Source organism: Mangifera indica, chromosome 15 (assembly GCF_011075055.1).
Source record: "Mangifera indica cultivar Alphonso chromosome 15, CATAS_Mindica_2.1, whole genome shotgun sequence".
NCBI classification, from domain to species: domain Eukaryota; kingdom Viridiplantae; phylum Streptophyta; class Magnoliopsida; order Sapindales; family Anacardiaceae; genus Mangifera; species Mangifera indica.
The window spans coordinates 7477829-7549917 of NC_058151.1; the positions used below are offsets into that span (position 1 = coordinate 7477829).

Sequence of the window (72089 nt, forward strand, 5' to 3'; positions counted from 1 at the left end):
AAAATTACATCATGAATCCTAATGAATTTCTTTATCCTTTTAAGCATAAATCATCTTAATTCTAATACCTTACACACTTATATAAGTAAAGGTTATTTAAATAACCTAACTCAAATTTACTTCAAGTATGTAAAGTATGAAATTCTTACATTTTCTTTGCCAAATAGGTGATTTAAGCTTATTCACCTTCTTTTCTTCTTCTTGGCAACCTTAATCAACCAAAAATATAATCATTCATCAAACTCCCAAATTTCACATATTTTAAAAATTAAATTTCTTACCTTAGAACTGACCAGAATTGACAGATCTACACTTTTTATAACTGGGGCCTCTGGAAATTAGGTGGTTTAGCTAGGTTTTTGGACGAATTTTGGTTAAGGGAAAGCTTTAGCTTAATTTCATGGAGTTCTCGGCTAAAAATGGAGAAGATGAATAGATTATATATTTTATAAGCCTTTTGGACCATTTTGCCCTTAACCTTTTCTATAAATTACTATTTTATCCTTAGTCAATTACCAAAAACCCTTAGCACCACCATATAATTTCAAGTGTGCCCTTCAATTTTAATTCCCACTTTGTCCCTTGAATCTTTATAAAATGACCATTTTACCCCCTTTGAAAAATATTGCTCATTTAGCAGTTTTCTATAATTCTTTTGCAATTTCTTTACACAACAAGTTATAAAATCAACTCTAGGGGTAATTTTGGAAGTGGAGTTTACTGACACACCTGAATTCGGATGTTACATCATGGCTACCCGATTAATGGAGTGTTAGCATATAACTTATTCACCTGCCAATGATATGGTTGCTTATACAATTTCATCCTTTCATCATATGATATCTCTTTGAGGCTGAGGTATAGATGAAGTGTCTCCCTCAGGGATCCTTGAGTTATATAGACCGACTTCTATCAACAACCGAAGAAATATCAAATCGAGCATCAATTCAATCCCATTATGACCATAGATTTAATTAGTCATTATGATCTATTAAAGGGCCTTGACTGAGATATCAACTCCTGTACATAGGAGTGATGAATCCTTTGTTGATCCACCATAGCCTTTATACAAATCTCGATATGGCCAATCACAACCTTTCTAGTAATCTTCTTACCAGACTACGTTAGGCTAGTCTCAAGCCATATCGATCTTTGCATAAGATGATTTGGTGCCCTTAAATCTAAGGATCACATGTACCTTCGTTCACTAAGAGGATATATTTCATAGACACTAAAGTAACCATCCATATGGAATCCTCTTGGTGTGTTAGTCTGATGAACACGTCTACAACGTGCACCCTTGTGTTGCACTAAGTTGTTAACAACTAACTTCGACATGTGAGAACTATCATCATATTTCAAAGAGGTCGTTCAACATTATGATAGCTTTGTCACTATTACCCATGCCCTTGGTCATGGTAATATCAAAGTTATAGACATTTTAAGAATAGCCACTTAATAGCACATAGGGTTCTCACGAAAAAATGTTAAGCACTGATCCCTTCATCATGGTTCAACCATTCTTAAGACGTTTGTCTAAACATATAATAATACGCTTTATAGACAAACAATGCCATATTAAGTTACTAATATGACTTTTATTAATGAATGTATGTCATCATAGGGATCAATTCTAGGGCACTAACCCTAACAATCTGCCACTTGCATTATAGCCAATCATCCATACAAATAACATCGGATGACCATACATGCCCATCATTGCTTCTACTATAATAAAGCATTCATTGATACATTTGTTCATTCAGTTTTCCAAAGGATAAGTAACCTTTCCTATTATAAGTTTAATAAGCCGAAATCGCCTAAATATGTAATTAGACCATTTGGAGAGACCATGATTCTATAAAACATTTGTTTAATACTAATGACACCGAATCAACTATGCTAGAAGTCAATTTTGCTATCTAATATGTCATTTAAGACCTTGCATTTTGAATGCCTAATACTTAGTTTCCAACGTATAATTGATTCAACATTTATACGATCTATCCTTTTGAATTAATATTCATTATTTTCAACTTGATTTGTCTTATGTCACTATTCCTTATTCATTGACTTCATCCTTCAAGATCTCAAGAATTATCAATATTATTTTTTAGGAAATCAAGGATATTACTTGGTGTGTCATCCAACGATGTCTATTTGTACACAGTTGATATTTCTAAAAGATTAAGATATCAAATTTGAGTGTATATCATGATATTTATGATCATTATAATAGATATGTTAATAGAAATCTAATAATCTTTGTCACTTAATTTTTGTGTTCAATGACACATTATCCAAGAAAGGCATGTATCATCATGACGAAAAAGAATACTTTTGGATTCTTATTTGCTGAATCCCTTCAGCCTTCGTTTGTTGTAAACATTCTAACTTAAATTTAGTAGTTTATACGATCTACAATAATAGATCAGGTAAGGATATGAATCACTTAGTTTAAGTTCTTCTATGAAGGATTACTTAGTTATCCAAGTCTTTTTATGTCAACTGTAAATTTTACACTTAATTCAAATATGTTTATTGTCATACAGATATACAATGTCAAAATCATCATTGTACTCCCATTAGCTTTTGTATAAATTTTTCATATTTATCATTATAAAACCAAAAGATTTTATGGTTTTGTTTGTATAACTATTTATAGATTCCAACATTCACATGAGTTATTACATAAATTTCATCAACTTACACACACAACCAACTGCTTTTCAAGGTTATTACCATTGATTGTGATATGGTCACGACTATTCTAATGTTTAACTATTGGAGTTACTCTTGATAATTAATTGTCAAGCTTTTAGTGGCATGTATGAGTGCATCTAGATTTTAGTTTCACTTGTAGGTCTCAAATTTTAACCTCATAAATGACCAGTGCATTTATCAAGAGTTTTAAGAATTTTAATTCTTATAAACTCATAACGTACCTCATTTTTTCTACATGCTTCTGTATATTTAGGTCGATTACTTGTTTCCTTCTAGGAATAAGTAATTTTTATTGTTATGTTCAACCATACTTATGCCAATAAGTATGAGTTCTATTATTTTTCCTTTGAATTAGAACTTGATTAAGTTCTATTATCCTCCCACATGATTTTTAAGATAATGACGTTTACAAGAAATTTCCAAAATTGATTTTAAAATCTATTTGGTACTAGATGAGCAATATTCTTAAATTTTCTTTAGAATATCACACAAGATAATCTATTTAACATATGGTTCAACTAATTCAAGTTAATTATTTAACATTACTGTCACTACCTTTGTTAAATAAGTCATTAGACTTCAATCCGATGCATACAACACATATACGTATGCATGTAAAATGTGTCATACTTATAAACATAAATATGGGTTACAATTACTAAGGAATTATCTTAGAACATTTAGTAGATATTAAAACTCCCACTACACCTCAGACATTAAATTAGACCATCTATCTTATGCATTCACCTCTTGGGTTTAACCTAAGAATTTGAACACACACATTAACAAATTCTTTATTTCATGCTTTGAATTCCTTGAATTTCTTCTAGATATTTAGATTCGTATTTCCTAAGATCTATGAATCATGTTCATTGGAATGTCCAGTGAATTAGGTGAAATTCAAAATTTGTTTTGTTTGACACAAATTGTTAATTCTAGTTGTTTAGACAAAATTCAGCAATCGAATAATACTCCTACTAAAAATAGCAAAAGGTTGACATGGTCATCTCTGTCTAAAAGAAATAACTAGTATCCATCATTCAACAACAATCGAATTAATCAAAAATTCAATCATGACTTAGTTTTTCGTGTCAAATTACTAGTCTAAATTAATTTATATAATTGAGAATTTTTGAAATAATCATAGTAATAAATCTCTTAGAAGTTTTATTTCTAAAAAAATATTGCAATCAGTTTTTATTTCATTTCATCTTTTTTTGACCTAGAATGAATACATAAATCCTACAACTAATGTGGTGTACACGTACCATATTTTCAACTTGTAAGTTCACCTCTTCTTTCGACTAGCATTCTACTATGCTTCAATTTCTTCATATCAAACAAATGTGAAAATTTAAATCTCGTGTTGAATAACATGAGATTTCAAGAAAAGGTTCAATTCTTAATCTTAGGGAAGTTGAAGACTCAATTTTCCTTCTTTTGTTAGCTAGAAAGGTTTTGCAGTAATTGCTTCAGTGGTTAAGCTTACCACATCAAAAACAAATTACCTTATTTTTGCCAACTATGCCCTTATGAGAGTTTAGTGTGTTCTAGCGTACTGGCTAAGATGTAGAATTTAGCTAGGCGTTAATCTTACTTCTTTCTTCCTCTATTTTCAAATTCACTTTGACTTATTTAGCCATTTTTATATGTACATCAACATTCACTACCGTCCTTATCAAACCTTCAACGAAATTTCCCTTGTTATCCTTTAGAAAGTTTATGGCAAACTTAGTGTAGGATTTAGGTAGAGATAAGATAACAAGGTTAAAAGTCATGTTACTCGTCATGCGTAAATCTAGAGCTTTGACACTCTTAATTAATTTAATTATATTAAATTCATGACTTCTATTTTCTATTATGTCATCCATTTCATGTTTCTTGTAAGGATTAAATTCCCTCATTTCAACATCAAGTTTTGGCACAACTGGTAAATCTTGTGTGATAGCATACAAGATTCTCCTCTCTTCTAGAACAATCCCTAGACACTGATACTAGTCGAGGTGCTTTGTATCTAACCCAAACTCATTTTTGAATATCTTTTCAAACGTTAGGTCATGTGTTGAGTTTATTCTACAAAACTAAGAATAAGGTCATATTTTAATTTTATATTCATTTAACGTGGTCTTTTATCAAATAAATGCTCTGACTATTTTATTCAAGACAATAACCCTTTTCATTAGACTCAAGAAATCTAGTGGACTTCCTAGCGGGCCAAGATCCCATTGAATTAATTGTCTCCTTCGCTTTTGTGAACAAGTTTGAATTAACTAATTAGGTAGGTCAATCAAACTAATCACAAAAATCCATGATCTTTTAATTCAATAGTTACGCATGAATCAATCATGAGATATCAATTGTGATTCTCGATTTCAGTAGGGCGGATACTACATATCACTTATGCAATAATAATTGCATGTCCCTAACTCTGCCTTTAATACATTTTCACCTTCATTTTGGTGAACAAGCTAAGTGTATCAGGTAAGTCAAACCTGATATAAACAATTGTTTGATCTTCTCCCTAGTAGAAGTATACCCTTTATTTTGACAAACAAGGTTCCAATGAACAGTGGCTTGCCTCGAGGCATCATATTAGAAAGCAATTGGTGATTTTCAACATACATATATATATATATATATATATATATATATATATATATATATATATATATATATATATATATATATAAGGGATTTATTATTATCTCACCAATTTTAGTTATTTAGCTTGTGGGTGATAATACGGAAAAAAAAAAACCTAATATGCATACTGTAACATAAATTAAATTTGTCGTATATAACTTTAACTAATGTTAATCCCCATGAGCCATAAGGGGTTGATTGGTCAACCTAGGTCCTATTCTTCGGGTCTTCAATAATTCTTTCATCTTCAGTCTTCAATTGTGCATGGGTTCGTTTCCTAGTTACAATTTTTTTAATAATGAAAAATTAAATCCTATTCTAATTTTATATTCGTAAAACAAAAACCTCGAGTTACATTTGAGGGGAGTTAAGTGAGAAGAGAAGTTCAATATAGAGAAGGTATGACACAGAAGTCCTATTTTAATTATTACAAACCAAAAAATAATTAAAAAATAAAAGCATTCATAAGGTTCTTAAGCTGTATACTAAGCACCATGCATATACAAACATACACACATACATCATAATCAAAATTAAAATGAATTAATTTTAGTTATTTTACCCAAGTGTCAACTTCATTCTAGTCCCTCAAGTTTTGCATAATTGCATTACAAACCTAAAGGTCAAGAAAATCTTAATTTTGTTTCAGTTTAAAAAAACATGACCAAATTGATCTTTTCCACTTTATTGGGCATACAAGTAGAGTGCCTAACCATGTATATGAAATTCAACAAAATTTCAGAAGCATGTATATCTGAAGGGCACAACTTGGGCATGAAATGTCTAGTTGTACTCGACAACATTATACAAAGGTGTTACTGAGGAAGGTGCCACCTGACCACCCCATGTACGGCTTGGAGCCAACCATGTATGGAGTTTTCCAAGCTGTAATTCTTTAGGTTTTTCAATGACAGAGAAACCCAAAAAATTCCCTAATTTTCGGCAAGTCACATTATCGAGGTAAGGGAATATGGCACATAAACCATCCTTATACTAGCAGCAACCTTCAAAACATGCAACAATGTGTATCAAAAGTGATTTCATGCAACAATGTGACAACAATTGGACATTCAACCAAACTTTTAATAAATTGCAAATCTCAACAATATCAAGCAAAAATTCAAGAAATTAAAACTCAATAAATTTAACATAAATTTACGTTCTTTATATGGCTTCAAACATATTGCTACAATAAAATATCAACCAAAAATTTAAATTAATAGTAGTATTAATTATAAAATTGCAACAAATTTTATAAAAGCTAATGACAATTTATAATTAAAAAAATTTTAAATTAATAATTGCATCAACCAAAAAATTGCAACAATAATTTTATAACAGCAAATTATAATTTAAAAAAATCGATATCAATAATTAAAAATATGTAGTCAAATTAAATAAATTCATAGGTATAATTTTATGAATTAATTCCCTAAGGTTGGCTCTAATACCATATAGTAAAATTGGCCTTTTGGCAGTGACATGTCATTTAAAAATTTTAATTAATAAACAGACATACCATAAAAACCCCCTTCTGGATTGCCCTTATAGGATAATTAATTCACAAACATTTTATTAACACACATAGAGTGTTTATAGAATATACCTGTGCAGGTGGCTCCTTTGACTTTCATTAATTTAGATAGATTATGAAATCGCTCTCAGAACTCAAAGTAGGCTTGAACCTTGGTATCCACACAAAGCATGAACTGAATTAGAGGTTGGAACCACGCTCAAAGGCTGCTAGGGCTTGAACATGATTTATAAATTTTAGGTGAAAGCCATGACAATGGCTTTTCTTCACCCGGGTGGCTAAGGTTCTTTTTTTTTTTTTTTTGCTTTAATGCATATAATGCGCCAGTTGTCTTTCACTGGCCAAATACACATAGCGCATGGCAATTTATAATTCTTGAGAAAGTGGGAAATGTTCATCACATTCATTCCATAAAAATATAAAACATATATATAGTACATGTATATTCTTGCAGGGCCTACCCATGTGGGTTATATATATAAATATATTATTCATATTGATATATTATTTTTATATATATAATAATACATATATTATTTTATTATATTATGATGATTTTATGTAAATCTTAATTTACAACCCACATGGAATTATTAACTGGGTTTAGATTTATCTAATTGGAGAAGATATCTCATATAAGAATACTTAATGATGTTCACAATTGCTTAAATATGTGGCCACAGTATGATAAAGTTGTAGCCTAATTTATGCTAGTCATTAATGTGTATCAGTTCATACCAAGGAACTATTATGATGACACATTTCTATATATCAACCTCAAGAGATATTGATTGAAAGGATTGAATTATATGCAACTATGATGTTGTAAAAGCTTAAAAGATATTCGCTGACACTCTGTCATCTGAGTGGCCATGATACTTTGCTAAAGGCCAATCTTGGTTTCTGCTTAAATTTGATCTGAATTTAGGCACTACCAGTTTAATAGAAAGCTTATAGGTCACATGCATATAAAGGTTAATACAAACCTAGATATGAGGTTCGTTTGATGACAATCTTGATGTTTAAGAAGAGAGAGAACTCTATTGACCATGCTTGATCAAGATCACTGTGTGCATGATGCCATGTGGCACCATGCAAATTGGTAGCATGGCATAGTTGAAGTTGTGAAAGGGGTGAAACCATACTGAGCAAGACACATTTGTGCTACCCGTGTATAGCTTAATGCATGCCACTCGTGTGTGTATGTAGACAGGTTGCGTGTTTGGATTAAATTCCAATGAGACATGTATTCCTGTGCACATATAAATAATAGGCGTGAGTTAATTAAAAAGTGACATAGAACATAAAAAGCCACATGCAATAGAAAACCCTAATAGCCGCTAGGTTTTCCGAAAATTCTCATTTCTTATGAACATGTCATCCATCCAGCATAGGAGCCTTAACAACCTTTTTACTAGACAACCTCCTATGTTTGTGCTCCATGTGCTTCTTAGGGTGTCGCCTTATGAGGGTTAGATAACATTCATTTCTTTGTCACATGAAGAATTGGATGAGTCATCAACATAGGTACAAACCCTAAAACACCTTATGGTTGTTTTGTTTGATCATGATAAATATGTTTTTATTAAAAGTATCTTTGTTAGGGTTTTAGGATTCTTTGTTTTTAATAGTTTTCAATTTTGCTGCACTATTGGTTATCGGTGCCTTGAAACCCTATAATGGTATTAGAGCCATCATTTTAGGCATATTTTCATTAAAATTATTCCAATTTATATTGATTATTTTACTTGTTATTGCATGTAATTAAATTGATCAAAACCCTAAAATTGATAAAAATGATTTCTAAATGTGTGTAAAGTTTCATGAACAATGTAAATGTGTATTAAATTATTGAATGACGATTTCTAAATATTTTGTTTAAATTTTATTATTTGTATAGGTTGAACTCAAGTTGAAAGTCATTATCATTGGTGTGAGTACAATTTACTTGTCGTATTTCCTTACCTTAGTGACTGGCCTGCCAAGAACGAAAGTCTTCTAGATTTTTCGTGACTAGAAAAACCCAAAAAATTTGGTTGAAACACCAGAACGGCACTCAATAACTTAGACCATAAGACACAGTCCCAACCGTGTATGGAGGTGCTAGGTGGACCAATTAACACACCATGAGTGATGCATTTTCCCACATGTCTCATGATGCATGGCATCATTAGGTGTCACAGCTGGAACCTTTTTTTGGTCTAGCCATGACTTTTTGCCATGTGTCTAATGGTGTATAGGACCATTAGGTGTCACAGCTAGACCATTTTCTTGGTCCAGCCATGACTCATCATGGCATTTTGCCATATTTGCACAAAGTGCATGGGTAAACCATTTTTTAGTCTAGTGGTACCTTTTTGTGTAAGGTATTTGCCACCTTGGTCATACTCTAGTTGTGCCCATGCTATGAATTCAACTGTGCAATAGTCTAGAATTTTGTTAAATGTTGGACAACACACCTGCACACCCAAAAAAGTTGGAAATTACAATTTGGTCTTGTTTTGTTGAATCTGAACTGACTTGAAATTTTCTTGAGCTTTGGGGCTGAATAATAATTTTGTAAAATTTTAGGGACTAAAGTGTAATCTTATAGTTGTCTAAATATTACTTAAAATTTAATTTTAATTGAATGTATGAATTCATGGTGCCCAATACACAACCAAATAACCGATATGAGTGTTTTCTTTTATTAATTTTAGGTTGTAATTCTAAAATAGGGTCTGGACGCCTTGCCTTAATCCTTTTTTCTCTTTAGTTTAGGTTGTTATTTTATTTTCTTAGAATTATATAACTAGGAAACAAAACCATATAATTATTGAAGATTGGAAACGCAATGGCAAGTGCGAAGACTTGAAGATGAAGATTCACCTAGGTTAACTAGTCAAACTCTTCTTGACTTGAAGGTTTTGATATTAGTTATAGTTGTCTGTTGGCACATTTATTTATATATTTGTTGTATATATGTGGATGGTTATATTTTGCAAATATCACCTAACATGCAACTTAAAATCTAATGATACCAGTTAATTAAAAACCTTTGAATTAAATATTACGTCAAGATTAAATTGGTGTCTTCCAATATGATATCCTAATTAAGCCCATATTCATTGGAACCTTGTTCACCAAATTAAAGGGCGCACTTATACTAGGCAAAAAATTAGAAGATGCTCATATTGGGTTTGACTTAACTAGTGTACTTTGCTTGTTTGTCAAAGTGAAGATGAAGTATATTAGAGACAAGAGTCGGGAATGCATTTGTCGATGCAAGAGATATGTAGTATCCACCTTGTTGACACTGAGAGTCACATTTGAGGTCATATGATTTGTTGGGGTAAAACCAAACTTGAGATCATGGGCTTTTGTTGATTAATTTGAAATCTACCTATTCAATTAATTCAAAATTATTCATCAAAGCGAAGGGGAGAGCTAATATGATAGGATTTCAGTCCACTAAAAAGTTCACCGGAACTTTTCAAGTATAATAGTGAGGGCTATTAGCTTAAGTAAAATGGTAGAAACATTTTAATTAATTAAATCCATAGTTAAAATGAATATTAATAATGAATAAATTTAGTAATTCCTTTATTTGTAAATTGTAGATTATATAATCACCATGTCAAACTCAATGTATCGATCAATTCTAAAAAAAAAATAGGCTTATTGGAAACAACTTCACTAATTAGTATAAAAATCTTCAAATTATTCTATGTCAAGAAAAGAGACTATATATCTTTGAAGGGTCATTAACCCCTGAGCCTAATCCTAATGCCACCCAAAAGGGAAAATATACTTTTAATAAGTATCTTGATGACTCTATAGAAGTTCAGTGCCTCATGTTGACCTCTATGTCACCTTAACTTCAAAAACAACATAAGGAAATGGATGCACAATCTATTCTTACACACTTTTGAGAGTTATATGCCACTGGAGAAAGGGCTGAATAATATGAGTGTCACGTATGCTATTTGACTATAAACTCTTTAAAGGAGGACAAGTTAGTCCTCATATGGTCAAGATGATTGGTTACATCGAACGGTTGGTGAGCATGGGCTTCATCATGGACAATGAGTTTGCCATTAACCTGGTGTTGAAATCCTTCCTTAAAATCATGGTCTAATTTATGAATTTTTACCTAAACGAAAAGAGAAAACGTTTGAAGAGTTGCTATATATGTTCAGATAGGCTTAACATGAAGTATGAAAGGTAGCTTCGACTAATCTACTTATGGAAAAAAAGCTTAAGCATCAAAAGTCAAGGATAAAGGCAAAGAAAAGGCCAAGGCTAAACCCAAGCCCAAAGTGAATAACTACCTTGATATTGCTACTCAGCCTATAGGTGGTGTGGGGAAGGGAAAAGATGTTATTTCTATTATAGGAAAGCTAGTCATTAGAGGAGACATTACAAGGCCTTCCTAAAGAACCAAAAAAAAAGGATAGTTGAAACTTCTAGTTTAGGTATGTTTGTTATTGAGATAAATTATTCTCCTACTTCATCTTGGGCTGTAAACACAGGATATGGTTCTCATATTTATTTTGATATACAGGGACTATGGCAGAGTAAATTGCTCACCAAAGAAGAGATTGACCTACTTGTTGGAAATAGAGCATGCGTTGCTACATTAGCCGTAGGGGTTTATTATCTTAGGTTATCCATTGGGTTAGTTTTAGAATTAGTTAATTGTTATTATGTTCATTATATTTCTAGAAACTTAGTTTCTATGTCTGTTTTAGACAAAGAGGGTTTTTTTTTTTTTTCTTACTAGTGGTGTTATAACCATTAATTTAAATAATATTCTCTATAAAACATTTGAGTTGCATAATAGTTTATATATTCTAAAACTGGATAATGAAATTCTCAAAGTACAAAATAATAAATGATTAAAATCGAACGAACTAAATACCACATATTTGTGGCATTACAGGTTAGGCCACATAGGATCAAAACGTATATCAAGACGTCTTAAACAAAGAGTCTTGCAATTATTTGACTTTCTGTCTTATGATGAATGTTAATTGTGCCTATTAGGGAAGATGGCCAAAGCAACCTTCATTGGACACAATGAAAGGGTAACTGAACTGTTAGGGATCATTCATAATGGTGTGTGTGGACCCGTGACAATGTATAGTAGATATAGGGAAGCTTACTTTGTCGTATTTACTGACAACTTCAATAGATATAACTATGCGTTTTTGATAAAACACAAGTCTGAATGCTTTGATAAATTAAAAGAATTCAAGAATGAGGTAGAGAATCAACTTGGGAAACAAATTAAAATCCTTCATAGTGTTTATAGAAGTAAGTACCTAAGTACTGAATTTAGAGGATACTTAAAAGAACATGGGATGGTCTCTCAAGTTCCTTCTCCTAGTACACCACAATATAATGGTGTATTTGAACAAAGGAATAGGACTTTAATGGAAATGGTTAGGTTTATGATGAGTTTCACTGATCTACCTATGTTTTTTTTGGTTTATGCCCAAGAAACTGTTACGTATACACGAAATTGTGTCCTATCTAAATCTATGGATAAAAGTAGACTAGGCGAAAGCCTAATCTAGATTACTTAAGGATTTGGCGTTGTGACGCTTATATCAAAAAATTGACTTTAAACAAGTTGAGCACTAAGTCTAAAAAATGTATTTATATAGGGTACGTAAAGGTAACTAAGGGATACTACTTCTACCACCTAGAAAAACAAAAAGTCTTTGTTGCTTAAATCGATGTGTTCCTTGAGAAGGAATTTATTCTCAAGAGAACTAATAAGAGAAGAGTGAAACTCGATGAAGTTCTTATACCATAAGATACCATAAATGTTAGACAAAATAATGTGTTATTACAGATGTTTGATCATGATGAGGAAATTCCTCTATTTTGATAGGAACAATCTCTGAGCACACAAAAGCTAAATAGGTTTACACAAGGAACCTAAGAAATGAATTTTGCTTATGTCCCATGGTGTATATTTTTCAAAAGAGATGTGTCCATTTTCACAAATTGAAATAGATGAGTAGGATTCCATATACCTTGGTTATTAGATCGAACATGTATATCATGTTATGTACAAGGATTGATGTCTCATACTTATTAAGCATTTGTAGAAGATATCAGTTTGATCTAAGTGAAAAACATTGGATGATTGTCAAGAATATCTTAAAGTACATGAGAAGAACTAAGTATGCATTTTTAGTTTATGGAGGGGAGTCTAAACTTAATGTAAGAGAGGCTACAATGACACTAGTTTCTAGACTAATCGAGATGATTATAAATCTTAATTAAGGTTTGTGTTTTGTTTGAATGGTGGTGTAGTTAGCTGGAAAAGCTCCAAGTAAAGTACAATGGCTGATTCTACAATAAAGTCTAAGTACATTACTCATTTTAAAGCAACAAAAAAGGTTGTATAGATCAAAAAGTTCATGATAGAACTTGAAGGGTTCCAAGCATTGTTGAGTGATTGAACTTTATTATGACAACAATGGAGTGATTGCTCAAGCAAAGAATCGTGATCTCATCAGAGGTCTAAGAACATACTTAGATGATATTACCTAATTTGAGAAATTATTCAGAGAGGTGAAATATAAATATGAAGGATTGATGCAGATAACGATTTGGCTAACCTATTGATAAAGCTTATATCATAGTAAAAGCATGACAAACATGTAACTAGATTGGGCATTAGATATATGACCAATTAGCTACAGTGCAAATGTGAGATTATTAGGGTAAACGCCCTAGAACCAATCAAATTTGGCATTTGTAATTGTAATTTTACATTAATGATTAATATGTTATCTATTTATATGATCATGCAAATAACATGCCCTTAGAAAAAACTTTCGTAATCTTGATGTTACAATGAACAAGTGCACATGTAATAATGATGGGATTATAATAGTGTTGAGTGACCATTGAAAAGTGGTAACGATTCTCGCATGTCAAAGTTGGTTATAAACAACTTGGTGTAACACATGGGTGCACATTATGGACATGTTTATCAAATTAACCCTATCAGAGGATATCTATATGAATGGTTGCTCCAATGTTTATGAAATAAATCCTCTAAACACTATAGGTGCATGTGATCCTATGACTTGAGGTCATCAAACCTTCTTATGAAAAGAGCGGTATGGTTTAACATTAACGCACATACTATCATAATTGGGGTATCATAAAGGTATTGAATGGCCATATTGTGAGATACATGGAAGTTATGGTTGATCAATAAAAGATTCATCACTCCTGGGCATTGAAGAAGATATCTCACATGAGAATACTAAATGCATTTATAACTACTTGAATTTGCGGCCATAGTAGAATAAAGTTGTAACCTAATCCATGTTAGTCATTAATGTGTATCAATTCATATCGAGGAACTATTGAGATAGACACATTTCTATATCTTAGTCTTAAGAGATATTGGTTGACGAAAAGGATTGAATTGCACGTAACTATGATGTTGTAAAAATTTAAGAGGTGTATATAAACACTCTATAGTTTGGGTAGCCATGATGTTTTGTTAGAGGTCAATCTTGGTCTATGTTTAAGTTTAACCAGAATTTAAACCCTATCGATTCGATAGAGAACTTATAGGTCACACATATATAAGGGTTAATATAAATCTAGAGACAAAGATCGTTTGATGACAATCCAAGTGTTCAGAGAGAAAGAGAACTCTGTTGATTGCATTTGACCAAGATCACTTAGTGTGCATGGTCCACGTGGTACCATGCAAATTGGTAGTATGGCATGAAACTATGTTAGGTGGCACATATTTGTACTACTTATGCATGACTTAATATGTGTCACCCATGCGTGTGTGTATAAAGGAAATGTGTTTGGATTAAATTCCAAATAGACACAGTGTTAAACACTTTTGCAATGGCTAATATGAACCTAGATGGAGGATGAATAGGTTCTTAACAAAAAAAAAAATGATACACTTTTATAAATTCCAGAGCAAACTTTGCAAAACACACAACAACAATAACAATAAATTAACAAACATATTATGATTTTACAAAAGCATACCGATAATAAATTTTATAGTACAAGTAATTATCAGCAATAGAAATAAATAATAGTGACAATGGACAAAATTTAAAGAGTTTAAGTTATAGAAATACTCAATTAGAGTGGTTTGGAGTTTTCTCTTACAAGTCTTCTATGTCCACTTCTCCAAGCAAACCACCATAGAGTTTTACTATCTCTTGAAAAATTTTCTACATGTAGTATATCCAGGATTGCGCCCACTACACTAGTTGATACTAAATTTCCCCCACAATGTTTAATTACAAAGAGATAAAAATATTAATGCCTCTATAAAGTTGTAAATACAAGTTTGAGTGAACAAAACTTTTAATGAATTAAAAATGGAAGCTTAGTGGGTGTGACAGAGAGAACTTAGAGTACATTTTGTTTTTCTTTTTCACTTTGTAGAATTTCTAACCTTTTTTTCTTCAATCTGAAAACAATTTATAAAGCTAGTTGCATTCAATTGGATTGAGTTGCCATCAAGAATCAATTGAAAAATTCGATGAAGAAAACGGACCTCGATCAGAGTTATAACGAATAACTTTAAATGCTTCAATGGATAGCTTTAAATATACTCAGTATGGGTAGCAAATCCATGTCAAGAGTAGCTTGTTTTATTCCTATGTTTAAGAAAAATCTGGAAGCTTGAATAGGTATATGTCAGCTTACGCATGGTTGAGATGTGGGTTTGATTTTAAGAGAGGCACAACGTGTCACAATTTGATTGAATTATGTGTCACAAGTGGGAGGTTTTTAGAAACTGTACAAAAGGGATGAATTTTACACTGGATTCTACGTCATGGCTAAGATGTTTTTAAGAGTGTCATGGTTAGGATAATACGTCTTTGGACATATGGCAGTGACACAGATTACTTGGACAAATGGCAACGACATATTAGACACAACTTAGAGATGACATGTGACAATAATCCAGGAAGAAAAAGTGTCATAGTTGGAACATTTTTCAAGTGTCCCGATAGGAACATTTAATGCAACTGGACACATGGCAGCTTCCTTGGACACGTGGTGATGCAAACTTCAACAACAACATGCGAAACCCAATCAAAAATTGATCTTTGTCTAAGATTAAAACAAGTTCCACCTTGACCTGGTATGAATGAAATTTGTTTGAACCTTAGTATAAATTAGTGATTAGGACACCATAAGGGATGAACCTTCATAAGTTCTTAATAGTTTCGAATCAAGAAATTGAAATCTTGAAACAAAGTTAAAAACTCACAGTTACTATTCAAAACGTTACTGTTCATTCCAAAAAAAATTATTATTTTTTAAATGGTGTCTACAAACCCTAAAGGCCTAACTTGACCTTAACCCAATGGACTACCCAATTTATCTAAGTCCATTAACTAATTAAATGCCCAAAAACCTAAGTTAAAAACTAATATGACATTTGGGCTTTAAAAATAACTAATTTAACTAGCGCATTACATAACATATAAATAAAAGCTTAGGCTTTATTAAAACAAGTCTTAGCCTAGTATAAAAAAATAATAATAACATAATCTCAGGCCTAACCAAGGCTTGCTTGTACGTCTTCCCTTGAATGCTTCCGCGACGGTTAAATATGACATGCTAGTCTTGGATTGGGCTTTTATCCCATATAGCTAATTCTTCTACTCCTTCTTGAACTTAGAATTGGATCAAATTAACTAATCCCTTGGTGCCTTCGTTGGCCCAGTTGGCCTCCATGATGCTTAACTTAGACCAAAGTTCCTCTATGAGCCTATTTAAGGCTTGTCGTAACTTCTTGGCTTGACTTCTCATAAAAGTAGCGCTTACATTGTACTTACCTGAAAGATCTAATCTGTAGGCATTATCTCCAATTTTCTTGAGGACTTAAACTAGATCATCTCCTTTTGGGTGGAGTTAACTTTTGTCATTGAGAAAATCTTCCTTTTCGTATGTTACCCACACCTAATCTCCTAGTTGAAATACCACCTTCTTCCTTCTTTTGTTAGCTTGCTTAGCAAACTGTTTAGTCCATTTTTCAATGTTTTGTTTAACCTTTTCATGAATCTGTTTCACAAGCTTTGCTTTTCTTTTCCCATCTAAGCTAGTTCTCTTATCGAAAAGCAATGGCAAAAGATCCAAAAGAGTTAATGGATTAAAACCATAAATGATCCCAAACAAGGAATATCCTATTGTGGAATGCACCTTTATATTATATGCAAATTCTATGTGTGGTAACCATTCTTCCTAAGTTTTTAAGTTATCTTTAATCACAATACGCAATAATTGAGTTAATGTCCTATTTACTACTTCAGTTTGCTCGTCAATTTGTTGGTGATATGTAATGGAAAATAAGAGTTTCGTACCTAATTTTCCTCATAATACCTTTTAGAAGTAACTAAGAAACTTAACATCTAAATTAGATATGATGCTTTTTAGAACTCCATGTAAGCGTACTATGGCCTTGAAAAACAAATTAGCAATATTAGTAGCGTCATTAGTTTTATAGCATGGAATGAAGTATTCCATTTTAGAAAATCTATCAACGACTATAAAAATTACATCCTTACCCTTCCTTGTCCTAGGCAACCCTAATATAAAATCCATAGAAATATCAACCCAAGGTTCACTAGGTATTGGTAAGGGTGTATACAATCCATGAGGTAAAACTTTGGCCTTAGTCTGTTTACACCTAACATATACTCAACATCCTTTTTCATATGTGGCCAATAAAAATACTCCTATAAGATGCCTAAGGTTTTAGCTATGCTAAAATGACACATTAGTCCACCTTATATGCTTCCCTAACAAGTCGTTCACTCCAGGAACTCATAGGCACACACAATTTATTCTCCCTAAACCAATATCCATCATACCTATAAAACTTACCAAATGAAACTTCCTCACAAGTATCATAAATATTGGAAAAGTCTACATCAGCCATATACAAATCCTTGATATACTCAAACCTAAGCAACTTAGTACTGAAATGATTAGAGTATACCTGCATGATAATGCATTTGCCACAACATTTTCCTTGCCTTGCTTGTAATTAATGACATAAGGAAAAGTTTATATGAATTTAACCTATCTGGCATATCTTTTGTTCAGCTTACCTTGTCCCTTTAAATGTTTTAGGGACTCATAATTTGTCTAGATGATAAACTCCTACCACCAAAGGTAATGTTACCACGTCTTCAACGACCTTACTAAAGCATATAACTCTTTGTCATAAGTAGTGTATTTCAAGGTGACCCCACTAAGTTTCACACTGAAAAATGCTATGAGCCTGTTTTCCTGCATCAAAACAACTCCAATGCCTATACGTGACGCATCACACTCAACTTTAAACAGTTTAGGAAAATTAGGCAAAGTAAGTAAAGGTGTAATACTCAATTTATCTTTAATCAAAGTGAATGCACGTGCTTATTCCTCACCCAACTTAAACCTTATATTCTTTTTAATTATTTTAGTTAATGGTGCAACTAGTATACTAAAGTCACGCACAAATTTCTTACAGAAACTAACCTCAATAATGGAAGTAGGCGTCGACCACCCTTAAATAGTCTTAAACTTCTCCTCATCTACCTTAATCCCCTTAGATAAGACCACAAATCCTAGGAACACAACAAGATCAGTGCGAAAAGAACACTTTTTAAGATTACTGAACAATCTTTCTTTCTTAAGCACAAGCAAAGCATCATGCATGTGTCTTTTATGCTCATCTAAACTATGACTATAAATGAGTATATCATCAAAATAGATGACTACAAACTTGCATAGAAATGCATGCAAGACATGGTTCATTAACCTCATAAACATACGAGGTGCATTAGTAAGCCCAAATGGCATTACCAACCACTCATACAAGTCACATTTGATTTTAAAGGTAGTTTCCCATTCATCACTTTCTTTCATCCTAATTTGATGATACCACTTTTTAAATCAATTTTTGAAAAGACACATAATCTATGTAATTCATCAAGCATATTATCTAGCCTAGGTATGGGGTAGTGATACTTTACAATGATTTCAGTTGTCAACACACATCATTTATGACCCATTCTTCTTAGGCATTAGAATCATCAATACGACACATGGACTCATGCTCTCCCTCACATATCTCTTCTTCAAGAGCTCCTCAACTTGCTTGTAAAGCTCCTTTGTTTCTTTAGGATTACTTCTATAGGTTAGGTGATTAGATATCCTTGCTCCAGGTATGAAATTAATTTGGTGCTCAATCTCACGAACTAGTGGCAATCTATTTGGAATCTCCTTAGGGAATATGTCTTCAAACTCTTGCAAAAGAGAAACAAACATACTAGGAAGAGAATGGTCAATGTTAGTGGAAAACAAAAATTGTTCCTTGTAGACCAACAATAATAAATATTGTTTAGTTATAAGGGTTACCCTCACATCACTCATTTTTGCATAAAAGCTTTTTTTTTCTCTCTATCTTTTTTTCTCAAGGCTGAATTTCTCACTCTTTTTTTTTTTCTCTCTTTTTTCTGGCCCTACTATATCTTCTCTCATCTTCACTCAATTTTTTCTTTTCTTCTTACTCTCACTTTCTTTCTTTTCATCAAGCATCTTTCTTCTTTTCACTTGATCATTATAAACTTGTTTTAGTGACAAAGGTACAAAGGTTATGAACTTATTATTCATCATGAAGAAATACATATTTTTAAACCTATCATGTGTCACTTTTCTATCATATTGCCATGACTTATCTAACAAAATGTGATTGACATGTATAGGTACTACATCACACAAAACCTTATCTTGATACCTACCCATAGACAAAGCCACCACCACTTGTTTATTGACCCTAATCTTTCCACAGTCATTCAATTATTAAAGTTTATAAGGTCTATGGTGTTTAAGAAACCAAGATTATGAAATGCAAAATATGAAATGCATGATCACGGATGATGATGCATCCAATCATAAACTTCTTATTGAAAGCTTTCATGGTCCTCTCTTAAGCGTTATTGATCAAATATGTTGCGATCTTGCCTTTCCTGAATTCCATGCAATTGAAGATGTAGAGCTTGAAACCATTCACTCACGAAACTCATTATATTAGCATATTGAATTTGGAACGAGTTTATCATTTCTTCACCTTCCATTCTGGGTCATTTTTCAATCTGAAAGCTCAATCCTGTAATATTACAAGATGGTGAAGGAACTTGATACTTAGGAGGAATTTATTCTTTTTCACTTTCAGTAATTCTTTAATGCCTTGGACGGTAAGCTCTAATCAATAGCCTCCTTGATTAATTCGTTCAATCATTTCCATCTTTGTCATGGATTGAGCTGAAAGAAGGTCTGGATCTCTTAATTTTATGAGGTAATCTAGATCTTCTACTGCTAGGTTTAATCCAAGCTTTATTGCAATGAAGGATACAATCATACCAAACTAAATTGCATGATCATCAGTTTTAATAAGGTACAATCGATGGATAAGCTAGCAAATGGTATCAACTTAAATTCCATGTTGAGCAGTAAACATCAATTGTAAGTCATGAATTGAAACAGATCCATTCGAGTTTATTCTGGCATTTAGAGTTAAGTAATTTACCTGTGAAGTACCCTATAAACTAGATTATCTAACTTTCTAAACTTAGATAGATGTGAATCATAAACTTCTCTACCTCTTAAGTTATTCCAAGCTATATAGTGATTAAAGTTTTCTCGAGCACTCATTATTCCATCACAGTCACATTCCAACCATTCAACAATCATTTCTAGAGTAATACTAAAATCATTTCCATATAATCTAAATTTCATAGTGTAATCTATAATGGATGTTCGACATCCATTCTTACTTTCAGAGAACTAAAATCATTTCCATATAATGAATTCTAAAGGCAAAGACAATGTTGGCTTATCCAAAACACCATTATATGTTATTGATAAAGAAATATGAAAAACATCATGAATCTTTGAAGACAATGGCAATTCCAGCTTATAGGCGACCTGCCTAACTCATTGCAACACTTTGAAAGGTCTAAAAAATCTTTTAGCTGATTTGTTTACGGTTGTACTTACTATAGAGTTCTGCATGTAAGTTTATAGTTTTAATAGCATCAAATCACCTACTTCAATTTCAAGTCTCATCTTTTACCATCTACATATCTTTGCATTTATTTTTTGATTCCTCATCAAATTCTCACTCAACTGATGAATAAATAACTTTTTATTTTTTTTAAGTCCTCATCAAATTCTTACTCAATTGATCAAGAATAATTTGCTAATCTTGTAACATTGAGTTAGCTACTTTTATTTTAGCTAAACTAGTAACATAATCTAGCTGATGAATGATAAGATGTGTTGTACCATAATTCAACCTAATGCAAAATTTTAGACCATTGTTTAGGTTGATTAGCTACAAAGGAACATAAATATTGCTCCAAAGTTCAATTTACTACCTTTAATTGTTCGTCTAATTGAGGATGATAAGTCATGCTCTTATTGAAAGTTGTACCACTCAAAGTAAACAACTCTTTCCAAAAATTACTCAAAAAATGACAGCTCTATCCAAGATAATAGAGCATGGAATTTTATGTATTTCACAAATATGAGAGTTGTACCTCTCAAAATAAACAACTCTTTTCAAAAATTGCTCAAAAAATGGCATCTCTATCCTAGATAATAGAGTATGGAATTCCATTTAATTCACAAATAGAACATGCAAATACTTTAGCTATTTCATAAGCTATATAATGTGTTGGTAATGCCACAAAATGTGTCTGCTCTGAAAAACGATCTACCACCACCAAAATAGTTGTGAAACCATTTGAGTTGGGTAAGCTACAATAAAATCCATGCTAACATCTTCCCACACTTGTTTTGGTCCTGGAATGGGTTGTAATAAAGCTACTACGGCAAACTAATCATATTTAGTTTTCTAGAAAACTAAACATTGTCTAAAGAGTTTTTCCATATTCATCCTCATGTTACTCCAAATAGAAGCAATACTAATGTGTGCAAGGTTTATTTAATTCCTGTATATCTTTCCACTAGAAAGGAATGAAACTTGTTTAGTAAATAGTGACAAAGTGGTAAAGTGGGACCTAGTAAAAGTTTTCCCTTATTTAAAGTCAAACCATCTCGTAGTTCATATTGCTTTTTTCCATTAGAACCATTTTCTGAAGAAGCACAAATAATAGTCATAAAGAAAGGATTTGTGTTATGTTCGATGCGTAACTAAGTTAAAAACTAGAAATGCATGGAAGGTTTCTTTTTATAACTAAGTACCCTACCCATATTTATTGGACAAGTAAACCTAGGATATAGTGACCAAACCCAAAACCACTATACTAGAGAAGTTAAGGTTTCACAACCGTGGTAGAGGCTTGAACCCAGACCTTCACCTTGGAAGTTTTTCCATTAGTTTTGCTAACCTTAAAGTCTGCATGGAAGTTAACACTTAAAACAGACTAATTACTTCCCTCCTCTAGTTTCCTAGAAAGAGTGTCACATTGCTCTTGTTAGTATGTGTTTTAAGAGCCAATCGTGTTGTATATTTTAAGGTATTTAGTCTTGAAATAATATCTATGAAACAATAAAAGAAATATTTTTTTTCACGTTCATATGTTGCTTCAAATTTCATTTATTAATTTATTTTCTTATTAAATAAATTATGCATATGTGAAGTGTCTGAATTATGCAAATCTTTAGAAAATCAAATTATCAAAATGCCCCCTACATACGTGATGTCAAATAGGCAGTGATATCATATAATAGGCATATTGAATATTTTATATTGAATATCATGAAATGATATTAGTGTGGGTGATATGAAAGTCATATCGTTATAGTACTGGTATGAATTAATGGTTAGGAAAGTGTTTTTCGAATATGACCAATTACAATAAATCACATGAGCATTTAATATGTAATTAATGATTTGCTATTGGATCATACCAATGTACTATACGGTGCATAAGTACAAGACTAATCATGTCATGTGCAATAAGTCGATTTGGTCATATATTGTTTGTATGTGAAAACAGAGATAGTCAAGATGGGATGCATTGATGTGGATTTGTCTAGATTTGAGGTCTGAGACAAATATTGATAAATATCATAAACCAAAATCTCTAGCTAGAGTATAAGATAATCATACAAAGGTTGTTTGTGATGATGTATTATGGATATATTGATTGACGATTTGATATATGATTGAGGTTAGGGTTTTGATGTGTCATGAACCCTTCATCAACCCAGATTTGACAATGGAAGGATTTTACTACATGGCACATACAATCAAAAATAGGTTCGATAAAGTATGTCTTCATTATGGTTTAAGGGCTATGGATCATTGATAGATGATTACCATGACTGAAGAGCCTCCAAAATTATTTTTCAATTCATCCAAAATTGATTCTTGGCTAGGCCACTATGAACCTAAAAGGTCCACCCATAAGCCTAAGAAGTTTGAGAGATATGAGAGAGCGAAACAATTATCCAAGGATGGCTAGTACCTTTCAAAGGATAATAAAATAAAATCATGTAAAGAGTTGCATAGATGCTTTTTTGGCATTTCAAAAGGTTAAGATGTCATATGATATAATATGGATTTTTAAGGTGTATTATAAATACATTGATATAACAACTAAATAATAAAAATTATTTAATGTGGTGTCATGCAAAATTAATAATTACTTTTAGCCCACAACTGTGTATATAAACCATATGTCACATTTTGGCAAGATTTGCCATTTGAAACAAAAAGCTTTCTCTCTCTAAACCTTTGAAAGGTCAGGCTCTCACATCTCTCTTGGGTGGATGGATACTTTTAAAGACATTTATGTATTCAAGTATTCTACTTCAACAAACCAAACTTTTTATAAAGGAAAAAGGGACAAGAGCTAGACTTTTTCTTTTAGTTATGCTTGTTTTCATCTATATGACCTTTTCATGTTTGAATAAGTTCATGCATATCTTTTTCTCAACCATATTCATCAATAAAACAACAGTTCTCCATCCCAGCTTGTAGACAATAGTGTAATGGTACCCCAATAACTTTGTCAAATAATGATGTTGTTTTGGTGTTTGAATTACCTGATCTATCTAACCTCTTAAACTTTTATAATAAGTTCACATAACAAATTTATACCGTAAAAAATATTGACGCCACTTCTTTACAACCTCTGTGATCACATACAACTCTCATACATAAACTAAAGCCTGTTGCATCCTAGGTGATAATTTTGTACCAAAGTAAGAAATGAAATGTTCTTTTTGCATTAAAATAGCCATGATTCCATAATTAGAAGCTTCAATCTCTATAATAGGATCCTTTTCAAAATTTGGCAAGGTAAGAGTTGGTGCAGTAGTCATTGTGTTCTTTAGCTTTTCAAAAGCTTCTTGTGTTGCTAATGACCAATAATAAACATTTTTTTTTTTAATAAATTCGTGAGTGGTGATGGTATTATCTCATAAAAGCAAACAAACCAACAATAATATCTAGTCAATCCTAGAAATCCTCTTAACTCTTAAAGATTAGAAGGAATTGGATAATTCATGACTACTTTCTTAGGGTCCATACTCACACCATTACTAGATGCAATATGCCTTAAGTACTCAATAGATGATTGAGTAAAAGAACACTTGCTTCGTTTCAAAAAAAATTGATTCTCCCATAAAACTAGATACACCAACCAAAGATACTCAATATGCTCTTGCAAGGAAGGACTATATATCAACATGTCATAAAAAAATCATCACAAACTTTCACAAGAAAAGGTTCCAAAATCAAATTCATGGTACCCTAGAAGGTTGTAGGCGTGTTTTTAAACCAAATGGCATGACAAAAAGCTCATAATGCCTCTCATGAGTTCGAAATGTTGTCTTCAAAATGTCAATTAGGTACACATAGATTTGATGATACCCTACTCTCAAGTCCAAGTTAGAAAACACTATTGCACCAAACAACTCATCCATAAGCTCATCTTTAGTTGGAATAGGAAAACAATCCTTAATAGTGATGTTATTCAATGCCCTATAATCCACACATTATCACCAAGTCCTATCATTTTTCTTAACGAACAAGACTAGGGAAGAAAAAGAATTAGTGTTAGGCTAAATAATTCTTGATTTCAACATCTCCACCTTTAATTTCTCAATTTCTCCTTCTAAAAATAAGGATATCTATTAAGTCAAAAATTAACTGGTGGTGCATCCAATGTCAAATGAATTCGATGATCCCAATGACAGGATCACAACAATAAGTTTGGTTCCGCAAACACATCCTCAAATTTGGCTAATAATTTTGAATTCCCTCAAGCCCTCTCTAACTCTATGAATTGTTCATAGATTGTCATTGTAGAAAAAAATTAAGGTTATTGAAACTTTACATTGTAGCTTTCTCAATTGATGTAATGTCACTAGATTAGAGTTCCACCCCTTTCACCTTGTAACTGCACTTGTTCACCATTCCATTAGATTGATATAGCCAATTTTTGATAATCCAACATATAGGACCCAACAATTGCAACCACTGAACACCCCAAACCACCTCTACTCCTTCAAGTGGTAAAATTAAAAAATATTTAAAAATGCGTGTTGCTAAATCTTAATCGACACTATTGTAAAGATCTTTTTGCATGAAAATTGTGCATACTTCCTCTATCCACCAACTCTTGAACAAAATGATTACCAACAAACCCTGTAAATTGCATAGTTTGTGGATTCATAAATCCTGACATAGCATGTAGACTAATATGAAGTTTATCACTCTCATTATTGTCGTTTTCAACAAAGGCACTCATAAGCTATTTAGATTCATCATTTATGATGCAACATCCTCCATATCTTCAGGTGTAATCAAAATATGAATAGTTCGATGACAATTATGACCAAATCTTCATCATAATAATAGTATAGGCCTTTCTCTCTTCGTTCTTGCATTTGACCATAGGTAAGATGATAAATAGTTTTCTTAGGTAGATTTATATTGGTCATATTGTTTTTGCTAGGCAATTTTTTTTATTTTTTAAGTTTGATAAAGAAGTACAAGGTTATTTGTGGGATGCATGGTTGAATGATGTTGGGGTTGGTAATAATGGTGGGTATGGTGAATATAATTTTAGTGGTTTTTAATTAAGGTTTAACTAGGCTTCTTAGATTCTTCATGTCTAATTTCAAGTTTTAACCCAAAAATAAAGCAACTAAGCAAGAAAGAATCTAACATTCCATGAACACGGTTTGATAAATTCTTAGAGGCTTCTTAATATTCCAAAATAGAACTGGATTGACATAATTTAGATAACTAACTTTGATAGTTCTCCATTTCAAAAGGCCCGAATCTGATCTACAATGCCTGTAAGAAACCCTTCCAACTTGTAATTTGCTTGTTCTTGAACATCCATTGATACCAAGACAATGCATTGATACCAAGACAATGCTATACCATTGAAGTAAAAAAAGAGCAATCTTCAGATGTTGCTCTTCCGAAGCCACATGATTGTCAAAACTATTGTTGGATTTTAAAGCAATAACCCAAGAAATCACAACCATCGAAGCATTGTACCTCAATTCTCAAGTTCTTCAAATTCCACAGTTTCTCATTAGGTGATTTCATAATCTTGACAAGTGGAGGTGGCGTCAAAGACAAAGAGGAGCCATGGTTCGATTGACCATGAATTTGTTACTTGCATCAATGACAAATTCAGCGAACAATCTTTAAATTCTCCAAGCAATTCTTCAACATTGGCACTCATAGTAGCAACCTTCTAATTTAATTCTGAATTGATTTGTTCTTGCTTTTCCAATCATTCTTCTAGTGATTTTGTATGTGTAGTATTAGCCATTGATGACAATGAGAGCTCCAATTGTTGTGTCCCTATAACAATGGAACCCAACACAGGAGCAAAACTCTAGCAAGAAAAAGAAAAGGAAATATCATTTCAAACAATTCAATTACATAAAATTATTCAATCAATTTCACACAATCATGTCATAAATGACTCATGAGACTTAAATCTAATCTCGTAGTCATGCCACTGATAACTCAATAATTATTTTAATCCAAATACTTGGCTAGTTTTTCAATTATGCGCTTTGATCTATAAGAACTCAAGATAACATCCTTGTTAGTAGCTTCTCTTGCATTCAATTGTTGTTCTTCCTCCTTTGTGAGCTCACCAAATCTACAACAAAGAGTAAATGGCAATCTACAATCTAATACTACACAAACATAAACTTATAATTAAAGAGTCAAATAATCATCCAAACATAAATGGTATGCCACCAACTTGGAATCTACCACCAAACCCTTGACAAAGTTTGGATAAAGGAATGCAAATTCAATAGAAAACCTCTCAATAACAAGTTTCATTCAATATTTCATAAAAAACTAACTTTAAATGAGAGAGAATAACCTTTATATGAGTCTTACATGGGATGGTACCACTTACATGTAATACTTAAAAATTGATTACAATAAAATATTACAGAATTCCCTTAAAAAATGTTTAGTCATCCAATTTGTCATAAGTTCATACTTACATTAATTGTGAGATACAATAATTCTGTTAACTACTTTTTAAATGAAGAAACATTGTTTCCTTTACTTTTCCATGAACTTATATATCTTTTTTCCATTTAGTTAAGGTTTAACCAAGAGAACAAAATGGACTTGTTGGCTTACCTTTCTCATGATTGCGTTTGCTTTGAAATGAATAAACTTGTTATGGCCTAGTTAATATAAATAGGTCGAAACTTCATCTTGTGAGCCTTCTTTACACCGTTTTTTTTGTTTTTTCTAACAAAGAATGGTTATATTTGGGAAGAGAGAGTCCTAACATTTTTTTTTTTTTTGGTAAGTAAGGGTCCTATCTTTAAGCCAGAAAACCCTGAAGATTAAGATAATTTTGTTTAATTACATTTAAAATCGATCAACTGAAAAAACCTGACAGGATGTAACTGATGGTTTTCCGAGAGTTGGTGAAACATTAGATTTATGTTAAACTTTAGGAGAACCATCTGATAGTAGGCTCTCCGTGTCTCTCTGTCTTCTTTTTTTTTTCCCAATTTGGGAAAAAAAAAATTGATTGGCACAGACAGCTAGGGTAAAAGGGGTGTCGGCATAACTTATGGCTGAAATGGGTAGTGCCGTTCAACATTTCGACTTGTGCTGTTACTTGAAGAATCCGAGGAAGGGAAAAGGAGAGCCAATCAGTTTAGGCAATAGAATTATCTTATTTCACAAGTCTTGTTTTAGTTTTTCTAATTTTCGCAATTAAAATATATCAAATTCACTCATTCTTTCCGCAAACACCAATGAAGATATTCAGAATCTTTGATGCCACTCGATCCACATATTTTACTTTCACTCTAGGTAATATATATAAAAATCCAACAAAAGAACAACCCATAAATAATATTCAGCAAAGTATGGTTTATTTGTAACAATTAAATATTCAAAACGATTTTTAAGATCACGAGGTGGACGGTCCAACCAAAACTATATATTCTAATATTAATAATGAGCAATAGTATTAACTGACAATCAAAATCCAGTGAGGCAACGGTTAAAATAAGAATGTGCTCCAGCTTCAGTGAGGAACAAAGCATAGCAATGATATTCAAATGTACAAGGATCCACCTTAATTGACTAAACTTCCCTCATTTTCATAAAAGTAAATTTCAAATGTCATCGTAATCTCTAGAGACTTACTTTTTATTGGCTTCAGAATTAGTACTTTTACGTCAGTCCTGCTTCAACGCCTTTGTGATGAATCTTCTTGTAAGAACTATTGCCAGGCATGCCAAGATTGTGATGGTAACACCTCCAAGCAAAACAAGGCGGTCATAAGAAGCATTCTGTACAGTGTAGACCCTGAGTCCAATTACATCCCAATTACTCTCTGTCCAAACAGGATCTACCAACCCCAACGGATCAGATGAGTCTGACGGCAATACATTCCATGTTCCAGATTCAAATTTTAAACGGGTTGAATATGCTGGAACATACCTGTAAAATCAGCATGACATTAAAATTGGGAGACATAACTAGGAGTCAGTGTCCAAATAATTTAGACCCCAAGAACTACTTGCAAGAAACCTAACTAATTCAAATGGTGTAACACATTAAAAGCATGAAGTAAGGCACATAAATGGTGTAAACATATTGTAAATATGGCATTGATGAGGTTTAACTGATTTTATGCCACATACAAGGTCACCGTCAAACCACATGACCAGTTTTAAAATCATGTATACATGATATAAAATTTATTTATCATTTCCAAAATCTTGACAGTTCTCAATAGTCTCAACAATATATAGCAATTGAGCAGCGTGTATAATGTAACACAACCAATCTGCCAGACTAATCAGCACTTCTCAGATAAAGACTGCATACATCCACTAATGACTGTCAAAAATAACCGTTAAACAAATTATGTGGAGGCCGGAGACATAATCAATTTAGACTGTACAACATGTTATCTAATAACTATAAGCAGAACTGTTAAATAAATTAGGTACTAAATAACAAACTAGGCGTGTAGAGGGCAGAGATAATATCAACATAGAGATAATACAGCATAGTCATCCAAAATAACAGTTATAATATTAGGTAGGCAGATTCATTATCAACTTAGATTATAAAGAATAAGATGAGTTCAGAAGAAAGCTTGGTCCAGAGTAATGTCAGAATGTCTTCTCTTTCTGTTTCAGTGGTAGCCTATCAGGTGATGCTACATCCTGCTCTTATAAGCCCATCCAACCCATTTCCATTTTATGTGGGATGTGAATCAAGAATATAAAGTAACCTACCCATAGGCCCATGACCTTATAGCAATGAGATCTCCGTACGTAGCATTGGTAGCAGAGATGCATTTGACCGGAATTTGGAAATATGATTCAATCAGAGAAGTGTAAAAGCATTGTTCATCCTAACACTACCTGGTATCTACCTCTATTCAACTCATTCATGTCACTTGGGGAACATTTTGCACTCAGTAAAAACTAGCTTGTAAAGTACCTGGTTGTAGATATAACACAAACTCCCTTTCCTTCTGTTTCCGCTCTAATGCACACTTCATTGTTGGTGCACCCTCGTAAACAACTTGAGCTAGCATTCTCCTTTTGAATGGATGTTACTTCGGCCAGAAAATTCAAAACAAACCTGGAAATATCATCCACATATCCAGGATTGGAGGAAGGCTCACCAATGACAACACCAACATAATGATTTGGGCAGGCATTGTCAGGAGAAATATAGTTCTTCACAAGCTCACAAGACAGACCCGGTTCGCAGCTCAATAGACAACTCATAAGTTCTTCAACAAGAGACACATTTACATTTATGGAATCTAAAACAGAGCTACCTAAATCATTGTTTTCGCTTGCAAGAATGAAAAGAGAGCGGGCAACAAGAGAAGCAGCTGCCACAATGGCAGACGAGTTCACATTTGCTGGATCAAAGATTCAGATTAAATGTTAGGGTTGAGACAGCTGTTTAATGATTAAAATATATCATGTGAGAAACATGAGTAGCATGATATAAATACACTCACATAAATCATCAAGGTGACTATGGTAGAACTTGTTGGCAAAGACTCTATCAAAATCCTCTAATACAACTCCAGAAGTCTGAGAGCGCTGTCAAAAGAAAAACATAGCAATAACGTTATAATCCTTTCAAGCATATTGTAATTTTGATGCTAGATACCACTAAGTTTCATTCCTTTATGATGTCATCTTTTTTATAAATAGTTATGAACTTTGCAGTTTGCGTATAAGAACATGTTATGAACATAGCAGATGAGAACCAGTACTCCAAATAAAACAGTAAATTGAAAAGGGGGAACAGATGAAAGGCATTGCAAAAACTCTTCAATATCAGTGACCCTTGTTAGGGCTGCTATGGCATAAAGCACTCCAGAAATCTAACTTATAGAACATCTAGTTTTACCCAAAAGGAAGTCTCCAAGGACATGTAGATGAATTCAGAGCCAAAATATTATTATTGAGTTGGAAGAACTCATATTTGAGAAATGCTTTCTCTTGTAATTAGATGAACCAAATCATGATAGATTTTGGGGATATTAGAAAAAGGCATATGGTGGTAGAGAAGGCTTGACTATATGATTGAATGAACATCAGTTGTCCATTTGTTTCTATAGGGGTAAAAGAGATTATGTAGAGGTAAACATCAATAATGTTGGCAGGATCACCATCACCTTATCATCTAAGCCATGAAAAAGTCAAGTAAAGTCCCATCAGCTAGCGTATGTCCACATACTTCAACGAAGAAATCAGAAGTCAACACAAGGTACCAAATTACATATATACTAAATAATGAACATAAATATGGTAAACCATTCTCAATGGGACATCTCAAAATCTAATTGATAATATACAAGAAAATAATTACACTAAAATTAATTTATGTCCTTGTTTGGGACAGAAACAAAACTACTTATGGTTGAATCAAATACAGTGTAACTCATCCAAATAGAGAAAAACAGAAAGGAAGTGTGAAAGGAACAAAAGACAATAATAACTTCAAATTTTCTGCCAAACCTTTCTCAGGAATGCCATCAAGGATGATGGCGGTATCCCAGGATTTGAGGCATCAGCTGGCAATACTCTAATGTTTTCAGATTTTAGTGAATCTTGAGCACGCTGTAAAGCATCCAGTGTTTTATTTGTGGCAGATGAAACCTACATGAATAACAATTGGAACAAGGAAATAAAGCCTCATCACTTAGCCAGAAAGAGAACAAAAACTAAAATAAATTGAAGAAAGCAAGCAACCAAGGTCAGTCAATTGTTCATATTCATACAAACTAACAGAAACACCATAGAAAATAAGGCATAAAAGAAGTCATACAGCAATTTCTCAATTAGACCCTATAAATCCTAAGAAAATAGCACAATTAAATTTTATGACTAAACTGATTGGAGTAGAAAAAATTCACCATTCAAGCTATTTATATTATTGAATGATAAAATATTTCCAATTTCATCCAAGGAAACTTCAAATTTGTTCTGCTATGATGAAAAATTAATATAATTACAACCTTGGCTAAGTCACAAAATGGGATATAGGGAATTCCAGCAATGATTGACAACATTTTCCCTAATTGACAAGAATCTGTTACATGCCCATAAAAATAGAAATTATTAGACGTTGTTTTGCAGCTTCTGCAAGAGCTGACTGCATTTATCATGATCATACATTTTATCAATAGGATATTATTTGATTCAATTTACGTGTACAATATGAATTAGTTAATTCAGAAATAACAATCTGTATCCTTCCCCTAAAGTTCTGTATCCATTTTAAATGTCAGAATGCCTATCGATCTATTGATCTCCTCTTTCAACTGCAAAAATTTAAACATCAATGCAGGAAAGCTAATTACAAAGAAGAGAGAGAGAGATTAGACAAGATATAAGCCTACCAGTTGCTTGTATCAGTAGCTAAACAGTAATTGAATCACTTTAACGTGAGATGACTAGAATAATTTAAGAAAATAACCTAGCATGGTGCAAGCAATCAATACTTGAGGAACAGTAGTGATTCAAGAAGCAGCTATGTCTTGTCAGATTGAGAGCAAAAATCAATGTAGTTTAATCAATGAACAAAGCCAGAATAAACTTTAAGCCCCACTAACTTCCTCAAAAAGACCCCGTTCTATAATTATCTTACTCACAAAGTTTTCCTGAATTAAAAATTGCTTAATGAGAAAAAAAATTCCAAGGTACCTCCATATAATTTTTATTATTTTAAAAACAAAGTACTTGTACCCAAAAATCACAAAACATCAAGTAAATCATATATTATAACTTTTATGGTCATATATAATACATCTATTTGAAAACCATTAAAGTTGTGGTTTATTTAGTTTGTTAAGATCTATTAATCATTTTCTACCAAGAGTTCTATGAGGTAAAATAAGGATTTTTTTATTCCTTTTTTTCCGAATATAATATTTTTTTTTTTTCTTTTTGAACTCACTGTAATATTATCATTACTAAAAGAAGAGATATAATATCATTCATAAATTGAAAATATGACACCAACACTCCGTTCCCCCCAACCAAAATATTAAATTCCAAACCCCTGCATATTAATTTTATTTACCGATCACACAGCCATACCCAGGCGAAAGCTGCATAGTATGGAACTTAATGCATTGCATATTGATCAATGTCTTGTTCTCCATTTGTATCTGATGACCTACCAGATGTAATTACTTTTGGATTTCAAGCATAACACTTAGCTTGAGAACTACTCTGACAACTGCTACTTATTCAAATCAACAATCACCTCACCTAATTTTGCATTTTTGCTTAGTCACATCTGCCAAGCAGTTACAGCAGACTACATCTCCTCAAAGATTTTTTTACTAATATGATTTTTCACTACCAATAACGTTTGAATACCATAAGCATATAAAGTGAGCTTCACTTATTACTAAAAATACATAAAAATAAAACAAAAGAATGATCATAATCCAAAATCAAAATGTTGAAGAAGATTATAATAAATTGTAAAGATTAGCACAACAGAAACTTAAGAAAATTAATGATTCTCACCCCTGCTGTGTGGGTAAAAAAGGTTTTGACCCCCTGATTGAAACCCTTTCCAACAGATCCAATTTCCATGACCTTCACAATATGTCCAGCAAAATATATATTAGCTTCTTATAATTTTTAACTGACTTAACAAACGTTAGCATGTTAAGGAAAAAAGATCAATATATCAGCTCTCTGTCATATAAGAGAAAGAAACAGAGAAAAAAAAAGGTACAAACAAAAGGACAAGCTACTTGCAATACATATTGCTACAAACAAAATTGGAAATGAAAAGATATATTCTTCTTGCTCTAATTAAAATCTTCCCCTAATTTCCATCTCGTTAACTAAGCCAATACAAAGAGAAAACCTTTAGGCAGACACAAAAATGCCAAACAATCTTGTTAAAGTGTATATTGTACATTTAATGTAGTAGATTCATAGTAAGGATATTATAGTAATAGGGCATTACATTGTAATTCCTCTATACTGTTTTATATTCTCATGATAATGTGTATTTGGGGACTTTTTCTCTCAACCTGGTATCAAAGCATACCCACCCACCTGTTGGGAATTACTACCAGCAATGAATTTAATGAAGCAACAGAAAAATTTGAGACAGAATATGGAACATTTTGGCAATTCGAGAGGCCTGCACTCTCCCTCAATTTTTCCCACTATCTCTGAAATTCTCTGATGTCCCTCTGCTGCTTTTTCCTTCTTTTTTATATACTGCTTTTGTGCTTTTTCCTTTGCTCTCTCCCCTGTTGTCCATGTGTCCCTCCTTTCCTTAGATTACTCCACCTCATTACTACCACACAGCCTTCTCCATCAAATGCAAGGCCAATGCACAGTCTTGTACTCTAATAGGCTCCTTTATTTGGATGCCCTTCTCTACACCCTCAAGGAAACCACTGTTAAAATTATTGGCCTTAATCACCTTGTTTGGGCTCAATTGTTTCAGGTTTTTGCGACTACTCAACACAAACTGTGCCCATGAGAATGGCAAATTGATGATTGTGTTATCACCAACTGAATTCTTAGCAGTCTCCATGAATCAACTACTCTGAATGTGGTTTTTATCCCAAACACCAAGCATATGTGGGAATCTCTCAAGAGATGTTTGGTAATTTCAAAAACATCTCTTGTGTTTTCAAACTTTAAGAACAATCTGTTTGCTTTCCGTCAAGGTGACCAATCTATTACTAAATTATATGTTTCTCTTTTAGCTATATTGGATGAACTTGATCTCCATCAACCAATTGTCATGCATGCCACCATATGAAAAATTATCGTGAGGTCTAACGATTGCCAAATTTGTCAATGCACTTCAATCGGAAATTGTGGTCCAATTGCGTGGTGTTATTCTTGGTGGTGATATTGTTCCCACACTAGCAAACACCTTCTCCCTGGCTCAACCTCTTGTCAGTGGAGTTGCCCGACTGCTAGCTGACATTAGCCCTTTGGCGCTTCTCACTATTGATCACACATGTGACCGCAATTCTCCTCTAGCAAGTCGTGCACTTGGCTGCCAACCCATTCCTACAAGAGGTTCTCATGGTAGTTGTATTCATTGTGGGTGCCTTAATCACCCATTGGAGCAATGTCGGGCCAAATTTGGCCGTACAAATTGGATCGACTTTTACCCTAACACTATTGCCCATGCTTCCTCTTTACAGACAGTTGTTGTCATTGCCATTTCAGCGTCTTTTGCAATTCTACTACTTACCTTAGATGATCCTATAACTTTCACTACAAGTATTACCTCTTCCACTAGTCCATAGATTCCTTGGGTGCTCGATTTTGGTGTCTCCTTCCACATGACTGATAGGTCTAAACCTTTCTCCACATTGTCATCTCCTCCACAGCAGTGCAATGTTACAGTGGCTAATAGCCACCATGACATTGTGTGGAGTATTCACACAATTTCGTTTACCCCAATGTTATAACTTCAAAATGTCCATTATTTCCTCAACTTCCTATTAATTTACTTTTTGTTAACCAACTTACAAAATCTCCTAACAATTCTATTGTCTTTTCTCCTACTACATGTGTTTTGCAAGATTTGCAAAGTAGGACAATTGGCTTGGGACATAAATTGACTAGTTTATACTATCTCATTGGACCTAATGATCTGCTAGACTACCCTCGTGCTAATTGCCTATAATGTTTGTCTAGCACTTTGGCATTGTAGGTTAGATCACCTATCTCTCAAGAATTTGCAATTTATTTTAAATTCTAAAATAACGTCTACTTTACATTGTGAGTGTTGTCAAATTGGAAAGCATCATTGTACTTCCTTTCCAGGTCATTTTGAGGTTACTAGTTTTTCTCCCTTTAAGTTAGTACATTCGGATATTTGAGGCCCCTATCATCACCCGTCTATCTAAGGTTATAGTTACTTCATTGTTTTCAATGATGACTAAACTCGAATCACCTAGGTCTACTTGTTGCGAGATTGTGTCCAAATGTCTGATATACTTAAAACCTTTTACAAAGAAAAAAGACCAAATTTTCTATTTCTGTTAAAATTTTGCGTACTGATAATGCTCTTGAATTTGTTCATCGTTTGATATCTATTTTTCATAATAATCATGATATTCTTCATTAGACTACCTATCCTCAAACCTTCCAATAAAATGGGATGGTTTAACGTAAACACATACATTTATGGGATGTAGCCCAGACTCTTATGTTTCATATGCATGTACTCAAGTATTTATGGCCAATGCTATTCTCACCGCATTTTTTTTATTAATCACATGCCTTCATTTGTTCTTCAGGACATGGTTACTTTTAGTTGTCTCTATCTACATAAAAAAAAAATTTCCCTTACTCCGTAGGTGTTTGGATGTATTTGTTTTATGCATAACTTAAGTCCATGGCTTGACAAGTTGGCTCCTTGTGCTATTAAATGTGTTTTTGATGGTTATTCTCACAAACAAGAAGGTTATAAATGTAATGACCATAGACTCACAAATTTTATGTGTGATGTCACAATTTTTTAGAACAAACTATATTTCTCCACTTCTAGATCTCCAAAATTACAACCACCGCCACTACCCTCCTGTCCAGTTATTCTTTTGCCACCACATCCATCTCCTACCAAGCCATTACAAGTCTATACCCATCATTGACCACCACAATCATTAGTTCCACCCCAAGTCGAGTTGGCCTCTACTTTACCTGATCCAGTGAACGCACCCCTCCATCCACTGATATCTAATCTTGACCTTCTTATTGCTCTACACAAAGGTAAGTGTGTCGTTCGCTTTCCAATTTCCAACTAAGTTTCCTATCACTAGCTAATTTCCACAACTAGGGATTTTGCCTTGTCCTTGTCTCTTGTTTCTATTCCCAAGGACTATCAAAAGGTGCTTCAATCGCCCAAGTGGAAATCACTATGGATGAGGCGATGCAACCTCTTCTCGCGCAAGGTACATGGACATTGGGGTTGTGATATCGTTTACAAAGATAATTAAGAGTTATCTTTGTATGCTCTAGCTTGAGGGGAGTGTTAAAGTGTATATTGTACATTTAATGTAGTAGATTTATAATAAGTGAAGCAGGACAAACATAATTGGGGTTGTGATATCGTTTACAAAGATAATTAAGAGTTGATATTGTTCAACAGATGAAAGAATAAACAAGAACAATGCTTAAGAATGCAATGTTTCTTGAACCAAACTCATCTGAATTTTATTAAAAATCCAATAAATTTATAAAACTGACTATTGAATTACAAAACTCATTTATATAGGTTTACTTTTCTTAACTAGACTAAGAAAATTTATTCAACTAGGAAAACTTATTGATACTAGATTAATTAAAATTAGAATTATTAATTAATTTCAAATTCTAGGAAACTATTATTCTAGGAAACCATTATTCGAAGAAATAATATTAATATACTTCTAACTAAATTGAGATTTTCTAAACAAATAATCTTAAAACTCTTTTTTTTTTTTAAATTAAAATAAGAATCTTTAAAGACCAAATGATTAACCTTATAATAATAGAAAATTGACTTTAAATTAAAGACTCAATAACATTAAGACATCTAAATGAAATTAAACTAAACATTCCACAACTAGGAAACTTAACATGATTTGTAATATAAACATGCCGTTTCATGTCGCATAAGCATGCTACATGGCTTTACCATGTCACGCTAAACATATTGTCACATCATCTACTCATTCTCCCTCTTGCCTTTAGTTCGTTTCTTCATCGTCTTTCATTTGTCTTTTTCCCTACCTTTTAACTCGGATCTTCGTTTGACCTTTTTTTCTTTCATATTTTAGTTTTGTTTTCCTTCCACAAGTTGAATGTCTTGATCCCCATCAATAAGGGTATTATAGTAATAGACATTACATTGTAATTCCTATATATATTAATGTAAATTCTAATGATAATGTGTATTTGGGGACTTTTCTCCCAACTATTCCCCACTGAACCATATAACAAGTCTAATCAAACCAAGATAACTTGCCCCACATTTGTGGCAAAGAAGACTACCAACGACTTCAACAGAGCAAATCCATATGATTTAAACCATTTTGAAAGTGTCCTCTACTTTAGCCTGCTTAACAACCATTCACAATATTTACCTTTAGCATAATAGCATTGCAAAATTAGAGTCCTCAAATTATGAATGTCAAAAACTAAGAAAGAACGGGGTATGGAGGAACTCCTTAACCATAAGAGACAGTAACAAGTGAGAGGACTACAAAAGTCTAAATAAAGCAATGAAAAGCTAGGGTAAATGCATGAACCCAAAAGAAAGCAACAGCCAGTTGAGCATCATAGTTTACAATGAATCTGCCATTTAGAACTAAAATTTAATCTGATTCCAGAGGTTTGCCATTAATAATGACAAGGATACATCTAAAACTAAAATAGCAAAAAGATATGGAATAAAATCGACACAAAGATTGAACAACATTAGCTGAAAGTTAAAATAAAAATGCAAACCACCGCCAGAAGGGGGAGTTCGATCCATAAAATCATCACAGCTTTAAATTTAAGTCCTTTTTTTCTGAAAATTATGTTTAAATATGTCTGAGTTAAAAGCGTGCATGTGTTTGAATGCATAACACTCTTAACAGCAATTCACTGTGACAATAACGATACTCCAGATTATATCACGGGGGCTCAACTTTATCAAGAATAGAAGTATACCATCTCAATTAATGAGCCATTTAGGCCTTTAACAGCATCAGACTGCTGATCAAGCTCAAGTAAAAATCGCCTGCTACCAAGGTAACCCCAGGCTTCTCCAGTGACAACTAGAAAAACAAGCTGCATTAAAATCAGGGAATCAATTAACAAACTATTTGCACCAATTTTATAACATACCATAAAAAATTGATCAGATGCACACTAGAATGCCATTTTATAAATTATTTGCATCAGAATTATATGATTTCTTGAGAAATCAAGGAAAACCTTAGATCAATAGGATATTTTAAATTCCAAAGAACACATTTTACTGCTGGAAAAGGATTAAAATTAATATATACTACCTCTTTTTCCAGCACAAGATTTGATGTAAGTTTGAGGTTTCTAGAATTTATTTAACCACCATTAAAATTCCCTATACCTAACTAATATATTTTTACAAAGAAAAGAAAGAGTCTAGACAATTCAACTCTTAACTAATAATTCACTTCTTTTCTTTCTTTTTCATATAGGAAATGTAAGATTTGAGTAACTAATAAAGAAATACAAAAGTGGACCAAACATCCACAAGAGCAAAAACACGAAGTGTTTTTACTGCATGAACTAATATAAAAGTATTTCACAGAAAAACAATCGTGGGTTTGCAACAGTGTCACATCAACATTCATGGCAACTGTGAGCTTTCTATAAATGATACCAGATCATACAACCTCCAGTAAAGAATCAAAATTTTCAGCAGAAACAATTGAGGAAGTTTCAAACAACATCAATGACAACAGGAAAAAAGATCAGTACAGCTTAAAAAAGGTGCTGACAAAAATTCAACAAAGGAAAAGATATGAAGTGCAGCCAAAGAATATGTTGAAGATTATAATTCCTCCTGTACTAGAAGGAATACTAATTTAACAACACCTGTTTATTAAGGTCATCCAAACCATCCAAACAAGAGAGAGCATCAACTGCAGCCAGCAATGAAATCAAACCCTAAAACATGTCAGAAACCCTTATTAATCACCAATAGAATAAGGACTATAAAGAAACAAGATTTCACAAATTAAAGTTGCAAGACTTGCTATAGAGAAACAACATTTTACAAGTTAAAGTTGCAAGACTAACACTTACAGATATTGGAGACTCTGCACCAATGCTTTTGTCACGAAAAAATGAAGCAGAATCCATGGAAACTACTGACAGTATAATGGGCTTGGACTGGTATGACAATGAAGTATTAATTGGAGGGAGAGATGACCAAACACTGCCCTTCATAATCACGATAAAGAAAATTAAAAATTGAGAAAAAACTAACCTCTAACTCTATTCATGCCAGTAACATAGACATCCACAAGAAAGGACTATATATAAATATGTATATATGTGCATACATATACAAACACATACAGATACAAAAGAAAGGTGTCTCACCTGTATCCACCTAGAGGAAGGCAAGTCTCTTCTTTTAAGCAAGATTCTGAATCATGGGTTCCAGCTTTTGTTGTCTAATAGAAACCAAATTTAGTAAAAACAACAAATAATAAAACATATAAACCTGCAAAAACTCCACTCAACATATTCATTGACACAAGGAAAGTCACAGACATATTGACACAGAAGATCAAATACCTGCATCACTAGATCAAACTCGGCAACATGAGCTGTATAAGAGTTCTTTCTGTTCTCATTCTTCAATGCCGCCTGCATAGATAATTAATGGCATGAGATACAGATTAGACCAAGACCATATATTAACCCTTTTAGGGAGGAAAAACAGAGCTCCATCAAAGATCAGTTAAATTTAAATAAATTAATATAGAAAAAGGAAAGCATGGAAAAAAGAAAACCAAAACCCTTGACCTTATGTCTCTGTCAAATCTCTAAATGAATTAAAGATTAAGTGTATCAGAAGATTACTTGACACCAGTTGTAAACTTGTAAAGTTTTATAGATGTGCTAAATCTCTAACATCTGAAAATAACAGACATAGGCACCATAACTTCTTCTTTTGATAACATGAAAGTCCTCCAATGAATTCAAATTCAAAACTTGGGCCTTGCTGAACCATAAAATCTTTAGGAAGAAGGAATCTTGTGACTTTTTAGTAGGTGACCCCAAGGAGTCAAAGTGTTGACCTTGTGAAAGCACACCATGTTTAACCACTTGACTGAACCCTTATGTTTACATAAAGACCAAAACTTGTCAAAATTAAATCACACTCCTTGAGTTTTCGACAATATACCATATCATAGGCAGTTTTTTACATGAGAATAGAAAGTCAAACAAGAGTATTCTCTGTCAAAAGTTGGAAAAGTAAAAGCCAAAAAAAGCCTTTAAGCTTAAGGGCTTTTATCATTTTGTGGACAGCTTTTAAGAAAGTCTTTCAAAAAAGACACAAGTTTGAGAATAACAAAATGAAACTAAACATAGTAACTGTCAAATTTAACAAAAAAAGATAAAAAGACAAATGCCCCTAACTAATATCTTAAAAAATAATATAGCCAAAATTTTTTACCATTTAATTATTATTATTTTAATCTAAATTTCTTTTCCACTTTGTAAACACTTTTTAAAAAATAAATTATAGTCAAATACCATAATTGAAGGTGATAAGTGGAGGTGGCCCTTGGCCAACACAATTCACCTAATGGAGATGGAAAGATTAATGAACTTTCGGCCAAACAGAGATGAAGACAAAAGTGTGTGGATGCCTAATAGAGATGGAGTGTTCTCTATAAACACAGCTTGGCATGAGCTAAGCAGGAAGAAGGTTGAAGTTAAATGGCACAACTTGGTTTGGCACAAGAATTACATTCCTCAACACTCCCTTGTTCTTTGAATGGCAATTAAAAAGAAATTGTCAACTAGAGACAAACTCTTTAGGTATGGCATCACCCAATCCTCCACCTGTGTGTTTTGCAATGGCTCAAATGAATCTCTTGATCATCTCCTCTTTCAATGTGATTTTTGTAAATTCATCTGGGAAGTTGCTTTGAATTTATGTGGTAGAAGTTACAATGCTCAATCTCGGGATGATTAAGTTGAGAAGGTGGCGGTTGAGCGGAAAGGTTCTAACACTAAGAATCAAATAAGCAAGTTGGCTCTTGGTGCTACCACCTATGCAATTTACTGTTACTAATAATTTAAGAATAATTCCAACATGACCATTCACTGTATTTTGCTAGTTTCGATTAATAAAGCAATTGGTTACCCAGGTTTCCATCAAACTTGGTATCAAAATGGTATGATTTTTAGAATGGGCATAGTTGATACAATACAAGACAAAAATGGAAAATAGAGGTTTGTCCAACGATTAACACAATTGGAGATCCAAACAATGTGGACGAATAGAATTTGTCTTCATTGTGAAAGAATAGAAAAACCAAATTATGACTATGAATATAAATCATGGGTGGTTTTTATGGTGAAGGAGGATGAATTGGATGAAGACAACGTCCTAGTTATATTTGACGATAAACAAGAGGAGAGAGAAACCCATTTGGTTAAAATGAAAGATTCCAATAGAGAAGCACCAATTTCTGGTGGTGAAGGAGCAATTTTCGGCAAATCCCAAGCTGATTTGGTTGAGATGGTATATTCTAGAGGAAATTCAATTGCTTCCAATGAAGCCCATCCAACGGAATTTGTTCAATCACTTTAATCTCATGGTTTCATATTGAAAAAGTTGAAAAGAGATGAAAATAAGGAAGAAGTTGAAGAAAAGGGAGATTGTATCCATGAAACACAACCCAAACAAGAGACCCAACACTGCCTAAACCAGTTATGCATCTTTTGTTCACACATCAACCCTTCTATTTCTAATCCACCACTCAATCCAATCCTCACACTCAATTATCTAAGCCCACCCTACATATATTTGACCCAGCCCAATCATCATTTAAACATTCCAAATCCAACCAGCCCATATACCCATATCCCAAGACCCAACCCAAAAGCCAATTGGCCAACATTAACTCAAATGTTTTACAGACAGGCCAAAGTACACCGATCCAACCCAACTTACTTCAATAAACTTCAACTCAACTGCCAGGCCCAAGCCCACGTAAATACAGCCCTTCTATGAACACCACACTCTCAACTAAGCCCACTTACTCCACACACGTATCAATTTAGCAGCATAAATGAACTGACAGTGGACATGCATAAAAACCCCCGCAACCATTTTCCCATTTTTCACCTTGAGGACAAGGTGAAGCTTCTAAAGGTGAGTATTGACAGGTCACCCATTGTCAAGGTCTAGTGTAATTCCAACACATGGCAAAGTGGTTGGATAAGCATAACAAATTATGTGTTCAAACTGGAAGATTGGTAGGATAATAAAGTAGATAAGCTATTTGAATAAGGTTGTAGACTCAATTTGAAGGGGTTGCTGCACTTATAAATAATTGAGAAAAGTTGGCAGTAAACATCAAGGAAAAAGTAAAAGGAATTAAGGGATAAAGGGCTTTGGCCTAGGGGAAAAGTGGCATCTCTATTGCTAGTATCCCATTTGTTTACTCTTTCTAATAATTTAAGAATAATTCCAGCATAAACATTGACTGTATTTTGCTAGTTTCGATTAATAAAACAATTGGTTGCCTAGGTTTCCATCATTTTCCAATAATAATTTGGTTTCCTTATTGTGTTAGGGCTTCCTATTGTTCGCTATTTAGAGTCAATAATACATTGTAAAAAAATGGATTATTCATAAAGGCAATAAATATAATCGTCAAAACTGGAGGAAGACACCCCTGCAGTGATCCTTTATATTTTCTTTTTCAATTTCTGCATTTTTATCATTAGAACCCTAACATACTCTTTAAAGACTCCCCAAAAAAACTATTTTTAATTCCCAAAACAAACTAAATACCAAACACATAAGACTTATAACTGTAAAATACAGCAACAATATATCATTGATGTGATACCAGTGAAGTGAAACAAAGTTTAAAACTACATGTTTACCTCCCGCAAGGTCAATGTGCTACTCTCAGGGAGTAAGAACACAGGAAAATCATATGCTTTCCACATGATTCCAGATCCCTGCAGATGCAAAGATGATAATGCTATAGCTTGTCAATCAGAATGTTAAAACACTATCAAGAAAATTGTGCATTCACCTAATATGGTGAAGTACTATTACCCATAAAAGCAATAAACACAGTCTGAAGGTCACATGTTTTACATCTCTTTAAGGAACATAAATTGAATATACAATGATCATTTCATAATTATCATTTCATTACAAATTCAAAGGGTAAAGAAATATCAACTATTTACATGAGAAAGTTTTCATGGATGATTGATTTTTCACATGTCATCCTACTATTGGATTAAGAATTGTTGAATTAATAAAGAAGCTAGCAAAATTAGCAGCAGATATTGAGGTTATACAAAAAGTCAGATAACAAGAAGATGAGTAAAGCGCGGTCAATAGCAAAACACTCAATGAAGTTTTATTTACTTGTAGATTAATAGCATACATTTGAATTCCATTCATAGTCAGTATTATGGTATGGTGCAAATTCGGCAAGCGGAAACTTGTGAGTTGGAGAGAATCCTACAAAACAGAAACTGCAACTGTCAGCTGATTTCTTAAGTATATCCTTCATTCACCATGGTTTCTACAAAAAGACAGAATTTCAGTAGATAAGGGCATTTACCATTTAATTTACTTCGAATCTCAGCACCTGATTCAACTAAAACTCCACTAATATTTGAAGCAAAACTTTTATCACTCGATATTCTGAAACAGAAACAAAAATCTGACTAAAGCAATTAAAAAAGAAATATATCTTCAAGTATTCTCCTTGTACATATTTTTTCTCATCTGCATGACAAATTTTTTGGTTTCTTACAAAATGTGTGTATTTGTGATCATGTATGGGTACAGGTTAAGCCATTATAACACAAATTTTGAACACTAATTTCTAGCAATAATTATTAGCTGGCCAATAAAGCAATTTAATAGAGCTGAGAGAGAAGTTACAGCTAATAATTATTAAAAGCAACTCGGCATCATAAAAATATCCAGACATGGAAAACTTAACTTTTATGGAGATTAAATGTTCTCCAAATAAGCAGTAAAAGCAATTAGTTATTTTATAGAAACCTCCAGTGAGGAAACCTAGCTTCTTTTTTTTTTTTTTTCCTCTTTTAAAGGAAACAAGTACCATATTGAAAATGAAATTAAGTTAAAACTGGAGGACCACAAGCCATCCACAAACTCAATGCTTTCGGTCATCAACGCTTAAGAAAGAGTTGTATACAACTCTTTTATGGTTAGATAACTGTATCCATATACTTATAAGGAATGATCTCTTTATTTTTCTTTCTTGCTTTTTTTTCCCAATTATATTTCTCATAACTAAAGAAATAAGCACCACGGAATTTAGAATAATCTATATGTATAAGCAATTAGAATAGCTAATTTGTCCAATCATATGTGTATCAGTATAGGTAGATAGAAAATCATTCAGCACAAGCTTAGTAACTAGCATCTCCTAAATTACCCATCATCCATCAAAAGAACTCAGATCAAACAACAATCACATCAGAGAAGGGGACTGGACAGGAAGGTAGAGGAATTCATCTAGTGTAGTACCTCTTCTAATCCTCTGCTATCAAATGACAACCAAATTCGAGCAACAAATGTTGATCCTAAAACTCTATAAATTTGCTTACCCCATGTAGTCCCCAGTAAAAGGAATATAAATAAGAGAAATTTTTTTTTTTTGGCTAAGGAATCACATAAACAAGCCAAAACTTCACATGATCCTACCACGTTAAACTCGGGTAATATAGGCACAAATATTTTGTTTGAGCTCTAAAGATTAAAGCTGATTTTGAATGGCAAAGTCACGATGTAAGATAACACATGGATCGATCTCAGCTGTAAGAAGAAATGAACAATAACAAGATGAAGGTCAAGTGTTAAACATTTCCATAGTTGGCATACAAGCTTGCATAGGCAGCCTCGATAATATGTGTACTACAATTTCACAACGATAATACTCCACCCTGCTTTTTGGTCAATGCTTCTTTACCTTGATGGATCTTTTTTTCCCTTTTTCTCACAGAATGGGTAGACCAGGTGACTAATCATCACTTTACCAGCCTTTCCACATGTCACTTTATTCATGTCATAACATTTAATTTTCAGTTTTAAGGTGATTAAACATCACTTTATTAGTCTTGACGATGTCATCATCTAACTGGTTTTTATATCATTTTATTTTATTTTCAATTTTACTTTTCCTATGCAACTTTTATAAGTAAAGTTACTTAAATGCCCTTGCACATTGTTGAGGCTAATAATGTTTGACCATAGATGTGGCATTTCTTAAGGATTTGAAACTTGTTTACATTTAGTACTTTTTTTAATTTTTATAACTTTAAGAATTAAAACACAAAATTTAATTGGCTTCCAATTCAACCATCTTTCATGGTAAAAAACCAGCCAAAAAGAATCTAAAATTCCATTTATGTCGTAGATCTCCCATACTGAAGATATCAGTTTATGGCATTCAGGTCAGATTCACAGTAGATTCATGAAGAACCAAACCAAAATCAAATTATGATTGCTGACAGTTTAACACAATTTAAATCTAACAGATCTTAGATATCTGACACCTATGCTTTTGCTCATCAATTAAAATCTGTATCAACATTTGATTACAAAGACCTAAAAGAAAAATTAAAATTTTGTTGCAAATTACACAAAATTTCACCTATACATCTATTATATTTCTACTCTACAAAAATTGATTCATTAAGTAGTCATAAAATTCATAACACAGTGTTATAATACTTTGCCTACCAAAGTCATGGACCAAGGAAGGCTTCATGAGCACAAATACTGAATCTCTTGTTCTTTTTAAACAAATAATAATAATATTAACCAAAGAAACTATTCTCTCATAACCTAAAAAATGAATGCCTAAACAAAGATAAAATAATAAAATCAAATATATGCAAGTGAACAAATACACTTGCCTTTGGAATAAAACTTGAACTTCATCCAATGATACCAAAACAGCAGATGGCTGGTTCAGCTCTTCCGCTTTCTTAAAACTAATAATTGGCGCAACAACCTTCTCTCGTCTAGGATCTGAAAAGAATAATGCACTGTTATAACCTCTTCTTTATCAGGACAAAGCTATTATTCAAGAAACAGATTAAAAAGTATACACTTAGTAAACTAGCTGCCTAAGATTTGAGATCAAAAAAGACATAACTAGAGGCTTGAAAAATAACTTAAAATAAGCCTTCAAAGAAAGAAATAAACACTGGAAGGCCAGGAAATAGCCACTTCAAATTTAAAGTGATTGAAGAAAAGAAAATATCTCAAAATTTTAGAGAAAAAGGCCAAGACGTAACCATACCCCATAAAAGGTGAATCATTACCCTTGTAATCTTCAAAATTCTTTTGTTTTTCTCAATCCAAATGTAACTATCACTAAAAACTCTTAAGGTTGGTCTTATATTGATAACATTGTTTGATGTTGGGCTAACATCCTAGAAAGTTCTTTAATTTGGAAACAACTTGTGCGTATCAATGAAATCATCCTTATATCCAAAAAAACCTCAATTGCTTATATGTTCTAACTTATACATTGGGCTAATCTTAGACTCTATAACCTTATTACTGAGAAACCTTATATACATACACACATACATACATATATATATATGGCCTAACCAACTAAGCATCCTTGGGGACATATCAATGAACGAAACTATGGCAAGAATTATGTTGAACCCACGAATTAATATGGGAATATGCAAGCAAGTACTTCTATTAAAGCCATCAAAATAAGTAGCACCTAAAGATTTAAAAAAAAGAAAAGTTGGAATAGCAAAGCAAAAATGGGATGAGAAATAAGTTTGTGGGTGTTGAGTGAGATTTACATAATTATGTGCAAATATGAATGATGTGAATATGGGAGAGAAGGAGATTTATAGGTTTTGACAGTTAGATCAACAGTTGGCAATTGAAAGTAGGAAAAAGAGATAACCTTTTTGCTCAACCTTGATGCTCGTAATCATAAGATTGGTTTTACACATTTTCTTATTGTAGAATAATAAAATATAAATGTCAAAGGAAAAATTTTGTATAAACAAAGTTTCTTGGAATTAACTTAAAACCTGGGTAAATTATCTTTATCTTTTTTTTTTGTTTCTTTCTCTTCGAATATTCTAATACGTATATACCAAATAATATCAAAAGTTCACTATAAGAATAATTTGATTGCATGAAATATCCAAGAGGTAAATTACTCTAGCACAATCATTTAATCCTTCAAAGATCTTACTTGAACAACCAATCTTCCCAGAGAGATTGAGTAATCGTACACATGGGAATCCATCAACAACCATGTACATTGAATCCCAAAGATCAGGAATTGACTCCATTGAGTTTGACTCTGCCAAAGTTGCTAGACAAGACAAAGTTAATATCAAGATTTCTTAGAATTGATCCGCAATGTACAGTAACAACTTCATTAAAAGCAATTAAACATAGCCAAGTTCTTGGTTATGTTCAATCATTAAGGTTAACATCAAATCTATGTATGAATTCTTGATCACTGCCAGCACAACAATTTCAGTCAAACTAAAACTGCTTACTAGTTTATTCATCTAGACAAGTCATTCCAAAATATTTCAAAACTACAGAGTTCCAATAGATATATTAGCAGTCTTTACATATAATTTATATCTATACAGTTGTTTAAAGATACATTCCTCAATTGTGCTGCCTAAACATTTTTTATAGAATTTCATATGAAGCAACCACATTTTTGTCAATGCAAAAGAATTTGAGACATCAAATCTCTGGATTCATTCCAGCTAGTAACTAAGAAAAAAAGTTAAATAATAGGAAGCAATTGAGGGGAGGAGGCGTTCCTAATGTCCTAAACAAAACTTAATAGCTTCATCTTTGCAATGTAAGAGATATACACTCTGATTAGAGAAAAAATAAAAAACTAAATAATATCATTACAGAATTAAAACATAGAAAAAATATAAAGAAAGGGTTATCGCGAAAGCAGTTCTATATCCAAAATGTGTAAATAAGGCATTCAAGCTTTCATTTCGAAACTAACTGATGCAGTAATGGCAATAAATCTTTCGTTAGCGAAAAAAAAAAAAAAAGGCAATAAATCTTTATGTAAGGAGGCACAGCGTATCATGAATATGCAAGACCGTATCCCATGATCTCCTAAAAGAAAATGTAAAGACCATGAGCTAAGTTTAATACTCCAGTTTTGACTTGTTACAAATTCATTTGGTACTAAACTTGACTTCTAATCAAAGTCAATTAATTTTGACCATGCTCAGCTTGAAACATTCACAAAATTGAGTGATTGGATCCCAAATGACATTTAATGAAAATTAATTGAATTCAATTCAATTATCCAACAAACTAAAAACATCAAATAAAGGCACAACCCTAATACATTCATACCGAAATTCTAATATGGTCTATCTATCTGATTGAAATAAAAAATTCATATTTAACGAAGAGAATAAGTAATTAAGGAACTGCAAAGTAAGTGTACCGACCTGAGAAAGAGAGACGAAACTGAAATTTGAAGAGCAAAAGAATAAAGAGAAGCTTCATGGCCATGGCGTCAATCCTTAATGGTTTATTTTCTAAAAACGAAACCTTAAACCATGGCCTTCAATAGATCGCATACAAATTTCAAAGGCCTTTTCAAATTGAAATGAACTCTTGAGTTGACCCAACCGCTGATTCAGTTTCTTGCGAGGGATTTTTTGTATTTTCACACCCAGTCTTCGCTTCTGCTAAATGTCGCACTGCCACACTGTACATATATGACCCATAATTATGTGTGTACGGCTCGGCTGAGAGTTGTTTAAATCAAATAAAAAAAAGTTTAAAAAATTTTTAAATCTAACTTTCCATTTTAGATTTTAAAACAAACTAAATTAATTAAAAAAATAAAATTTGATATAATTTGATCATATAAAATTATTTACTTTGAAGTCTTTATCTCTCTTTTCCTTTATCCAATCATCTCGGAGGAAGATTGGTGGTAGAAAACCTCAAGATTGGTGGAATTATTCCTTTATGCCTTGGTTTCATTTTTACATTCTTAGAATCCAAAGTTGAATGCATTTGTGTATGTTTGAATTGTATGCACCAGAGAATTATAGAGAAATTACCAAATTTACCATTGACTTTTATCTTCATTTTGATAGCTTTATCTTATTTCGTCTCTGTGTTGCCATAAATCAAAAGATAGCTCATTGTGTTATGAATGCATTGATATAAGTTTGGTTTAGATTGGAATTCGACTTGGTTGTCAAATTGAATGAATTGAAAAACTGCCCCTTTCAAATGAATAGTGAAAACAAATTTTCGCATTTTGGATTTTGTTGCATATTTTGATGAATATACACCCTACAGGTTGGTCATTCTAGAAATGTCTATAATCTCAATATTACAATGACCAATGGTACATGTAATAGCGATGGGATTATTATAGTGTTAACTGACCCTACCAAAAAGTGGTGACAGTTCTCACGTGTTGAAGATGTTTGCTAATGGTTTGGCACAACATATGGGTGCGCGTTGTAAACGTGTTCCTTAAACTAATCCCACGATAAGATATCTATATTGATGGTTGCTCTAGTTTCTATGAAATAAATCTTCTGAACATCACATGTACATGTAAACCTTTAACTTGAGGTTATTAGACCGTCTTGTGTAAGGATCGTTGTGGTTTAACACTATCCAATGTATCACCATAATAGGGGTATCATAAAGGTAGTAAAAGACCATATCGTGAGATATATGGATGGTATGGTTGATTAATAAAGGATTCGTAACTCTTAAACATAGGAGAAGATATATCATATATGAATGTTGAAAGACATTTATGACTGTTTGAATCTATAACCACAATAAGATAAAATTATAGCCTAATCCATGTAAGTGATTAATGTGTATACTCAAAACGAGGAACTACTATGACAGACACATTTTTATGCTCAGCCTTGAGAGATATCGGTTGACAAAAGGATTGAATTACACGTAACTGTAATGTTGTAAAAGCTTATAAGGATGTTTGTTGATACTTTGTTGTCTCGGTGGTCATGACGCTTTGTTAGAGGCCAATCTTAGTTTGTGTCTAAATTTGATCTGAATTCAAACACTATTGATTCGATAAAAAGTTTATGGGTCACACACATTAAAAGGTTGATACAAACTAAGAGGCAAAGATTGTTTAATGATAATCCTAAGATCATGGAAAGAGAAAAATGTATGAATGTGTTTTGACTAGAATTATTTGGTGCGCATGATGCTAGTGGCAACTTGCAAATGCACTGCATGATTTCTACGAGACCCACTTAGGAGTCTAGCCAAGCAAGGCCAAATAATGGATGTGAGTTAGCTGGCTGAGTTAACTCGTGGATAAGGTGTTTTAGTTAAACAAGGATTCTTCAAAGTTCTTGTTTGATAGAACGTTTAGATTAAGTTAGAATTCCAATTTAATTAGGATTTCTATGCATTAAAACTTTTAATAAATTCAAAGTACTTGTTTGATAAAAAGTTTGGGTTAAGTTGGAATCATAATTTAATTAGAATTTTTATGCATCAAAATTTCAATAAAATAAGAGTCTTAATTTAATAAAAACTTTTGGACACTTTATCACTTTAGTTAGAGTCCTAACTAACTCAGAATTCATGTATACATTATAAATAAAAGTGTTTAGTTTGAGTCAATTTTTTTTAACATAATAATCCAAAACACATACATCTTAAACACACATCTTTACGCCTAGAATCTTGTTAATGCAAGCTTCTATTGTTGTAATCTAATTTCCAAGATTCAATCGATAAAAGCCCTAATAGCCTTCTTCCTAGGTCGCTTCCTATTCGTGCTCTGCATGGATACCATGACAACACCTCAAAGAGGGTCGGATAGTGATTTTTACATAGTCACGTCAAGTCTTGGAAGAACCAACAATACAAGTATAATTTCTAAACACCCTATATGTGTTTAATATGTTAATGAATCTATGCATTAAAACAGGTATCTTGGATGGCTTTTAGACTATTTGATAATTTTTAAATTTTTTTTTTATTCCACTACACTGCTGGTTAATAGGGCCTTAAAACCCTACCATGGTACCATCCATCTATTTCAATTCCTTTCAATTAAAAAAAAAAAGAAGATTCCTCATTTAGAATCAAGTTGTTGATGTCATTAAATCGACTTGGTATAACAATAAAAAGTCAAAATGTCCTCTTTTTTCTTTTTCAAAAACAAAAAAAGCCACCAACAAAAAATGGTTAGGCAAAAGAATAACTAACCAAAACCTTCAAATTGGTAAAATTGATTTGCAATTGTGTTACCGCATGATTTGTTAAGTTCAAGAACAACGTAAAGATGTGTTTAAATTTATTAAGTGATTATTCTTAAAATTTTCTTAAGTTTTATTGTTGATGCAAGATTAACAAGGTTGATAGTCAGTTTGTCACGTAAGCATGGTTTATACGCCACCATTGCTCACACGTTGATTAGCTTGCCCTTTACACAATGACTCATAGATTTCTTATCAATAGAAAGTCCATAAATCGAGGCTGAAAACATCACCTTACACAGTTGGAATGAAAAATGAATAAGGTGGTGTTATGCACAATAAAACTACTCCACACCGTGACACACGCTAAGGGTGGCAGCCTGAGCTTCCACCACTTGAATGTGGTAGGGCAGCCTTTATTTTGTCTTCATCTAGAGGTACAAGCTGGTGCGTCACTAGACACCACCCGTTTGGGCAATTTTGTCTAAGCAACATGCTGCCACTGGTGCACTCACTGCACTTTGAACTTGTGCGTGGCTGGGTAGTTTTTCTACCTAAGCCATGATTTTTTTGGTGCAAACCATGTACGATGGTTCTCTATCATTCCCTGGACATGCCTCCCGAGATGTCTGCATACCCTTTGAGATTAGGAATTAGATTTTGGTTCAAGTTTCATTGAATTGGAAGCAAAACTGAAATTTCATTGAGTTTTAGGTTGAACAATTATTTTGCAAAGTTTTAGGGATAAAAAATGTAATTTAACACTTGGCTAATTAATAATTAAAATTTAATTTTAATTGGATGCGTATATATGGATGCATGTATGCATGGTACCAAGTACATAGCTAATGAAACAATGTAATTGTTTTTATTTTATTTATTTTCTTTGGGTTGTAATTCTCAAATAGGACTTGCACACCATGCCTTAATTCCACTTCTTCTTTAGTTTAGGTTGTTATTTTATTTTCTTAGAATAATGTAACTAAGAAATAAAGTCATGTAATTATTGAAGACTAGAGGCAAAAAGGACAAGGATTAAAACGAAGACCCAAAGATAAAAATACCTAGGTTGACTAATTAGAACTTCTTTTGGCTCGAGAGGTTTAACATTAGTTATGACTATATATTGACACGTTTTAATTTCACATTGTTGGATAGATGTGAATGGTTATATTTTTCCAAGTATCACCTAACATGCGACTTAAGATCTGATAAAACCAATTAATTAAAAACCTTTATTTTAAATATTAAGTCTAAGATTAAATTGGTGTCTTCCAATATGATACCCAAAGTGAAAGGTTCACTTCTTCCAGGTGGAAAATTAAGAGATATTCATATTGGGTCTGACTTAACTAGTGTACTTTGCTTGTTTGCCAAAAGGAAGGTGAAGTATATTAGAAACATGAGTAAGGAATGTATTTGTCAATGCAAGGTCATATGTAGTATCCACCTTATTGATACCGAGAGTCATATTTGAGGTTGTATGACTTATTGTGTCAAAAACTAACTTGAGATCATGGCCTTCTGGTGGTAAATTTGAAGTTTCCAAAGAGAATGAGAGAATTAATGTGATAGGGTTTTAGTCTACTAAAAAGTTCATCGAAACTTTTTTAGTATGATAGTAAAGGCTATTGGATTGAGGAAAATAGTATGAGCATTTTCATTAATTAAAATGAATATCAATTATGAATAAAATTACTAATTATCTTTACCTATAAATTGTAGATCAAATTATCACTATGTCAAACCCAACATATCGATCAATTTTCGAAAATAAAAATAGGTTCATTGAAAGCAACTTCACTTATTAGTACAAAAATCTTTAAATTATTTTGCATAAAAAAAAAGAGGTTATACATCCTTGAGAGGTAATTGCCTTATGAGTTTGGCTTTGATACCACCTTGGAGGAAAAAGATACTTTTAATAAGTATCTTGATGACTTCGTAGAAGTTCAATGCCTTATGCTAACTTCCATTTCACTTGAGCTTCAAAAACAATATAAGGAAATGGATGCTCCATCTGTACTTGCATACCTTCGAGAGTTATATGTCACTTGTGCGAAAGGTTGAATGATATGAGATGTTAAGTGCATCGTTTGATTGCAAACTTTCTGATGGAGGACAAGTTGACCTTTATGTGGTCAAGATGATTGACTATATTGAGCGTTTGATGAGCTTAAGTTTCATCATGGACAATAAGTTTGTCGTTGACTTAATGTTGAAATCTTTCCCTAAATTGTGAGGTAATTTCATCATGAACTTTAACCTAAACGAAAAGGAGAAAACCCTTGAGGAATTGTTGTATATGCTCAGACAAGTTGAATAGGAGATACGAAAGGTAGCTTCAACTAATGTGCTTCTAGTTGAAGCCCATGCATCTAAATCCAAGGCTAAGGGCAAAGGCAAAGGCAAGGCTAAGCCCAAACCCAAATCAAGAAGCAACTAGATACTGCTACCTAACCAACAAAAGGTGTGAAGAAGAGAAAGGTTATTTGTTTTTATTGTGGCAAAACTGTAATTGAAGGAGACATTGCAAGACCTTCTTAGAAAACAAGAAGAAGAAGGTAATTGAAACTTGTACTTCAGGTATATTTATCATTGAGATAAACTATTCTCTGTATTCATCTTGGGTTGTAGACACAAATATGGATATATAGGAACTGTGACACAGTAGATTGCTTGTTAAATGAGAGGTTAACCTATTAGTTAAAAATAGAGCACGTGTTGTTGTATTGGTTATAGAAATTTATTAACTTAGGTTACCCACTAAGCTTATTTTAGAATTACATAAATGCTATTATGTTTTTGTTTATTTTTAGAAATTTAATTTTTTTGTTTGTTTTAGACAAGGAAATATATTCATTTTTTATTATTGATGGTACTATAACCATTAGCTTTAATAATAATTTTATGGAACAATTGATTAGCATAATGATTTGTACATTCTAAAACTAGATAATGAAATTCTCAATATGTAAATTAATAAATGTTCGATAACAAACGAATTGAATACCACATATGTATGACATTGTAAGTTAGGCCACATAGGACTGAAACGCATATCAAGACTTCTTGAACAAAAACTCTTGCAATCATTTGATTTTTAATCTTTTAATAAATGTGAATCATGTCTATTAGGTAAGATGACTAAAACACCCTTCACTGAACACAGTGAAAGGGTGACTAAACTGCTAGAGATTATTCATAATGATGTGTGTGGGCATATGATAGTGCATACTAGATATAGGGGAGCCTACTTTGTCATATTTATGATGAGCTCAATAGATATGACTATATGTTTTTGTTGTAACACAAGTTTGAATATTTTGATAAGTTTAAAAAATTCAAGAATAAGGTAGAGAAGCAACTTGGGAAACAAATTAAAATCCTTTGCAGTGACCGTGGAAGTGAATACCTAAGTGTTGAATTCATAGGATATGTGAAAGAACATAAGATAGTCTTTTAACTCATTTCTCCTAGTATACCACAACATAATGGTGTATCTGAACGGAGGAATATGACCTTGATGAAAATGGTCAGATCCATGATAAGTTTAACCGATATACCATGTTTTTTCGGGGATATGCCCTAAAAACTATTGCCTATACATTTAACTAAATTCTATCTAAATCTGTGGATAAAACTCTATATGAGTTATGGACTAAGCAAAAGCCTAATCTAAAATACTTGAGGGTTTGAGGCTATAAAGCTTATGTCAAGAAATTGACTTCGAACAAGCTAAACGCTAAATTCGAAAGGTGTATCTTTATAGGGAACCTAAAGGAAGCTAAGGGATACTACTTTTACCACCCAGAAGAGTGAAAAGTCTTTGTTGCTCGTGTCGACGTGTTTATTGAGAAAGAATTTATTCTCAAGAGGACCAATGGGAGAAGAGTAGAACTCAATAAAGTTCCTATACCACAAGATACCACTGATATTAGATAAGACAATATGCTACATAAATGGTTGATCATGAAGAAATTCCTCAACCTTGAGAGGAATAACCTTAGAGCACACAAGATCTATATAAATATGTTATGAGCCCAAAAAATTTGGTTTTCTTATGAATCAACACGACGACATATTGCTCATCTTTGATAACGAACCTAATACTTATGATGATGCTATCTCGAGTCTAGATTATGATAAATAGTTAGATGCCATAAAATCCAAAATAAACTTCATGTATTAGAACCAAGTATGCACTCTGATAGATGCACTTGAAGGAGTAAAACATGTAGGGTGTAAATAAGTTTTCAAAAAGAAAACTGATTGGGAAGGAACTGTGCATACCAATAAAGCATGACTATTTGCCATAGGTTTCATACAAAAATGTGACATTGATGATAAATAAACCTTTTCGATAGTCATTATGCTTAAGTTCATTAAGATTATTCTTGCTATTGATGCATATCATGACTATGAAATGTTTTAGATAGACATCAAAACTACCTTTCTAAATGGTAACCTTGTAGAAGGTATTTATATGGTGTAACCCTAGCTAAACAGGCTAATAAAGCATGCAAGATGCAAAAGTCCATTTATGGGCTTAAGTAGGCTTCTAGAAGTTGGAATATTCATTTTGATAAAGCAATATGAAAGTGCAATTTTATCAAAAACGAAGATGAACCATGTGTGTATAAAAAGGTCAGTGGGAGCATGATTGCATTTCTAGTATTGTACGTCAATGATATCTTGATTATTGGAAATGACATACCAAACTTGCAATCGGTAAAGGTTTGGTTATCTAAGTGTTTCTCCATGAAAGACTTAGGAGAAGTAGTTTGCACTCTTGAGATTAAAATTTACCGAAATAGAGATTGTAGGTTACTGGGCCTAAGTCAAAACATATATATAGATAAGGCATTGATGTCTTCACAAGAGATGTGTTTGTCTTCACAATCTAAAAGAAATAAGATGAGTAGAATCACATATGTCATAACTATAGAATCAATCATGTACGAGAATTGATGTCTCATTGCCTTAAGCATTGGCAGTAGATATCAATTTATTCTAGGTGAAAAATAGTGGATGACTGTCAAGAGCATCCATTTGGGTTGATGATAAATGCACCATTTAAGTTGAGTTGGAATCCTAATTTAATTAAGATTCCTATGCATTAAAACTTTCAATAAATTAAAAGTCTTAATTTAATAAGAACTCTTGGACACTTTATCACCTAAGTAGTTAGAGTCCTAACGAACTTATTATTCATGCATACTTTATAAATAAAAGTATTTAGTTTGAATTAAAATTTTTAATACATCAATCTGATGCATACCCGGTTTCATCACCATTCTTGGGTTAAAAGCCTTACTTAAGCCTCCATGCTAACCTTGAAACAAAGAAAGATGAAAATCCAACAACTCACAAGCCAAAAGAAGCATTGCTTCCTTATTTTTGGCCCAATCTCACTTTTGGGCATAGCCTTGTAGCATGAACCCAAGGTCTAAGTGAATTGTTTGCACTAATTAGCCCAAAGAAGCAACAAATGAAGTCCATTTTGAGCCCAAACCGTCCAAGGAGCTTTAAGAAGCCCATTTGGCCTAAACTTGTAAATTTAGTTGCTTTAGAACTAGATGGAAACTTGGTTGCAAAGATAGGAGACATATTTTCTAGAATTAGGGAAAAAGATAACCACTTTTGTTTCGCAGTAAATTAATAAGGTATGGGTATAGTTTATGATGGATGTTTTAGCATACATTAAGGAGTTTAGTTGATTTTTAATTAATTTTGTTGACAAAATTGTATCATTGTCATCCGTGATTCCTATAAAAAAGGGTGGGCCTTCATTTGTTTTTTTTTTTTTTGGCATTTTGAATGAAACTTGAGATATGGTATTGAAGCTTTTATCCCTCATTTTCTTTATCCAATCATCTTGGTGGAAGATTGGTGGTAAAAGACCCCAAGGTTGGGTCCTTAGAATCCAAAATTGAATGCATTTGTGTATGTTTGAAGTGTATACATAAAAAAGTTATAGAGAAATTACTAAATCTGCCATTGAGTTTTATCTTCATTTTGATTGTTTTATCTTGTCCCATTTTTGTGCTACCATAGATTAAAAGATAGCTCATTATGTTTTGAATGCATTGATATAAGTTTGGTTTGGATTGGAATTCGTCTTGGCTGTCAAATTGAATGAATTGAAAAAATGCCCTTTTTCAAATGAACAGTGAAAACATATTTTTGCATTTTAGATGTTGCTACATGTTTTGGATGAGAATGCACCATTTGGTATAAGAGCTTTGGTTGTTTGTGTAAGCTACTTGTGATGTTCTTCATTTTGGAAATATAATTCATTTTTGGAAGTTATTGTTCATCTACAGGTATTATTCACGGAATATAAAATTAGCCTAAAAAGCAAACCATTTTCTATCCTAAACACATGCTAAATCCTACCTTAACCAAAAGTCACCCAAAAATGTCCTATAAAGAACCATCATCTTCATCCTCTTCACCCTCTTACCCTTGGGAAGTTGGCCATATGAGGTTAAAAGATGAGATGAAGAAGCTTAAAGACCAACTAACTGAAGTCATGCAATACCTTAGGGACATGGTTATAACGCAAAACCAAGCACCTCTTCCACTGTAACCAACCTTACAAAACCTCCTAAGAAGACCCATTAGACCCCATCTTCCTCTTAAGCACTATGGAGAGAAATTAATTCTTCCTAGTGAAATAAGTGAGGAAGAACAAGAAAGGGCACCAAGAAGAAATAAGGATGATGATAGGGGATTAAAAATTGAAATTCTAAAATTTGAAGGAAATATGAGTTTGGATGATTTTGTTGATTGGCTTCATGCCACTGAAAGGGTTTTCAAATACAAAGGCTATCGGATGAAAAGAAATGCAAGCTAGCCATCTTAAAATTTAAAGATTATGCCTCTTTGTATTGGGAAAATTTGAAAAAGCAAAGAGAAAGGGACGACAAAGAGAGAATTAGGTCATAGGAGAAGCTCAAGAAGATTATGAAAAGGAGATTTCTTCTTGAAAACCATAGACAAGACCTATACCTCAAGTTACACACTTCTAGCAAGGTAGCGATAGTGTTAAGCACTACATTAGGGAATTTGAGAAGTTAATGATGAGAAGAAACTTGTCAAAGGTTAAAGAATAGACCATTGCAAGATTCTTTGTTGGATTAAATGAAGACATAGTTAATAGGGCTAAGTTACATTCTTATTGCATCTTTGAGGATGTATATAAGTTGGCCATTAAGGTTTAAAAGCAAAAGAAGGCGATAAAGCCCATGATTGTTAGGCCATTCTCTAAAGGGACATTATTGAACAAAAACATATCATTTACCAGAGGAACTACCTTCCATTAAGGTTCCCCATCCTACACAAAGGCTGCCGATTCTTTTTCTAAAGAGAAAGACAAGGAAAAGATGGTAGAGCCAACCAAAAACAAGCTTAAAATGGGAAAACTAGACCTTTCCAATAAGAAATGTTTCAAATGCCAAGACTATGGACACTTCCAAGTTGAATGCCTTAATAGGATAACTTTGACCTTGATGAAGATACAAGCCATTAAGGAGTCTCTTTAATAAGAAGAAGAAAGTGAAGTTTCTAACCATTAAAGTGATGAAGCCGACAAGAAAGAAGAAGAAATTCTCTAATAAGCTAATGAAGGAGAGTTGATAGTTATTAGGAGAGTCTTGCATGCCAAGCCCCTTCTTTATGAAGAGCAAATACTTCACATTTTTCAATCAAGTTGTACCATTGGTGAAACTTATATAGGTCCTTCTCTATTTTTTTGTTCCACATCTTCTTCAAGTCATCATGCCACCTAAGAAGCTAAGACGAATGAATTTCCATCAATACACAAGCCCAAAGATACAATACATCTTTAATTTTGATTCAAATCCACCTTTGGGTATAGCCTCTTTAAGTAGACTTAAGACCTACTTATATAGTTTGCTTCAGTTGGTCCAAAAGTGCAATATTTGATGTCCATTATTAGCCTAACTATCCAAGACTCATTTTTAAAGCCTAAAGAGCTTAAAGTGTGCCTTTAGTTGGATTTGAACTAGAAGAGAAGATGGTTGTCTTAGTTAGAAAACAAGTTTCCTTCATTTAAGGAAAATTGCGTCCTATTTTATCTTATATTCATTAATTAGGGAATGAGATTTGTTATGTAAGGGTGGCTTAGCTTAATTTAAAGGGTTTTGGTAAAATTTAATTGATCTTTGCCTTGGATATCTACTTTGTTGCCAATCCTCTCATTATATAAAGGGTGACATCACACTGTGTATAATATTTTTTAGTCATTATTGGAAATTTTATAAACTTTGTTGAAAAGCTTTGAAGCTTTCACTTATCTTTCCTTTATCCAATCACTCTTGGTGGAAAACCCCAAGGTTGGTGAAACTTTCCTTTATGCCTTGGTTATATTGATGTTTTCCTTGAAAATTCCAAAATTGAATGCATATGTATGTGTTGGAAGTATCATTGCCAAGAGTTAAAAATTATTTACAGTTTTGCCACTGACTTTGTCCCACATTTTGACTGTTTTATCTGTTGAATCTTGAATGTTGTCATAGCTTGATTGAAAGCTCTTTGTGTTGTGATTAAGATGAAATGGATTTGGTGGGATTTGAAGTTGGTTTGCTGGTTAAATTGCAGGAACAAAAAACTGCATTGCCAAATGAACAGTAAAAATAGATTTTGCTCTTTGGTTGTTTGTTGCATGCTTTGATGAATATGTACCATTTGATATTAGAGCTTTAGTTGTTTGGGTGAGCTACTTGTGATTTTCTTCATTTTGGAGTTATTATTTATTATTAGAAGTTACTATTCATCAATAGGTAATGTGTATAGAACATAAAATTTGCCTAAAACCAAACCATATTCTACCCTAAAGACATACTACACACCACACCTTAAAACCCCAACCCTAAAACATTTAAAACCTTAACCTTTACCTACTTATCTATTATCAAATGTCCCAAAAAAGAAACTCATCCTTATCCTTTTCACCCCCTCACCCTTGGAAAGTTGACCATATAAATTTAAAAAGGGAGATTAAAGAACTTGAAGACCAACTAACTCAAGTCATATAATACCTTAGAGATATGGCTATAACACAAAACTAAGTACCCCTTCCACTTTAATCGGCCCCACAACACCTCTCAAGAAGACACATTAGATCTCATCCTTCTCCTAGACACCATGGAAAAAAATTAATTCTTCCTAGTGATACAAGTGAGGAAGAACAAGAAAGGGTACCAAGGTGAAATAAGGATAATGATAGGGGATTAAAAATTGATATCCCAGAATTTGAAGGAAGTACAAGGCCCAATGACTTTGTTGATTAGTTACATTCCATTGAAAGAGTCTTTAGGTGTGAAGGTTACTCCGATGAGAAAAAATGTAAACTAGCCATCTTGAAATTTAAAGATTATGCATCTTTGTGGTGGGAGAATTTGAAAAAGAAAAGAGAAAAGGACAACAAAGAGAAAGTTAGGTCTTGGAAGAAGCTCAAAAAGATTATAAAGAGAGGATTTCTTCTCGAAAACCATAGATAAGACCTGTACCTCAAGTTATACACTTTTAAACAAGGTAGTGATATTTTTTAGCACTACATTAGAGAATTTGAGAAGTTCATGATGAGAAGTGACTTGTCAGAGGTTAAAGAACAAACCATTGCAAAGATATCTTGGTGGATTAAACCAAGACATAGCTAATATGGTTGAGTTACAACCTTATTGCACTTTTGAGGATATATGTAAGTTAGCCACTAAAGTTAAGAAGCAAAATAAGGCCTTGAAACTTATGACTACAAAAGCATTCACAAAAGGAACATCATTTAACAAGGGCACTTCATTTACCAAGGGAACTACCTTCCATATAGGTTCTCCATCCTACTCAAAGGCTATCGAAACCTTTTCCAAGAAGAAAGGAAAAGAAAATGTGGTAGAACCAAGTAAGCACAAACCCAAGATAGGAAAAATAGACCTCTCTAACAAGAAATACTTTAAATGCCAAGGCTATAGACACTTCCAAGCTAAATGCCCTAATAGGAGAACTTTATCATGGATGGAAATTCAGGCCATTGAAGAGTCTCTTCAAGGAGAAGAAGAGAGTGACATTTCTAGCCATGGTGATAATGGTGTTGAGAGTGAAGGAGAAGAAATTCTCCAAGGGGTTGATGAAGGAGATTTGTTAGTTATTAGGAGAGCACTGTATGCCAAGCCTCTTCCCCATGAAGAGAAAAGACTCCAAATCTTTCAATCAAGGTACATTATTGAAGGCAAAATGTGTTTTTTGATCATTGATAGTGATAGTTGTGCTGATATAGCTTCATCAACTTTAGTAGACAAACTTGAGCTATCTACCATACCACATCCTTAACCATACAAACTTCAATGGTTAAGTACTGGAACTAGCCTCCAAGTTTCAAAGTAAGTGCTTGTTTCTTTCTCTATTAGCAAGCATTATAATGATGAGTTTTTGTATGATGTGGTTCCTATGGATACTTGTCACTTGCTATTGGGGAAACATTGGCAATTTGATAGAGAAATGAAACATAATGGCAAGAAGAACACTTACTCTTTCCAGATTAATGGCAAAACCATCACTTTAATTCCTCTTGGCCTACAACAAGTCCAAAAGGTTATTAAAAGGAAAGAAATCAAGAAGGAGAGTTTGTATATGAAAGAACAACAAATAGAAAGAGCCCTCTTGAGTCTATAACATGTTTATGCATTAATTATGCTTGAAAAGAAGACCAATCAAGAGAAGAATGAACCAAATCCATTACTGTAACCTCTCTTGGCTGAATATAGGGATGTATTTCCTAATAAGCTATCATTCGGTCTTTTTCCCTTGTGAGACATTGAACATCAAATTGACTTGATTCCAGGAGCACCATTACCAAATAAACTAGCCTATAGATGCAATCCTATGGAGACTTAGGACTTACAAAGGCAAGTGGATGAATTGATTGAAAAAGGCTAGTGAGACCAAGCATAAGTCCATGTTTGGTTCTAGCTCTACTTGTTCCCCAGAAAGATGGTTTCTATAAGATGTTTGTGCATAATAGAGCCATAAATATTATCACCATCAAGTATAGGTTTCTCATTCCTAAACTTGATGACATGTTTGATAAGTTGCATTGTGGTTGTGTGTTTTCAAAGATTGATCTAAGGAGTGGTTACGATCAAATAAGAATGAAGGAAGGTGATAAATAAAAGACACCTTTCAAGACCAAAAGAGGATTGTATGAATGGACGGTTATGCCCTTTGCCTCTCCAATGCTCTAAGCACATTCATGAGACTTATGAATAAGGTAATTAAACTTTTCATTGGCTTATTTGTTGTTGTCTATTATAATGATATTTTAGCATATAACAAAACTTATGATGATCATATGATACACTTAAGAAAAGTTTTTGATATTTTGAGAGCAAATAAGTTGTATGCAAAAGAAGAGAAGTGTGAGTTTTTTGTAGACAAAGTGGTGTTCCTTGGATATGTTGTTTCTAAAGATGGAGTCCAAGTGGACCAATACAAGGTGGAAGCTATCAAGTTTTGGCCTTCACCTTTCATGGGTCGGTCTTCTTTTATAGGATATTTGTACCTAATTTTAGCACCATAATAGCTATCATAACTGAAAGTATAAAGAAGAATGGGTTTCAGTAGTCCACGACAATAACTAAGGCATTTGAGGAGATCAAGAAAAGATTATGTGAAGCTTCTATACTTGTTCTACCTGATTTTGATAAGGTATTTGAAGTAGAATATATTGTATATGGGGTAGGCATTGGGGCAGTCCTCACCCAAGCCAAAAGATCAATTGTTTACATTAGTAAAAAACTAAATAAATCTAAAAGAAGGTATTCCACTTATGATAAGGAGTTTTATGCTATTGTTAGGGCCCTAGACCATCAGAGCCATTATTTGAGTCCTAAACAATTTGTTTTTCATTTAAACTACCAAGCCTTGAAATTTCTTAATAGCCAACACAAGATTAGTGTAAGGCATGCCAAATGGGTGGATTTTTTTCAGTCATTTTCTTTTGTTTCCTTATATAAACAAGGGTCTTCAGTCATTTTCATTTGTTTCCTTTTCTAAGTCAAAAGACCCCTTTCTTTTGTTTATTCTCCCTAAACAAATATTTATCATGCCTATAAAACTTACCAAATGCAACTTTCTCATAAGAGTCATAAATACTAGAAAAGTCTACATTAATCACATGTAAATCCTTGATACACTCAAACCCAAGCAACTAAGTATCTAAAGTTGAGATTAGAGTATACCTGCGTGATAATGCATCTATCACAACATTTTCCTTACCTTACTTGTAATTGATGACATAAAGAAAAGTTTTTATGATTTCAACCCACCTGGCATGTCTTTTGTTCAACTTACCTTGTCCCTTTAAATGTTTTAAGGACTTATACTCTGTTCAGATGACAAACTCACACAACCAAAGGTAATGCTACCATGTCTCCAATGCCTTCACCAAAATATATAACTTTTTGTTATAAGTAAGGTACTACAAGGTAGCGCTGATGAGTTTCTCATTGAAACAACTCCAATGCCTATACCTGAAGCATCATTTTAACTTCAAACAGTTTAGAAAAATTAGACAAAACAAGTAAAGGTGCAGTACTCAACTTATCTTTAATAAAAACAAATGCATGTTCTTATTCCTCACCCTACTTAAACCCTTCATTCTTTTTAATTATTTTAGTTAATAGTGCAACTAGTATACTAAAGTCTCGCACAAATCTCCTATAAAAACTAGCTAGACGATGGAAACTCTTAACCTAGGTAATGAAGGTAGGTATCAAACACTCTCAAATAGCCTTGACCTTTTCCTCATCTACCTTAATCCCTTTAGATAAGACCACAAATCCTAGGAACACAACCTGGTCAGTGCAAAAAGAATACTTCTTAAGATTACTAAACAATCTTTCTTTCCTAAGCACAAGTAAAACATCACGCACGTGTCTTTTATACTTTATCTAGACTATGACTATAAATGAGTATATCATCAAAATAGACAACTACAAACTTGCCTATAAATGCATGCAAGACATGGTTTATTAACCTCATAAACGTACTAGGTGCGTTAGTAAGCCCAAATAGCATTACAAACCACTCATACAAGTCATGTTTGGTTTTAAAGGCAGTTTTTCATTCATCACCTTTTTTTGGTAAATAAGATAATATTAGACCAAAAGAAGCCTTACCGCTGGACAAAACCCCAGGTTAAGGAAAAAACACCTTGCCTCAAACAAGCCCTGGACTAAGGCACGGAGAAAACCAATACAAAATAATATGCACTATAACAAAATAGCTAAGTCACCAGATAAAAAAACTCACAAGCACTATACTAAAAACAAGTATCTCACTTGCCAAAAGGTATAATAGTACATCACAATCAATGTCTAAACAAAATGGAAGAGCTAATGGAAAATAGATCTTGGCAGATCCCAAATTGAAGCAATGGTGTCATTAATGTACGAGCTAGGGATGTTGGATAAGGGAGAGATTCTAGCCCTCATACAATCCCTTATAGCGGCAATAATCCTTCCTTGTAAAGATTTACTTCTACCAAAGAAAACATTATTTCGTTCACACCAAATGTGGTATATAGTGGCCCCAAAACAAAGTTTGCAAATAATATAGAGTAGAGAATCCCCCTGCCATTTGTTGGCACAATAAAGTACAAGAGAGCCCCATTATTGATGAGGGTTATCCATAAGGCAAAGACTTGTAATATAATTCCAAATAGAAGCTAAGTAGGAGCACTGAAAGAAAAGGTGTTCTATGCTTTTTGGAGCTAAGTTGTAAAGGCCACATGCATTATTTGGAATAAGGTCGAGGCTATGTAATTTATCCTTTGTTTTCATACCACCCTTAATACCCAGCCATGAAATAAAGGAGTGTCTAGGGTAGTGTCGTTTGAACCAAATGATATTATGTTAAGAAACTTTTGCTTTAGCCTCTCTTATACTATGCCAAGCTGTCTTGATAAAGAATTGACCATTTCCCCTTGGTTTCCACCAAAGGACATCTTCACCATTCAAAGAGGTCGGAATTATGGTGTTTTTGATTTCCATAAGAGCTGTTGAATTTGTCAATGACCATCTCCATACGTTATCTTCAATCACTTCCTTAACCTTGGAATATAACAGGAGGCCCGAGTCATATACCACTTGAGGACCATATCTGTCTATGAGGGGTCCTATAGGATGCTAATTGTCATGCCAAAGATAAGTATTTTGTCCATTTTCCACAATTTTCTGGATTTTATCTTTTATGCTTTTCCTAAGCAAAAGTAACTTCTTCCAAACCCAAGAACAATTGTCAATTGGCTTGACCACCCAAAAACTTTTGTTTCTAAGCTGATTATCATTGATCCAATCAACCCATAAAGAGGTACCACTTATTTGAAGGATTTTCCAAATATGCTTCATCATAGCAACCTTATTCCAAAATTTACTTTTCATAAGACCCAAACCCCCCTCATCTTTTAGAAAACAAATCTCATCCCAAATGACTTTTGCTTTCTTGCTAGAGGACATATCTCCACTCCAAAAGAAGTTTCTAAAATAGCTGTCAATTACCTTGTGCACTTTTGTGGGGAGAATAAAAGTTGAAGACCAATACACTTGGATGCTAAATAAGATGGCTTTGATGAGAACAAGTTTTCCAACATAAGAAAAGGGCTTACTTTTCCAAGATGAAATTCTAGCCACAATCTTGTTAATGAGGAGTTGCAATCATCAACTTTTAGTTTAGAGGATATCATAGGTGCACCAAGGTACTTAAAAGGAAGTGTTCCAAGCTCAATGCCAAGGGTTGATTTTAAGAGATCTGCTTCAGGATTATTGATCCTTGAAAGGTAAAGTTGCTTTTGGCAAGATTTGTTCTAAGTTCGGACCATGTATGGAAACGATCTAAGGTGTCTTTCATGAGAGAAATGGAATCTACATCTGCCCTACAAAATAACATGAGATCATCGGCGAAACATAAGTAGGTAATATTATATTTCTTACACTTCCAATATTGGCTAAAACGAGCATTCTCTTTTAGTTCACTAAGCATGCAAGAAAGCACTTCCATGGCAATGATAAAAAGGTACGGGGAAAGTGGGTCCCTTTGCCTCAGCCTTTTGAAAAAGCCAACAAGTTCTTTATTTAGGCCCACCAAGAATAAAGGACTAGTGATGCAAGTTTTTATCCAACCATTGAACCGATAAGGCATATCAATGGTATCAAGGACAACAAGCAAGAAATACCAATTTAAAGTGTTATAGGCTTTCATGAGATCTATCTTAATAGCACATTTCTTTTCACGGTTGCCTTTTTGGTAGTTATGCATAAGCTCTTGGCAAAGAAGAATATTCTCATTAATGCATCGACTTCCCACAAAAGCACCTTGAACCTTGTTTATAAACTGAGGAAGTATGGCATTGAGGTGATTTGCCATGATTTTGGTAATGCATTTGTACAGGGTATTGCAACAAGCTATAGGCTTGAAATCCTTACAAAGAGAAGGGTTAGTAACTTTAGGAACAAGAACAAGTATAGTGCAATTAACCTTTTTTAATAGATGACCTATATTAAAAAAATGTTTAATGGCCTTCACAATATCATCACTAATTATGCTTCATGTTGCCTTGAAACAACATGCATTGTATCCATCTGGACTCGGAGCCTTATTATTATCCATAACAAAAATGGTCTCTTTAATCTCCGTCGCTAAAACGTTTCTAATGATCATATCCTTATCCTTATGGCTAAGCCAGAATTTGATCAATTTTTTAAGCTTCTCATGGTTCACATTAGAATATTCATTTCCATTAAAGACTGATCTGAAGTGCTTCTCAAACTCCTTTTTGAAGTCCTCCATGTTGTTTATAAAGGATTCATCTTCCCGTAAGATCCCATAGATAGAGTTCCTATTTCTTATACCTTTGATGCTCTTGAAAAAGAAATTTGTATTTTGATAACCTTCCTTCAGGCAATGAACTTTTGATTTGGCCAAACGACTATTTCCTACCCAAGGTTTGATGTTTTCTCAAATATCCCCCCTTTAACTATGGAAACAACAAACACCCATCCATGGCCGGTTAAATTTAATAGAACCTTAATGCCTGCAAATTTTATCTCTTTTTACCCCCTTAAACTTTGAAAACTAAAATTTTTCCCCGGCCTCTCCCTCCCGAAGCATCCTCTCCTTTTGGTGATCTTTTTCCTCCCATTTGGAGGCTCGATCGACGTCGGAGACACCTTAGGAGATGAAGAACTTCATCTTCCCCGACGAAGTTCTTCGTTTCTCAAGGCGTCTCCGACGTCGATCGGGCCTCCAAATGAGAGGAAAGAGATCACCGAAAGGAAATGATGCTTCGAAAGGGAGAGACCGTCGGCAATAGAGTCGGAGATGTCGTCAGAGATTTCAAAACGAAACCCTAGGGTGAAACTACCATTTTTTAAAACTTAGACTGGGGGAAAATTTTAGTTTTCAAAGTTTAAGAGGGAAAAAATATATTATATTTTAGTTTATTTTTTAATATTATAGAGAAAATGATGATTTTACCCTTACCACTGTTAATTTTAACTGCTTATGGGTGGGTGTTTGATGTTTCCATAGTTAAATGGGGGATATTTGAGAAAACATCAAACCTTGGGTGGGAAATAGTCGTTTGGCCTTTTGATTTTTGTCTAGCCAAAGATTCTTCAGCCAAAGAAAGGGATTTATGGGTTTCTAACCTGATTTTTTCCTCTCAAGCAAGTTCCTTATCTAAAAGGTTAATATGGAGAAGCTTTTGGATGTTGTCAAGTTACCTCCTAGCTTCTAACACTTTCTAAAAAATATGGCAAAAAGACTCCTTATTTAATTTCTTTAACTCACCTTTTAGCTTTTTAAGCTTGCTTATCACTCTAAACATGTGGCTACTTTTAACTTCATGTCTCCAAACTCTAAACTTCATGTGTCCATATGTTGAAGAATTTGAAAGGAACTTTCCTGCTAGGTTCGGTGGTTCTAATTCTTACCATGCAAGAGGAGTGGTCAGAGATAGAAGGGTTGAGGAAATGTGCCATAGAATTCGAGAATTTATCTTTCCAAATATCTTTAATAAGAACTCTATCTAATTTGTATGCTATTCTCCTTTGGCTTTCACTACAATTGCTCCAAGTTAAAAGATGACCCATGAATCTTATGTCATCTAACTCAACCTTCCTACTGCAGTTTCTAAAGTCTTCACAATAGGAATCACCCCATGCTGCCTCACCAACCTTTTCTTGTGGGCTTCTAATAGCATTAAAATCTCCCAAAATAATCCAAGGGGATTTTTGCTTTATGTGAGATTTATTAATGAGATTAAGCTAAAGGTCCTTCTTATCTATAGGATTATTGTTGCCATAAACTATAGTCAAACCAATATTTGTATTTTCCTTTACAAGCCACACATCACAATGCATGTATTGGGCAGTTTCTGTAATACTATTAAGCCTAACAGTAGCTTTATTCCATCCAATCCAAATTCTGCCTATAGAACCATCTATAACATTAGTACAATGTTCCCAACCTTCCTAAATACTATAGCATACTCTATTGACATTTGTACTATATACTTTAGTTTCAAGAATAACCATGATATCAATCTTAAGGTCTTTAATGTTCTAGCAAGTTAAATTGGTTATTTAGAAGGATCAATGGAGGATGAGCTCCACCTTTGTTTTGCCAACCTCTTCCGCTGTGATTTACTCAGAATGTCACCTTTCTCCTTTTTGAAGTATACTTCATCAACCTTGATCTTGCCTCCAAAATGATTTATTATCGGAGATTCACAATGGTCATGATATGTATTTTCATCTTTTATAGGATTTGTCTCTACTTGTTCCATATTAACTTGTTTGGCCTCATTTGATATCATGGTGCTCGAAGAAGATACACCATGAGTTGAGTCTAAGATATTTGACGAGACTAATTCCCACATGACTTATCAATCATGGCAACCTTCACTTCATTATGAACTACCTTAATACTACTAGGTTCATTGGTGGCTAAGATTGCAAATTTGCTGTTTTTTAACGCCCTCATATTATTATCATAGTTCTCCTTTCCGATTACTAAATTTTTCCTTGGCACCTCTAAATTAACCTTACCATTCTTTTTTGTTTCCCTCCACAACATGGAGATTTTCACAATTTGTCATCCCTTATTAGTACCTATATCTTTCTCCTTTCTAATTTCCTTTTTTCCTTTACATAAGCTAAATTTCCTTTTGTTAGTCTCTCCTTCATCCACTCACCTTTTACACTTCTCACTAGCATGGCCAAATATCTGACATAAGTTGCACTTTAAAGGTTTGCAAGCATACTTTAATCGGATTACAACCTTCTCTTCATTAGGTAATACCAACTCCATTGTATCTGGGAATTCATGGTTGACACCAATCTCCACACAAATACGTGTAAATTCAAGCCTACTCCCCTCATTTGTGACTAAATCCAAATAAAGGGGACGACCTAGAATGCTTGCAATATGGCTGAAACCCTTCAAGCTCTAGTATTCTAATGGAATTCCATAGAATTTTACCCAAACTGCTATTTTCTTAATGTTATCCGCCACCATTGAAAGATTTTTTTTCCCATTTTCTAACGAAAAAGGGGCTACCCTCCAATCATCCATGTTTCCTCTTCCAAGACTTTCATCATACCCTTTACATCCTTGAATTTTAAGAGATAAGATCTAATTCCAGTGGATATAATATTGTCGAGACCATAGTTGGTCCAATTATAGATGACATACCTTTTGACAAGAAGAAAAGACATTCTTTTACCAATGAAGAAGCCAATGACACACTTCTCCCACCTCTTAGCACATTCATCCATAACTTTAGGAGGAGGGGTAACAAAGTGTTTTCCACCAGTGAGGTTATTCATAGGGCGAATGTATTCTAAATTCTAATTTGCTAATTTTTTTCCCTAAATAATTTGTTCCAAGAACTCTTGTCTTTAGCCACTGGAAATTAAGGGGGGTTACTGGACACTAAAGTAGTAGTCGTTGGGAAAGAAACCTCTTATGACTTGGTGGAGGAGGGTTCTGATGTGATCCCTTCTTTGTAATACACCTTACTTAAGGCATTTGAAACACTGACTTTAACATTATTAGTTATTAGGAGAGAGGAAATAAAATGGCATTACATGCACTTGTTTCTTAATCTGTAGTTATGGATCCATTTAGCCTAAAGAGACTTATTTATGCTTTTTAAGAGATTCCAAATGTGTTTCATCATGGTCGCCTTATTCCAATCCTTGCCTCTGATTAAACCAAACCTACCTTCTTCCTTTGGAACACACACTTCTACCTAAACGACTTTAGATTTCTTCAAATTTAAGTCCACTTCTTCTTAAAGAAGGCTCTAAGATAAGCATAAACCATTTTATGCACTTTAGAAGGAAGGAGAAATAATGAAAACCTAAATATTTGTATGCTAAAGAGAATGGCTTTCATAAACACAAGTATTTTGGCAAAAGCTAAATACCTACTCTTCCAAGAGAATACCCTACCAATGATCTTCTCAATGAGAGGCTTGCAATCATTCACCATGAGCTTCTTATAGTTTAGTAGGACACCAAGGCACCTGAAATGAAACGTACTTTGCTAAAATTGATTTTTTGATTACTCTTGTATATAAATTTGGTTTGTTTAAAAGAATTCATTTGTTGATTTTTAAAGAACCAAATCACCCCCCTTTAGGTTTATTTTAGCCATTTAAAAGGGTTTTTCAATGAATAGATGTCATATTTGTAATTTACAGTGACATTTTTTTGTCCATAAAACATATTAACATACACTTGGTTTGCTTTAACTTAGGGGTTTTTCCTATGGTAAAACCTTTTAAAGCTTTTTTTTGGTTAATATATACTTAATTACAAAAACAAAAAGAATATTAATATATGCTCAGATAAATGTCTTAAGAATAGTTGAACCATGATGAAGAGATCTGTACTTAGCACCTAATCTTGAGAACCCTATATGCACATTAGGTGAATGTTCTTAAAACATTTGAAACTCAGGTATTACCATGACTCAGGGCATGGGTAATAATGATAAAATTATCATACTATTAAACGACCTTATCGAAAGATGATGAGAGTTCTCATGTGTTAAA

The 72089-nt window shown here is 33.1% G+C and overlaps 1 protein-coding gene across 4 annotated transcripts; it reads right to left on the minus strand.

Moving 5' to 3' along the window:
- Window positions 1–28355: 28355 nt before the first annotated feature.
- Window positions 28356–49446, minus strand: LOC123197814 (nicastrin). 4 transcript variants are annotated; one of them, XM_044612228.1, is made up of 16 exons: window positions 49181–49446; window positions 47929–48039; window positions 46610–46724; window positions 44278–44360; window positions 44098–44174; window positions 43580–43657; window positions 40244–40315; window positions 40046–40119; window positions 39746–39878; window positions 39536–39607; window positions 38624–38743; window positions 33464–33535; window positions 31442–31582; window positions 30433–30517; window positions 29898–30330; window positions 28356–28883 (listed from the first exon to the last, which is right to left on the minus strand). In XM_044612228.1, the coding sequence occupies exons 1-16, from the start codon at window positions 49242–49244 to the stop codon at window positions 28619–28621; spliced, it is 1995 nt and encodes a 664-aa protein (XP_044468163.1). In that variant the 5' UTR covers window positions 49245–49446; the 3' UTR covers window positions 28356–28618. The 4 variants fall into 4 exon arrangements, with proteins under 4 accessions (XP_044468163.1, XP_044468162.1, XP_044468161.1 ...); XM_044612227.1 differs by having other exon boundaries at window positions 47929–48051; XM_044612226.1 differs by having other exon boundaries at window positions 39740–39878; window positions 47929–48051.
- Between the last annotated feature and the right edge of the window lie 22643 nt (window positions 49447–72089).

Coding starts and splice junctions, on each gene's coding strand:
- LOC123197814 (XM_044612226.1), bottom strand. CDS start 49,244: ATGGCCATGAAGCTTCTCTTTATTCTTTTGCTCTTCAAATTTCAGTTT. Junction 48,052..49,180: donor GTTTCGTCTCTCTTTCTCAG/GTCGGTACACTT, acceptor TGTCTTGTCTAG/CAACTTTGGCAGAGTCAAAC. Junction 43,658..44,097: donor ACTATGAATGGAATTCAAAT/GTATGCTATTAA, acceptor TTGCATCTGCAG/GGATCTGGAATCATGTGGAA.